At 33.7% G+C, this 72,089-nt stretch overlaps 3 protein-coding genes and 1 long non-coding RNA gene across 4 annotated transcripts; 1 reads left to right on the plus strand and 3 right to left on the minus strand.

The window, feature by feature from the left end:
- Nucleotides 1-13,117: 13,117 nt before the first annotated feature.
- On the plus strand, nucleotides 13,118-32,084 carry LOC120201843. Its single transcript, XR_005523682.1, has 3 exons — nucleotides 13,118-13,131; nucleotides 14,049-14,053; nucleotides 31,887-32,084. It is a non-coding gene; the product is annotated as an uncharacterized LOC120201843 (long non-coding RNA).
- On the minus strand, nucleotides 26,042-28,771 carry LOC120201840. The gene is made up of 6 exons (XM_039202375.1): nucleotides 28,392-28,771; nucleotides 27,736-27,962; nucleotides 27,059-27,350; nucleotides 26,898-26,983; nucleotides 26,705-26,796; nucleotides 26,042-26,620 (listed from the first exon to the last, which is right to left on the minus strand). Exons 1-6 carry the CDS (start codon nucleotides 28,713-28,715, stop codon nucleotides 26,355-26,357), a joined length of 1,287 nt encoding a protein of 428 aa, XP_039058306.1. The 5' UTR covers nucleotides 28,716-28,771; the 3' UTR covers nucleotides 26,042-26,354.
- On the minus strand, nucleotides 31,574-32,396 carry LOC120201841 (major pollen allergen Bet v 1-A-like). The gene is made up of 2 exons (XM_039202376.1): nucleotides 32,115-32,396; nucleotides 31,574-32,024 (listed from the first exon to the last, which is right to left on the minus strand). The coding sequence occupies exons 1-2, from the start codon at nucleotides 32,293-32,295 to the stop codon at nucleotides 31,726-31,728; spliced, it is 480 nt and encodes a 159-aa protein (XP_039058307.1). The 5' UTR covers nucleotides 32,296-32,396; the 3' UTR covers nucleotides 31,574-31,725.
- A 38,034-nt stretch (nucleotides 32,397-70,430) lies between these two features.
- On the minus strand, nucleotides 70,431-71,236 carry LOC120201842 (major pollen allergen Bet v 1-A-like). The gene is made up of 2 exons (XM_039202377.1): nucleotides 70,984-71,236; nucleotides 70,431-70,900 (listed from the first exon to the last, which is right to left on the minus strand). Exons 1-2 carry the CDS (start codon nucleotides 71,162-71,164, stop codon nucleotides 70,602-70,604), a joined length of 480 nt encoding a protein of 159 aa, XP_039058308.1. The 5' UTR covers nucleotides 71,165-71,236; the 3' UTR covers nucleotides 70,431-70,601.
- Nucleotides 71,237-72,089: the final 853 nt, after the last annotated feature.

A 72,089-nucleotide genomic window follows, 5' to 3' on the forward strand; every position in this document is an offset into this window, starting at 1 on the left:
GATTTAATGATATATTTAAAAAAAATATATAACTATTTATTTTTTATTAAATAAATATAATTATTTATGCATAAAAAATTTTACATTGATAACATGGCTTTAATTGTGTAGCCATGCTCAATAATTGCACAGTGGGCCATATTTTTTTGATCAAATGCGGAAATTATGGACTCCTTTTTCTGATTGGCTATTTATTGAATAACCATTTTCTAATATCACTTCCTTAATTTGGGTAATCTAATTTTGTGGTTTGTCTTAACATCCTTAATCACGGATTATTTTATATATAAATTAAGATATATTAAAGTATTTCAATATTCAAGATTAACTTAGTTCTTATATTTTAAAAATATTTAAAATATTTTATAAGTATATTATACAAAACGTTTTTTTTCCACATATATTGTGAGTGTAATAAAATCTAGTTTACTTTAAAACCACTTATTGAATTGGTGTCGAGAGTTAATTGGTACTAATTCGAATTAAAAAAAATAAATAAAGAACCTCATTTTAAATGATAATTAAATTTTTCACTCTCTTTTGTAACCTCTTAAACTCGATCCATTGGAATAATGGGCTTACGATGCGATATTTGGGCCCAAGAGTGAAACTATGATGAAAAGATGGGGTTGGTTACTTGCCATCGAGGTGGATATGTACAGTTGAAAAGATGGGAAGGAATCGTAAATCTTGAAGTTAAAAACAAACATCTATGGGGTTCAAAAATGAAATTGATGTGCGTTGTGTTTCGAGGAAATTAAGGCTCCACAAACCCTACTAACTGACCAAAATATGTGGCTAGGAGAGGCTATTGCAATCGAAATGCTTGACACCAAGTATGCTTTGTCACATTATCTCAAATTCCTCATATTGGTTCTCTATTATGATTGGGTCGTTATTGAGTTTAGAATAGTTAAAAGATTTTGAAGAAGAATGGAGAGAAATGATTGATAAATATGGACTCCATGACAATAAGCACGTTATCAACTTGTATGCACTGCGGATGTTTTTATCGTATACAATTGTCCGTGCAATTTGATCTTACCAGAGGTACAATGTACCAATGGAATTGTTCAAAGCTTCACAATGGGGACATATCATGAACCTCTCACTTCAAGAAAGCTGAAAGATAGAAGGCCAAGAGATGGGATCTCGAAAACCAGGAGATTTTTTTGGGTCTTGTTGTGGGCAGTTCGAGCATGACTCATTAGATTGTCCGATAATGGGAGGGCTCAATTTGAATGGGGATGCATTAGGACATACGTAGGTTAAAATAATTAGTAGCCATTAGTAGGTTTACAAACAAAATATGTTTGATGTGTGTTTGGTTTAAGGATTGTGGGATTACCATGGGATGGGAATCTCACATTTCCATGTTTGGTTGGCCGGGAATCTCATTCCCAGTAATGTTTTATTATCAATAGTAGATTTTTTGGGGTATATTACTGAGAATGTCATTACCTCCATTCCCTTAGGTATTGTAACATTACCGGCGTTTTGGACTAAAATGCCCTTAAATTTTTATTTTTTTTTTCCAAAAATATCATTCTTCTGTCATTGAATAATAAAAATTCTACGAAGATTAAATTACAAATTTATCCTTAAATTATTTTAGATTTACAAAAAAAATCTATAATTAAAATTTTATATGAAGTTCAGGGGTTAAAAAAAATTTACCCTTTCATTAAACCTTTTTTATATTTTTAATTTTGTAAAAAAAATTATATAAATATTATGAATTTAATTTTTTTTAAAGAAAATATATAAATATTTTACAATTTGTAATATTATACAAATATATAATAAGGACAATTTGGTCAAATATACATTTTAATAATATTTTTATTCCTTTAACCAAACACGGTAATCTTACATTCATACTGAACCAAACAAACACAAAATACAACATTCCCAATAATCCTATTCCCTGGTAATCTTTTATTCCCACTGATAATCTTATATTCCGTAAACCAAACACACCCATTTAGAGTCAGAGTTTTCACATTTGCATGAGCTAAAAAAATGCAATTTGAATCAAAGGTAAATAAAAAGAAAGACCAGAAAATGCACTTTGAGACAAAATGGTGGGAAACCATGAGAACTCGACGTTCTACACGTGGCTACCATGACCAAGCAATTCTTTAAACTAATACTTATATACTGTACATTGTGTAACCGACACTCTTCCTTCTCTGGAATACTTAACGGTAAAGATGAACCATCGGAATATTTGGCCTATAAGCAACCTTTGCTCCAAGCAATTCTTTAATTCCTTCACTTTTGGTGGCCCAAACCATTTAATCTCCATGGAGTCTCTGTTGTTTTAGACTTTCCAGAAAATGCCTAAACCAGTAGCCGTCACGCATGCTGATCTCGCACCCAGCCGTAAAACCACTGAATTGGGCAGCAAGACTGGCGTTGTTTTCATTGTCTTTACCGTCGTCTGTGACCTCTTTTGCTTCGTCCTTTGTCTCATAGCCGAAGCCACTCGTTCCCAGGTACTTCCGGCTAGAGATTTGAATAATTATTGCGATCTTATTTTTCATTGGGTTACGTTTACCTAGATTGCATACAAAACAAATGTTATTGCTGTGATTGTAAGTATTTCGATCTTACAATAATGGTATTGAATGACATGCTACCACTATATAGCAAGCGACTTTTCAAAATTTTCTTACTCTCAAATATATAACAAATATTTTTTTTATTGATAATATGTTTTCTTACTCTCAAATTTTATGATTCAGTTGGTTTTGTATGATTGATACAATATTATTTGGTGCAGGAGAAGCGGGTGGATGATGGGAAAGACATGAAATACCAATGCGTTTACAATATAATTTGGAAATGACATTTTGTTAGGTATGACTCATAAATATACCAGTAAAGAGGACAAGAGATAGAGTGGAGTGAGCGAAGCGAACATCAACTGTCCTTACAAAGAAAGTCTCGTTGTGGGGTTACAAATTATGTGGGTTGGGGGTGCGGGGGCGCAGCCCCCGTGGTACGGTACATGGTTGATTTTGTAATTATGTACCAGGGTTTTCTATTATAAATAGAGATGTAACCTAGACCTAAAATATCATTGAATAAAACTTCTAGCGCCGCCTAGGCACCGAGGACGTAAGCACATTACCGAACCTCATAAAATTCTCGTGTTCTTTTGTTTTCTTTACCCGTTTTCGTCAACAATTGGTATCAGATGTCAGGAGCAAAATTCGAAGTCGTGAAATTCGATGGTCAGGGTAACTTCGGATTATGGCAAACGAGGGTGAAGGATCTATTGGCGCAACAATGGATCTTGAAGGCTTTGCGACCTTCAAAGCCGGCGTCGATGGATGAGGAAGATTGGGAAGAATTGCAGCAGCGAGCGGCAGGAACCATACGATTATGTTTGGTGGACGAGGTCATGTATCACGTCATGCATCTATCGTCTCCAGACGAAATTTGGAGGAAGTTGGAAAGTCAGTTTATGTCCAAATCCTTAACGACAAAACTGTATCTGAAGCAGCGGCTGTATGGGCTGAAGATGCAGGACGATCACGATTTGGCGCAACACGTGAATGTCTTCAATCAAATCGTTTCTGATCTGGCTCGGCTTGATGTGAAAATTGAGGATGAAGACAGAGCGATGATTCTGTTGTGTTCGTTGCCTCCCTCTTACGAACACATGGTGACTACTCTTACATATGGGAAAGAGACTATCAACGTTGAGGAGATTACTGCAGCCTTATTGGCTCACAACCAGCAGAAGCAGAATGCAGGGGAAAGCTCTCAAGCCGATAACTTATATGTCAAGGGTAATCGAGATCGTGGACGGAAGCCAGAGAAGGCATGGTCCGGGAAGCGGAATTCCAGATCCAAATCCAGGGATAAGAAGACGATTCACTGTTACAAGTGCAAGGAGGCGGGACATATGAAGCGAGACTGTCCGAAGTTGAAAAAGCAGACTGATGAGAAGCGTGATGGCTCATCCAAGTCTGTGAACGTGGTCGAGGATGATAATTCTGATTGCAGCGAGGGTGATATGCTTTCTATTTCAACGACACAATTGACGGATGCTTGGATTCTTGATTCTGGATGTTCTTATCACATCACACCAAATAGGGAATGGTTTTCGACATACAGGCCGGTTAATTCTGGTTCGGTTTATTTGGGTAATGATCGATGTTGCAATATTGTTGGTATTGGTGATGTCAGAATTAAGATGCATGATGGCTACGTTCGGACGTTGAGTGGTGTTCGACATATCCCAGACTTGAAGAAGAATTTGATTTCCTTGGGCACTTTGCACAAGAATGGTTTTATCCCTAAGGCTGACGAGGATAGGGAAACCATTCGGATTGTTAAAGGAGCATTGATTGTGATGAAAGGCAAGATGACTGTAGGGAATATCTACAGATTGTTAGGGAGTACCGTTGCAGGTGGAGTTCACTTTGTTGAGTTCTGTGATGATACGACAAAATTGTGGCATATGCGCCTTGCTCATCTTAGTGAACATGGTATGGCAGAATTACACAAGAGAAACTTGTTGCATGGTGTCAAAAGCTGTAAGCTTGATTTTTGCAAGTATTGTGTTCTTGGTAAACAGTCTAAAGTCCGTTTTAAGAATGCGAAGCACATAACTCAAGGGATTCTTGATTATGTGCATTCTGATGTATGGGGGCCTTCCACGACATCGTCTTTGGGTGGATCTAGGTACTATGTTACTTTTATTGATGATTTTTCACGGAAAGATTGGGTGTATTTTTTGAAACAGAAATCTGAAGTTTTTGAGAAGTTCAAGCTGTGGAAAGCTGAGGTAGAAAACCAAACAGGACGAAAAATCAAGTGTTTGCGGTCTGACAATGGTACGGAGTACACAGATTCACAGTTCCTACAATTCTGTAAGGAGCATGGGATTCAGAGGCATTTTACAGTGCGCAAGACACCACAACAGAATGGTGTTGCGGAACGAATAAACAAGTCATTGAATGAAAGAGCCAGATGTTTGCGGTTGAATGCGGGGCTTCCCAAACACTTCTGGACTGAGGCTGTTAACATGGCGTGTTACCTTATCAACAGATCGCCAAGGGCATCGCTGACTGGAAAAGTTGCAGAAGAGGTATGGACTGGTCATGATGTTAGTTTTGATAACTTACGGATTTTTGGTTGTCTTGCTTATGTGCATGTACCTGCTTAGAGATCCAAACTTGATGCAAAATCGAATGAGTGCATTTTTCTGGGTTACAAGAAAGGTGTCAAAGGATTCAAGTTCTGGGATCCAGTTGCGAAGAAAGTTGTGATTAGTAGAGATGTCGTTTTTGATGAACAGTCCATGTTGCAGCAGAAGCAAGACACGACAGTGGTGGATTTCGAGCAGTTTCCAGTTGAGAAACCAGAAACCTCTCAACCGACTTCTGATGGTTCCACTATGGATGATTTGCAGGATTATAGTCTCGCCAGAGACAGGGTGAGACGGACGAATATAAAGCCTCCGAACAGATTGGGTTTTGAAGACTTGGTATCTTTTGCACTTATTGTTAGCAGTGATGATCCGGTTACTTTTCATGATGCCGTTACTAGTCAGGAAAACGACAAGTGGATGGCAGCCATGGTTGAGGAGATGGAGTTTTTGAATCACAATCGCACATGGGAGTTAGTTCCCCTTCCTGAGGGTAAGAAGCCGATTGGTTGCAAATGGGTGTATAAGAAGAAACCAGCAGTAACAGAAAAAGAGGGGGAGAAGTTCAAGGCTCGTTTGGTAGCGAAGAGTTTTTCACAGCAGAAAGGAGTTGATTATGATGAAATCTTTTCTCCTGTGGTCAGGCACACTTCAATCCGAGCAGTACTTGCATTGGTGGCTAGTTGGGATTTGCATTTAGAGCATATGGATGTTAAAACTGCTTTTTTGCATGGTGATTTAGAGGAGCAGATCTACATGCGGCAACTTGAATGTTTCACTCAACCTGGAAACGAGTATTTAGTTTGTAGATTGAAGAAATCTTTGTACGGGTTGAAACAGTCTCTGAGACAGTGGTATAAACGGTTTGAATCCTATATGATCAAGATTGGCTACAACCGATGTGAGTATGATTGTTGTGTCTATGTTAAGAGCCTTGATGATGGTTCTTTTATTTTTCTATTACTGTATGTTGATGATATATTGATTGCTGCGAAGAACATGGATGATGTTATCGGTTTGAAAACTTTATTGAGTCAGAAATTTGATATGAAAGATTTAGGTGCTGCAAAGAAAATTCTTGGAATGGAAATTTGCAGGGACAGAGAATCAAGGAAACTGCGGCTATCTCAACGGGGTTATGTTGAGAAAATGCTAGAAAGGTTTGCGATGAGCAGCGCGAAACCAGTTAGCACTCCATTGGCGAATCACTTTAAGCTCTCATCAGAACAGTGCCCTAAGACAGATAAGGAAGCTGAAGATATGGCAAAGGTTCCGTATTCTAATGCTGTTGGCTGCTTGATGTATGCGATGGTATGTACTCGTCCTGATTTAGCTCATGCTGTTAGTCAAGTTTGTAAGTACATGTCTAAACCTGGTAAGCAACATTGGGAAGCAGTCAAGTGGATCTTTCGGTACTTAAAGGGTACTGTGGGACATGGAATTGTTTTTGGGAGTCAGCGGGATAATCCTTTGGTTGTAGGATATGTGGATTCAGACTATGCAGGTGACTTGGATAATAGAAGATCTACGACAGGGTATATCTTTACTCTTGGTGGAGGGCCTATTTGTTGGAAGTCTACTGTTCAATCTGTTGTGGCTCTATCTACAACTGAAGCTGAGTACATGGCAGCGGCTGAAGCTGCAAAAAAAGCTTTATGGCTTACTGGTTTAGTGAAGGAGTTGGGTGTTCAACAAGGTGGAGTTCAGTTGCTTTGTGATAATCAAAGTGCTATTCACTTGGCTAAGAATCAGGTGTATCGTGCTAGAACTAAACATATTTATGTAAGGTTCCACAAGATTAGAGAGTTGGTTGCATCTGGAGAGGTTTTGTTTCAGAACGTACATACTGATGAGAATGCCACTGATATGTTCACCAAGCCAGTTACGACAGACAAGTTCAAGCATTGCTTGGACTTGTTGAATGTTTCGAGTTGTTAAAGAAGCAAGGTAACCCAACCCACATTGAAGTTTCCAAGGGGCAGGATATTCGTCAAGGTGGAGATTTGTTAGGTATGACTCATAAATATACCAGTAAAGAGGACAGGAGATGGAGCGGAGTGAGCGAAGCGAACATCAATTGTCCTTACAAAGAAAGTCTTGTTGTGGGTTACGAATTATGTGGGTTGGGGGTGCGGAGGCGTAGCCCCCATGGTACGGTACAGGGTTGATTTTGTAATTATGTACCAGGGTTTTCTATTATAAATAGAGATGTAACCTAGACCTAAAATATCATTGAATAAAACTTCTAGCGCCGCCTAGGCACCGAGGACGTAAGCACATTGCCGAACCTCGTAAAATTCTCGTGTTCTTTTGTTTTCTTTACCCGTTTTCGTCAACACCTTTCCTATTGTTTACACTATTTTTTTCAAAGAACCTAGTGTTTACAGTAGTTAGTGTAAACATATGACCCAAATTGTCTTTAGAGTTGGTGGTATACCTTGGGTTGGACCTAGTTGGGTGGTCCCATCATTGATTAATATATGATAACTTCGTAAAAAGACTATATTTAGGTCTTTTTACTTAAGTTATTGTTGTCCAAAAGGCATTGTCATAACATTCTAGTTGCATATAATTGCATTTAGGACATTTCATTGTATGTGATGGAAAAGTTTTGCCGTAGCAAAGTTTGTTTGACAAAACTGATGATGCTGATGAAAAGGGTTGTGCTATGTCTATGATGATGCAGGTGATAGGAAATGATTGAGGAGGAAATTATTTGACGAGACAAATTTTTATGCGAGGGCCAAAGGAACTGAAGACGACGACCATGAGAAATTTTTCGCCACGGCAAGTTTTATCTTGCAAGGCTGACGCAGTACGAGACAAAATTACTAACGTAGCGTGGCCAATTGTCCATTGTACCTCACATGAACCTTTTCCCCTGCTAAGGATTTGGGACACTAGTAATTGTCATATTATTCACGAAATAGACATGAATTCAAGGGTAGTTGGGGAAATTTTAAGGGCACTAAACCCTAGAAATTCTCCACTATAAATAGCACATTATGTCCACCATTTTAGGGATATCCACTCTCTCCTACCCTAAAAGCTTTGGAAAAGATAGCTGCAACAACTTCTCCACTATTCCCCTCTTGTCCTCCTTGGTGTCCTCCATAGCCGGGCTTCGCCGGAGTAGCGGCTAGGCCCTCGAGAGAGGCTAGCGCACTGGAGCAGTCATGGTGATGATCTGATGTCACGATAACATCTCTGCTTTTTAGGATTTTCCTTCTCCTTGTTCTTCTTTTCTTATATTTTAAGGGCTTGTACTTAATGAATATTTTGGGATGCTTTTAGCCACACTATGAACTGTTTTATTTGGTGTTGAAGTTGTTTGGATAATACTTTATTTTATGTTTAATGGATGATAAGTATATTTATGTTTATTGTTGTTTTGTTCACTGTTTTGATCTTATGTCTAAGCATTGTAAGTGCTTTTGAGAGATTGTCTAGTGCCTTGGCATAATATTCCTAGTCTTTGTAAGACCTGTTGAGAGATAGTCGTTTTTCTAGGAGTTAATACCTAATATCGAGAAAGTTAGGTTAGATTTATGTGAACAAGAGAACTAATCCGGGATTGTGAATTTCTCGTCGTAGAAAATCCAACCCAAGTTCTCCGTTAGAAGTCTGATTGTGTGAGGTTGTTAGTCTATATTCGATACTCGAACATTTTTCGCCTTAGCAACTTTTATTTACTTACTCTTGCAATTAATTTTTGCTTTAGCAATTTTTACTTGTTTACTCTTGCATATTTTTCTTGCCACGACAAAAATTATTTGCTCACTTCACTTCACATTTCTTGCCTCATCAAACTTTTTTCATATGTTCATACCATTTGCCATAACACATTTCTCATTTGTTTATATCTTTAGATTTAGACGCTGAGGATTACTTAGTGACACATATTCCTAGCTGTAGCAATCTTTAAAGAATTTTCCATTCCTGTGGAGACAATACTCACTACTGTATTACTTGCATCGACTGTATATCTTAAACAGATTTACGTGTCATATCACACAAATTTACACGTGATCAAGATATTACGTGGCGTTCATCCAGCAAAAATGAATTGGATCTGACTCATTTATTCTGAAAAAATTAAGGGCAAGGGACCCTTTAATATAAAAGTAAAGGACAACCCACCTTTACTCCACATTCATAAAATACAATTGTGAAAGCAAAGAGAGTTCCTATGAAAACCCCAACGCATGTTTTGGGATCATATGTCCCAAAGATTAGGATTTGGTGGTGCCTCGTAAAAATGAGGTGGTCACATAGGCTTGTGCCAGAATTCCTTCATTAATATCTTTTCAGCTGCAAAAGCGAACTGGTCTGAGCAGCTTCCATGCATTCTTTATCTATTAGGACCGGTTTGACCTGTTTAGGGCAATGGACATAATGGGGGGGGGGGGGAACTAATTTAAGAAGGGTTTTTTTTAAACATGCAGCGAAATAACACATTTATATATATTTAAATAAATAATTCATTTTCTCTTCTTTATCTTTAAATGTACTAAAAGAGTTGTAGAATCGTAAAGACATAATGTCAAAATTAATCTAAAAGGTTTATAGAAGCGATTATTTTGACACTTACTTTTTCGAACATTTTAAAATTTAATATTTTATTTTAAGGCAAAAAGATCATAAACATTTGATTAAATAATCATTTCGACTTTTATTCTTTATTTTCAAGAGCATTTTGGTCCCGACATTTTATTTTGGGTAAAAAGATCACTATTTTAGAATGTTAACCATTTGTTATCTAATGGTTTTCATCTACATAAGGGTCTTTTTGTCTCAAAATAAAATATTGAAAATCAAAATAATATAAGAAAAATAGATGTCAAAATGATTATTTAATCAAATATTTTTTTTGTCTTTTTATTAAACTAATGTGATTACAAAGTAGTATTTGTTTTAAGCACTCTCAACCATTTAACAATAAACAATTAATCACCCTTACTGAAGTGTTGGTGTTCAAACTCAGGATCTCTAAGAATAATAATTATTCTTTTAATCACTTAAGTAATTTAATTTGTGTCTATTTAATTAAATGTTATGCCAAATGCAATTAACCTAAATGTAGAACAAATTGTCTATGGTCATTACTTGGACTTCTTTGGGATATGTTGAATTACCTCCAAACGCGGAAAAGCCTCCGCTTGCTAAATGTAGAAACATCAAGTTGCCTCAATATCTATAGAGTCGTGAGTTATCTCTAAAGGCGTTGAGTTGCAGTTACCACATCTTATAGCTAAGAATCTACCTGAGGGGTCAAGATGCCTTTTTCCTATTTCTACCACAACAAAGATGTCCTATTTCTACCACAACAAAGATGTCCTCCGAATAAATTAACTTTTCATCGTAAGTCTCAGATGTAGCCACTTATGACTTTCCCTCAAGCAAAGGGAAGACCATAAATTATAATTTTAATGAATTTCCTCCGAAAACTGTCAAATATATACCAATAAAAATCTCATAAGATTACACACTCTTAGAATACCCTCTAGAAATTCTCCGAAGATACAACACCACGTCACCATCGTTGGAGTCTAGAATACTTCGTCATGATGGCTCACTAGAGTCCATATTCTTCGACCTTTGATGTGACTTGTGGCATATCCAAATTTGACATATATGCACAATCTGTTAATTGTCGCGACCGTCTTTCGGTTAGCTCTCAGAATTGGGCTTCGACATGAATGAATAGGATTGGAGTCGTCACCGACCACTTTAAAACAAATTTAGGTGTGTCGGACACCATCTTACCTGATCTGCGTTGTACCAGAAATGTGTCGGGTTCGGGAGCCGGTTATGATCAAGGAAGGATTAGCACCCTTAAACCGCCCTTTCGGTACCAATTAATTTTCCGGTTGTCTTTAATTGCAAAAATTGAAATTGAAATTTAAAAACCTGATTCAAATTATTTACCTTCGGTTGAAATTATTACCGAAGCAAAAATAAACAAAATGGTAGATGACAAAATAAAATATTGAATGCTAAACAAAAAAGGAAAAAATGAATAATAAATAATAAAATAAATAAATAATAATAAATAATGTATTATCATTTCTTAATTCATATTTATTATGACAAATGAACATGAGAAACACCAACATGTGAAATAAACACAACAAATATATAATTCATCAATTTCAAAACAGTCAGCGTTAGTATTTTATAAAGCAGAAAAAACAACAATTGTAAAATTCCGCAAACAAACACGTTCCAAAACAACAAAAGCAATTAAAAAAAACCTTTCGAACTGCAAATAGAAATTAAAGTCCGTGTATTCAGCTCAGCTACAAATCCTTAGCGCTTCTTCTTGCTTGCTTTTGCACCACTGGTGTAACCTCGGACTTGGATTTAAATGTCTTGGGATCGTGTGAAGCAGCAGCACACTAGGTACTTTGTGTTTCAGACTCTGGAATGTGGTCCCACGTTTTTCTCTGTGTCCTTTCCTCTTGATGCTTGAGTCTATTTATAGTCTAAAGAAACCTATTTTTAGCTCAGATTTAGAGTCATACTTGGACTCAAATGCTTCGGTTTTAGTGTTTTAATAAGACTCAAATACGTTGATTTATTTTTTGAATCTCACTAAATCAGGGTTGTTGAGTATGGGGCCTATAAAAAAAATAATAAATAAATATAATATAATATAATAAAATAAAATATTTTTGTAGACCTGGACAAAAACGGGTGTCTACAGCTGTCCCTCTTTGCACATTTTTTGTGTTAACAAGAATAGGACAAAGATGAAAAAGACAACCAGTTTTTGTCCGGTTCTCTTTGATTTGAGACTTGATAGTGTTTGTTGTGACACTAAGTCGATCCATTGGGCACGATATCCTTCTTCTTGAAGTTGAAATCCTGGGTGAATCGAAAAGTGACTCTTTGTTGCCAATCTTGGTCGACCTTGGTATTCTTCTCGATTTAAAGACCTGGGTGTAAAAATTTGACCGAAAAGTAGTTCCTTGCTAATGCAACGCGGTTGATACGCCATGTTGTTGAATGGAATCGAACTCGAAGGTCTTTGTTGACAGATAACCCTTCTAGCCTCGAGTTATGCTGTAAATGATGTGCCTTGGAGCTGAGCGTAGTCGAACTCGAAGGTCTTTGTTAGAAGATAACCCTTCTCGACTTGATCTATGTTGCAAATGAACACGATATCCTTCGTCGTGAAGTTGAAATTGTGGATGGACCATTCGTCGTTAAGTTGAGCCTGGAATTGGATATCCTCCGTCGTGATGTTGAAATCTAATCTAAAGGTGAATATTGCTGGTGAGCATGATTCCCTTTATCGTGAAGTTGAAATCATATATGGCCCATTCGTCGTGAAGTTGAACCTTGGAGTTGGATATCATTCGTCGTGAAGTTGAAATCCAATGTAAGTTGTGATGTTTCGAGGCCAATATCCTTCGTTGTGAAGTTGAAATTAACTTTGAAACTGGAAAGTTTATTGACAGATACTCATTCTTTGAGTTGGATATCATTCGTCGTGAAGTTGAAATCCAATCTAGAGATGGATGATGCTTATGTGCACGATTCCCTTCGTCGTGAAGTTGAAACCGCGGGTGGCCCCTTCGTCGTGAAGTTGAGCCTGAAATTGGATATCCTTCGTCGTGAAGTTGAAATCCAAGTAAGTTGTATTGCTCCGAGTCCAATATCCTCCGCCGTGAAGTTGAAATTGGCTCTGGAACTGGGAAATTGTTTGTTGACAATCAGCCGCCCCTTCATCGTGAAGTTGAACTTGTGTTGTCTTGAGTCCAATATCCTTCGTTGTGAAGTTGAAATTGACTCTGAATGAAATTGAAAAGTTGTTTGTTGACAATCAGTCGCCCCTTCGTCGTGAAGTTGAGCTTGTGTTGTCTTGGGTCCAATATCCTTCGATGTGAAGTTGAAATTGGCTCTGAAATTGGGAAGCCCCTTCGTCGTGAAGTTGAGCCCCGAATGGCACGATATCCTCCATCGTGGAGTTGAAATCATGGATGTGTGGGTACAATATCCTCCGTCGTGGAGTTGAAATCGCTGATGCCCCTTCGTCGTGAAGTTGAGCCTTGACTTGAATATCCTTCGCCGTGAAGTTGAAATCCAAGTATTGTATATTGCGGGTTGACACGATTCCCTTCGTCGTGAAGTTGAAACCGTGGATGACCCCTTTATTGTGAAGTTTAGCTTCGAGCTAGATACCCTTCGCCGTGAAGTTGAAATCTACTCTCGAACAAATTGTGTTGTTTCGAGTCCAATTTCTTTCGCTGCGAAGTTGAAATTGACTCTAAAATCTGTAAAAAATTATGTGTGCTAAAAATGATAAATGTGATGCTCCTAAGTATATCTAAGATGCATGCAACATGAATTAGTTATCTTGGATTGGAGTCCCGTGTTTTGTCTGCCAATATGATCCATGGGATCGTGCCCCATTTGCTTCTCGAGCTTTGGCTTTACTAACCTTTCATATTTGAGACTGTCCTGTTTGAAAATGTTTTTCTCCTTTTTCTTGTTTTAGGAGGGAAAAGGATAAAAATTATGTAAAATATTGTTCGCAATTAAATCAAATTGTAAACATGAGTTTAAAGTATATCAAAGGAATCAATAGCTCTTTTTAATGCTTTTAGAGTTATAGCTCTTTGACAAATATTCAAATTGACTTCAAGTTGACTTCCTTTCTAAGGTTTCGGTAACCCAAAATATTATTTTTTGAAATATCGCAACATATTTTTTCTTTGGTTTGACATTTTAATTGGGTGTGGACAAAATGACGCAACTAGCATGATCAATTACTAGACCTTTTATTTCAATCCTCTGAAATCTTCCATTTGTTCAAGTTTTGTAAGTTCTTCTAACAAAGGTAGTGCAGAAATATTGGTCTAAAAACGAAATCCTTGAGTGCTCGTGTGAATTTGACTATAACAGATGTTCCTTAACTCCCTTAGTCCATCATTACCGAAAATTTCTTGTTTAGATAAATTTGATTTAATTTGCCATTATCTGACTAGCTAAATCCATAAAGCTAGGGCGTTTAACCAATTGCTTTAGAGGGAAAGCTTAATATTATAATCACTTTTATCAGGTTAACTGAAGGGTTCATCTCATCACAAAGTCTTCAGCCTGACAATAGCAGTGGAACAAACACCGAGTTGCCAAGTGTCTGAGCAATGTCATGGTTTGAACGCAATCTATTCATAAAGTCAGGGCTTTCGAGTTTCCTCTATAACCAATTGTCTTAGCAGAATAGCTCAGTTTTTACGGATTTAATTTCTTAAGATTACCAAGAAGAACTTGTTATAGCCTAAGTGTTGTTAAAAGTCAATGAATCTCATCTTTAGAGTTCAATTTCCAAGCAACTGGCCTAAACTAGATTTGCTTACTCGACTATTCCATCTGTGAAGATTATTATCATCACTGAACGCCTTAAATAAAAAGTATAGTAATGTCATATATAAAATGATGCCTCATGTTGTCCGCACCTTATGAAAGGAAAATGTCACATTGGTTAATTGCAAGAGCATGATACGGTGTTTGAGTGTATATTCTAGGTAATGTCAAAGTCCTTGTTTTAAATCATGTTACTTTGTCAGGGATTCATAAATTTGAACCATTTACAGAGCTTCTTAATTAAGTTGATATTCAAAGAATTGCAAGTTTGCAAATGTGATTCATTGCTCGTCATCATTAAAGTAACATAAATTTATTCAAATGTTCTTATAAAAACTTGATAAAAAATGAAAAGACAAACTCAAACATAATTCCTCAAATGATGAAATGATCTGCCTCACTTGGATGCCCCCGAGTTGTTGAAGTCGATCCAGTTCTTGTTATGTATTTTCTGTACGATTCTCTTGAATGTGGAGTAGTTCTCGATAGTGCGCCCTAGAACACCACTATGATATTCGCAATGAGCGTTCTCATCATACTACCTAGGGTATGGGGCTTCATGGATTTCTCTGGATATGGTGACACCACATGTGCGTCAACAACTGTTGGTAAAGCTCCTTATATGTCATAGGATCGAAATGTTCTCATTTTTTTATTAGACATGTGAATGTAATAAAAAAGAGAAAAGTAATGTGAAATATGCAGAAATGCATGATGCATGCAATGTTCGAGGCATTGATCCAAAAAATGTGTATGTTATTAGGAATAATCCTTATTGGGGACAAAAATGTTTTATCTTTTAAGAGACAAAAATATCCTGACAGCTTCTGATATATTGACTAGTCTTCTGCCTTTGTCTGTCACCGGTTGAATAACCTGTCGAACCACTCTGGCTTCTCTAGATGAACCATGCAAATGACGAATTGTTTGCCCCAAAAAAAAGTCTCGAATGACTGCACCTCCGGCTTCCACTCTCTGCTGAGTCTGTACCATAACGACAACACCATTAGAGCCCTCAATCGATAGAAACTATCCAAAAGTTTTCTTCTTGAATTCGTCAGCAATGGCATTTAGCTCAGCTAGGGTTTCACCATCTTGTTCTCGTAGTTTTTGAAAGGAGCGTCCGGGTCTGTAACCTTTTCCTCGTTTTACTCTGTAACCTTTACCAGTCAGTTCTTTAAAGATAGACTTTCATTGTGCTTGATGTAGACCCGTTTTATTCTGAGTCCTTTATAATGCAACAGAGTGATATACTCTTCAATTGTGGGCACCACGTCTTCTAGATTGAATGTGACACATAGTCGCCTTGACTGTCCTCTGCATTTTCATCTCTTGTATTACAACCCCTTTGTCCATTAATGCAGATTATTCATGTTTAACAAACACGTTTTTAGTGGATCAATACCTCTTTTAAATGATGCGAATGATGAAAAAAAATGAAAGATAACAAAAAAATAAAAAGAGTTAGTGAGGTAAATAAAAATAATAATAATAAAAAGGAAACATCCTACCCCATATGATATCTACCCCACATGCTTTAATTCCTACCCGGACATGATCTATATTCCGCATGCTAATTTAAAACAAATCATAAACCGCATATTTGTCTAGTTCGCATGTTTTGAACAGAAAGTAAAGCAAAAAATAATTCAGGCATCCAAGAGTTTGGAATTAGGCTTTGGGGTGGGCTTTAATTCCCTGTACTCTCCTGGTTTAGGTTCTAAAAAGGTACTCGAGTTCTCCTTGTCGGTGCCCCCTTGGGCTTGCCAGACCCTTAGTCCTAAGCCCATTACAAGCTTGTGTGGACTAAGTTAAACTCGAGAGGAAACATTCCCTTATGTCCGCACAGTGAATAAATTCACACGAAGACATAAGGTATATGAATCCCGAAGGTTACTTGCTAGGCCCGCACGGTGAATAAATTCACACGAAGGCGTCGCTTTTACCCCACTTAAATAGGGTTTGGAGCTCGGGTATAGAGCCTGAGATGAAACTTTTTATTTAAAAAAAAATCTGAAAACATTGAAAAAAATATCAGTACAACTATTTACTTGAAAAATAATCAAAGGTAAATAATTTGAATCGAATAAATAAATTTAAATTCACGATTTTCGCGTAAAAAGATAATCGAAAATTAACTCTGGCCTGACTCACTTACCTGTCCCCAGCAGAGTCGCCAAACTGTCGCGACCGTCTTTCGGTTGGGCCTCGGAATTGGGCTTCGACGTGAATGAACTTTAAAACAAATTTAGGTGGGTCGGACACCATCTTACCTGATCTGCATTGTACCAGAAACGTGTCGGGTTCGGGAGTCGGTTATGGTCAAGGAAGGATTAACACCCTTGAACCGCCCTTTCGGTACCAATTAATTTTCCGGTTGTCTTTAATTGCAAAAATTGAAATTGAAATTTAAAAACCCGATTCAAATTATTTACCTTCGGTTGAAATTACTAGCGAAGCAAAAATAAACAAAATGGTAGATGACAAAATAAAATATTGAATGCTAAACAAAAAGGAAAAAATGAATAATAAATAATAAAATAAATAAATAATAATAATAAATAATGTATTATCATTTCTTAATTCATATTTATTATGACAAATGAACATAAGAAACACCAACATGTGAAATAAACACAACAAATATAGAACTCGTCCATTTCAAAACAGTCAGTGTTGGTATTTTATAAAGCAAAAAAAACCAACAATTGTAAAATTCCGCAAACAAACACGTTCCAAAACAACAAAAGCAATTAAAAAAAACCTTCCGAACTGCAAATGGAAATTAAAGTCCGTGTATTCAGCTCAACTACAAATCTTTAGCGCTTCTTCTTGTTTGCTTTTGCACCACTGGTGTAACCCCAGACTTGGATTTAAATGTCTTGGGATCGTGTGAAGCAGCAGCACACTAGGTACTTTGTGTTTCAGACTCTGGAATGTGGTCCCACGTTTTTCTCTGTGTCATTTCCTCTTGATGCTTGAGTCTATTTATAGTATAAAGAAACCTATTTTTAGCTCAGAATTAGAGTCCTACTTGGACTCAAATGCTTCGGTTTTAGTGTTTCAATAAGACTCAAATACGTTGATTTATTTTCTGAATTCCACTAAATCAGGATTGTTGAATGTAGGGTCTACAAAAATAATAAAAAATATTAATAATAATAAAAAATAAATATAAAACAAAATAAAATAATAAAATGAAATGTTTTTGTAGATTCAGACAAAAACAGGTGTCTACACCAGCCTAGTAGCAAATATAATGATCTTAGACCTGACACCAATAGTCCTATAATTGGGGTATTTATATCCCAAGAAAAGGCTAAAAGAGGGAGTTGTCTCTCCTACTTCTAATCATCAGTTCATGCATCTACATTATTTGTCTTCGCTCTTACACTACTTATCTTTATCTCATTCTCCAAGAGAATCAACGACTAACAACTGTCTTTACATCAGTTGTGATTCTCCGCTCAAACTAAAAGTGGTAAACCACCAACAATCGACACAACCCTTTTATTCACATCAACAAAGAGCTTACATATAATCATGCTCAATGTAGTAAGGAAGGTTGGACAAAAGGTCTAATCAACATCTTTGTTATCTCTACTCAACTTTAATATCTTAGCGTAAATCTTGACGTCCTTGGAAACCATTTTGAGATCCACTTTATAACCAGAACCCATCATCCAACTTTTTCATTATCGAAAAAAAAGTGACCGAAATAATTTTGACAGTGAACGACAACAAAGTGAATTAAAAGAGAGGTTAAGAGAGTTTAAGGATCAAATTAATATTTCATCTAAAAAATAGGGATCGATTTAAAAATGAATTATTTCTGCTAACATATCATATACAAGAGTTAACGATTTAGTGAAAAATGTAATAAATTGTTAACATAAGTAATCAAAATGTAATTTTCAAAATTGATGACTAAAAAAAATAAAAGTGAAATTAAAGTGATCATTCCTATAGTTTGCCCTTATTACTTTAACCTTGAGCAGGGCGCCGAATTTCACGCGGAATCTGCGGAGTTTTACGTCCATGTAATGAAAATATGGGGGTCATTCTGTGGTTGAGAAGATAATTGGTGACGTGTTGGGTGCAAGATTATATTCCATATTTTGAATAAACTATTAAACATAATTTAACGTATTAAAGAAAGAAAAAAAAAAAAAGAAAATTACATATTCATTTTATTGAACAAAAGAGTGTTAATTTTTTTAACCTCATTTTAAATTTGGAGTGATTAATGAATTGAGCAACTAGTGAGCCGTTAGAACTCAACTCGGTTAAAATTTGGAAAAAGTTCGACTCGGGTTAACTCGAGCTCGACTCGGGATCTTAACGAGCTGAGTCGAGTAAAGTCTAACTCGATTCGATAAATTCGCTAACAACTCGTTAATTTTTTTATAATTTTTTTCTAGTTATCTTAGAAAATGATTAATTTACCAATAGATGTTAATAATTAATCTATTAATTTTCTAAAACAAGCTAAAAAATTAATTAATAATTATTATTTTACTACACTAAAAAATTAAAACCTAATTATTATTTTAATGTATGTATGGGTTTTTATTTTGGAGTTTAGACTTTGAATATGTTTCATACACTCTTTTGATAATTTTTTGTTAAATTTATCCATTTACATTTATATTAAGCTCTATATAGTATTAGTAGATTTTACCTATAGTTAAAAAAATAAAATACATTTTTTTGTAAGAATAATGAGCAACAAGACAAGTAACAAGCTTAACGAGCAAAAAATAAAGCAACAAGTTTTTTTAATGAGCACGAGTCGAACAAAATTTTAACGAGTTTAACGAGCAACGAGTCAAGTTGAGAAACAATTTTTTTTAACGAACACGAGTCGAACAATGCCTAACTCGTGATCGACTCGCTCGATAAGAATCCCTACCGCTAACTAAGTGCTAGTCCAACGAAGTTTTAAAAAAAATGAAGGGCTTAAACGTCAAAAAGATACCCAACGAATTTTTTTTCCCAGTTTTGTTCCTAACATTTTTTTCGTTTCAGTTTGGTGCCTAACGTTTTATTCTGTAACTCAGTTTGGGTCAGGCCGTGATGGGCCGTTAATTTCGGTCGTTAAATGCCACCTGACATAGGTATAATATTAAAAAATGAATTTTCTAATTAAAATAATAACAAATTAATTAATTAAAATTGAAAAAATAAAAAAAATAAAAAAATATAAAAAAATAAAAAAATAAAAAATAGAAACCTTTTTACCTTTAACCTTAACCCTTAACCCTTAACCCTTAACCCTTAACCCTATGTAATTTCCCTCTCTTCTCCCTCACTCTCTTCCCATACCTCCTCTACCCTTTTTCAGGAAATTGAATTCAAGAACCCACACTCATTCAACTTATTCTTTAAGAAGCTAAATTTGAATTTTCATCTTTAGCTAATAAAATAACATAAACAATAGAAAAAATTCAATCTTTACGATTTCTTCACTTCATCATCGATCAAAATCAAAACTAAACACACCCAACTAAAGGACGACCAAGCTCGAGCTCAAACTGCTGAGATTAAACAAATCCAAACTATTATCTAAATAAAGAGTGCAAATCAACAGATGTTCGGATAAAATCCGAAATGAACTTGAGAAAACAAACTTTTATATTACTTCCTTGGTGGCAAATTTGATGGCTAAGGAATCTGGGTTGCAGGCTATTTCCAACGAAAATGAAGAGTTACACATGAAGCTTGAGAAAGCGAATCTAAACTCAAAACTTATTTTAAGGCATTGGAGGAAGTTGTTGTTGACCTTGTTTAGCAATATTGCCATAAGCCTATTTGTAACAAACTATTGTTAATGGTTGTTAACGGCGAGTGACTGATTTATAATAAACGATAATGTTAGTGATTGATTTGTGACTTTTGAAACATCAATGGTGAAAACTAACACTAACCCAAACATTATTGACCATTGGCATAGTTTACCATATTATTAATTATTCTAAATGTCCTTAATCAATTATTATTGTCTTAATCAATTACTATTGTGGGTACAATAATAAAATAAGATTGGTGTGAAACTTGATAAATATTCATGAGATGAATATGTGGATTAGATATAAATCAAATTCATATGTATTTGTTGAGAATAAATATTGGATCGACTTATTTTTAGATTAATACATGAATCAATATCATATGTTAATCTTCAACAATTATGTCATTAAATCCTTAGATTTGAAATTATACTTGAAATTATACAATTCTCAACATGATTCTAATTATTATGTTTTGATAAATGTTGTCTTTAATCGGATAATTAAATAGGTTTTGCTTGAATATGACAATAAATATATAGTGAGATGTGAGTGCTTAAGATAAAATTTATCTCTCACATCAGAAGAGATCTCAGGACTCTCAATGATTGAGACTGAGAAATGTATTGTCGTGTTCAAATAAATTGATGAAGATAAATATAATTTGTTCAGTCAATCCAATTGGACATCGAGAAATTGAAGATAAAACGATATAAGTTTGATGTTTTTCGTGACTCATATTTTATCAAGATATCGTGAGATAATTATGACTATAACATGAGATGCAACAATATTATCTCAGGTAACGAGTTTTTCATTTAATTTGAGTAGTCACAATGTGTTGTTAGAGGTCGTTAATGATTTGTATGATCAAATATGATTTTATCTACTATCAATGTTAACTGAACATACGAGGCCACACACTAACAACAAATAAGAATGGTTGTAGTCAACATTCTCCATAATAATTTAAGATGATGAGATTATTTTAAATTATAAAATAAAAAGTTATTTTTTATTTAGATTCGAACTTAATTTAGAGAAGTTAAATTTAATGTCTAATGGTAGCAAATTATTTATTATTATTTCCTCATTTGATTCATAAATAATATTAAATAAAATTTTAATTATGATTTTGTTGAATTTGAAATTCTTATTAAGTAAAGGATGTGATTTAAATTATTATTTATTTTAAAAAAGTTTTAAATAAATAATAATTAAATTAAAAAAAGATAGACTTGACCTAACCCTAATTAACTTGTATATATAGATGATATACGCATACGGTTTTTTGTGGTACGAGATTATTCAGTCGTCCTTAGAATAAAAGGAGTGTTTCATCCATTTGGAAAACCACTAAACCTTTTTAAGAAAAATAACTTGGAAGTAGTATTCTATGAACTGTTCCTCCTGTGTTTGTGTGTAGATATTTGTAAAGAGTGGTCGTCTTTCACAAATACAATAGAGACAACATAAAAGGATTGACAAATCAACCTAATTAAAATAATTCTTTGATCGTCTTCCTCTTGATTTATATGAAAGGCATGAGACCCCAGGAGATTTTGAAGAATAATTAAAATATTCTGTTGCGCATTGTTCTGATTAGATCAGATCATGTCCTTGAAATCCAACAGACATGGGAGGCAAATGGATAAGGAGACGGCTTCAATATATAACACGAGAACAAGATGCTTCAGTCGAACATATCGTGTCGGGTATGTTCGTGAGTGGTACTTAAAAATCAGATAGAAGTGATTGACGAATAGAAAGATGACGTCAAGAAGCCTAGCGACAGATCACGACGGGGTGTGTGTGACGTAAGTGGAGAGACAGCTTGAGTTTTAACAAAGGTGAAAAGCTTATCAAGAAAAGGTAAATTAATTTTTTTTCTTCTATAAACTACTTTGGGTGTATAAAAAGGCGTTTTCTCGAAAAATCACCGGTGATCGGTATATTTATCGATTTAACATCGGTCATATTATATTTCTCGATCTAACACCTATAGCAGTAAAGCGCGCCCTTTGTCCTGCGTTATATATTGATTTGGCGTCACATGGGGTATAGCGCTCTCCCTGCACCGCGCTATACGCTAACATGAGTTACACGTGGGTATAGCGCAGCCCCTGATCCGCGCTATACCTGGTTATCTGACACGTGGGGTATAGCGCGGTACAGGGGGCGCGCTATACCTTTAATTACCCACCCCCAATCCTCCCTATAAATACCCCCATCATCAATCACTTTTATCACACCAAATTCTCTCAAATACTCTCTATGTTTAAGGTATATTTTATAATATTTTTAATATTATGTATTTAATTTATTTAAGTATTTTACTTTATTTAATATTTTACTAATATAATTCTTTTGCAGATATATAATTGAAGGCAGTCTATTTCGATTGGATAGAAATCAAATATCTCGACACTTTGCTGATACGGTAACATTTTAACGTTTTAATTTAATTTAAATTATTAGTAATAATTAGTTGATTTATTTAATGCATGATTATTAGATTAAGAATTAATTTTTGTAATTATTTATTTTTAGGAGAAGGACCGTGTATTAGATCATTTTATTATGAATCTTAAGTTAGTGATACCTAGCCGTGTCTTGCCGTATTTAGTAGAGGCTGGATTTGGTTACATAGGTAGATATCAAGGTCACTGTAAGATAGAACCAGACCTTATTTCTGCCTTAGTAGAGCGGTGGAGTCCAGAGACCCACACATTCCATCTTCCGTGCGGAGAGTGCACGATCACGCTTGAGGATGTTTCTATGCACCTGGGGCTTCCGATGGATGGAGATGTGATATCAGGGATAGCTTACGGTTCTTGGACTACTTTGTGTCAGGATAATCTAGGACGTGTCCCGGAAAGTTTTATTGGAGGTAGGATACCGTTAAATTGGTTAGATGCCAATTTTCGGGAGTTGAGCGCAGATGCCTATGAGGATGTGATTAAGATGTATGCACGGGTATGTATATTGCAGTTGATAGGAGGGTTGCTGATGCCGGACAAATCGCGCAACCTAGTTCACTGCATGTGGTTGCGACATCTTAGCGACTTTCGTCTCGCTGGATCATTCAGTTGGGGCTCGGTAGTTTTGGCTTTGTTGTACATGGAGATGTGTGGAGCCACTGACTACAGACGTAATGCTATCGGCGGATGTCCAAATTTATATTTTATTTAAAGTATATCAGTTATAATAAAAATTAGGGTAAACTACTCATTTAATATTTAACAATCAATTTTGGTCCGTTTTAGAACCTAAACTTTAATTTTTTTTAAAAAAAATCATACATAACGTTTAAATTTTTTTCATTTTAGTACCCCACCGTTAAAAACTTGACGGACAGACTGATGTGGCATAGCTCCGATGGACAAACGACCAATCCAAACAATGGATCACGAGAGAATGTTGAGTCAACCAACATAGTCATACTTCAGGCCCATAGAACAGTGAACCATGGAGATCGAAGGATAAATAATTCAAATATTCAACCGTCAATTTGGGGAGATTAAGGATTTTTCCGATTAAACAACGTTCGAAATTGCATTCAGGAGGTAAAAAAGAAGCAGACAACTTTATCGAGCGACGTATACAACGACCGACAACTATATACATAACTGTCGAAGAACTCATCCGTTAAGTTTTTAACGGTGGGGGTACTAAAATGAAATAAAAACTAAATACAAGATATGTTTAAAAAAAATAAAAGTTTAGGTACTTAATGTGTAGTTTACAAATTAAACATTTTTACTAGCGTGTCACATCATCAAATTAACAACACTCAACATTCTAATGACCAATACTTAATAAAATGATAACTAAATAACCAAAACTTAACTTTCTATAAGTTTTTTGAATTTGATGAGTAAAAGTATACAAATAATTTGATGAGCAAAAGTATACAAATATAAAAGGTAAGTGACAATTCGAATTAGTTTATCCTTTTTTAAAAGGCATAATGTAATAAAATAACACTAACGTTTGACAATAGTGTCAAATATACTCGTATCATTTTTTTTGACACATTCATCCACTCAACGTTTAATTTTGGGTCAAAAATACCCTCGGTGGATAGAAACCGTCAATCAACTGACGGTCAACGCCTAATGCTGACCAAACATGTACACATGGACGTGAATACCGACGTGGTAGGTCCATGTCAGAGCTCATGATACGTGGCATTGCCACGTCAGAATTTTTTAAAATAAAATAAATAATTATTATGATTAATAATATATATATACATAATTATTTATGACGTGTCACTCTTTGATTGGTGTTTGTTTAAAGGAAACCTTAAAAGGAGAATGGCTTGGAAGGGAAATTGAACTTGGGTAAATGCTATGCAATGACACAAATTTTGCCACCAAACCACTCTTATTACTTGATTAAATAATGTACTAAATACTATTTAATAGATACTTAATTTGAATTTAATGAAAAAAATAAAACACGTGTTTATAATCTCACTTATTTCTTATTATTCCCAAAACTCCTTGCATCGATAACTTTGTGATTGTGAAAAACCGACAGCTATGTGTCTATTACAATCTGAAACAAAACCGCCAAACAATCCAAGTGGTTCCAGCATGAAATCCAGCAACCAACCAGATATCAACAGTCTCTATTATATAAAAAGGCTAAATACAACAAAAATATCTAAAATGAATTACAAAATCTATTCTAAAACAGCCAAAAAAATAATCTCAAATCACCCTCTAAATACATAGGAATCCTGGAAAAATGTTTAAGATACTCTGTCAAACACAAATACATATCCTACACGCGAGCCAAGATCAGTTCTAGATAACTTCAGTCCATTTCTACATTAAAATCAAGCTCAATATCTTCAAAAAAGAAAAACATAAGGCAAAAGATTTACCACGATGACCATCAAAATCGGCCACATCATTATAGAACCTATTTGTGGAGTACCTTAATTGCACCCATCATTCAAAGCTCTCCCTTCCTCCTTGGGCACGCATCCTCTCACCGTTTCTGCCGCCTTCTGCAGGCACTGCCGACACTCTGCCGGCGTAAGGCTCTCCCAACACTGCGCCAACGCATACACCCAATCCATCCCGACCGCCCCGAATCTATTTCTTCTCAAAGCAATACTCGTTACATTCCCGACTTCAAGGTCAACGTTTCTCAAATCATCCTGTTGTTATCTTCTCAAAGCGCATTGAGTTTCACTTATCATTTTATCTAAAACTTCTCTCAATCTTCACATTCCCGATTATTTCCAAAATAGATTGGGGTTTAGGGTTGCGTTACCAGTCCTCAATTTTTTTTTTCAAAATCCTTGTAGCAATAACTTCCAATCGACTAATATGATGCAACACACAGTAATTCTGACGAAAAAAAATAAAACACGTTTGATGCAATACATAGTAATATTTTTTTTATAAGAATAAGAATTGTCTATAAAGGGTTCTTCGAAATGTTCAGAGGTATTTTTCGAAATTTTTATACTTCCAGTGGTGATTTTATTATCAAAATAAGGAGCTAGGTTTGGGGATTTACCTCTAGTTTTTTAATCCCACGATGGGGTTCCCTTGGTATATTTCCATATAAGTGAAGGCTTTGGGTATTGAGATCCCGTTTCTGTTTGTTTAGAAGAAGAGATAAGGGTTACATTGTTTGAGGTTTGTTTAGTACAGGCAGTCCGTTACACATTGAGGAACTCATAATGACAAAAATCATATACAAATATCACAGATATTATCTTCAATCATCGTCAAAATCAAACAAACTTATTAAGATGTTGTAGGCGTAGCCATTGACATCTACCACTTCAAGGCCAGGAGTATCACTAGAAACTTGCCAGATGAAATGAAATATCATGTCAATATCACATTTTTTTTTACCATAATCGATGCATGATAGAGCACCATAGTCACAACCATAAGTTATGTGCATGAGCTACCATCAATGGTTTGGAAGTATTGTCTGCTGGGCTACGGGGATTTTCTTCGAGTTAAGTGGCAGATTGTGTTGATGCTTTAGAGCTTGGCTCAACACCTGTATGTATTGTGGGATACAAAAAACCTGAAATCTGGATGATTCACTTGCAAAAGCCGAAGCCAATTATCAGCAGCTCGTAATAGGGAATTAGCTTTTTGAGATTCATTAACTTCGTCAGGATTCCAAAATGAAACTTTGAACTTATAGAAAGAAAGTCCAAATGTAGGTAACGGTATCTTTAAGGACATGTTAGCACCATGAAACTCCCTGACATTAAAGCCCCGGAAGGTAAACCCATCCATGATGATGCCGGTACCTGCTCCAAAATATATCAATAGAACATTGTACAAAGTGTCTGCTGGAAACAATAGAAATAAGCAACCATACATAAGATGACTACCTGGTGGGGGTGTAGACAGAGAGTGATAGGTTAAAAAGCAGGCATCCAGATTTTGCAGAGTTGGTCCCATTGGTATCCTATATATAGGATACCTTCATTTAAGACAAAAAATGTCAGATATAATCGGGTTTAAAATCACAATAGCAATAAGCAAGATCTGAAAAACTTTTCCCATAAAGAAAACAATACATACCATGCCACAGAAATCCAACTTGAAGGTGAAAGATCACAGCTCCTGTATGTCTTTAGTGACGGAAATTGAGATGCCAGAACTGCAATCTGCAGGAAGCATGGTAATTAGAGAGAGCAAAATAAGTGACAAATGATAATGTAACAAATGACAATGGAATTAACCTTGTCAGCCAATGGCTCACGACTAAATGGTTGATCATGTTCTAAATATTCAAATATCAGCTGCTGACCAGGAGGGTTACAACTATCATTTTCATCACTTGATGAATCCCCAAAGGATCTATTCCTAAGTGACAGTCTTGTCAATTTCTCGATATTCGAATCTGCAACCTTCAGCTGACTCCGAGCCACCTGGACAACATTGTTAGCTCTTCTTCCCATTCCACAATCACTGTTGCTACCGTCACTGCTTGTCTCCCTCGATGACTCGGTATCACTCTCCTCACTGGGCCTCCTGAAATCAAGTAACACAACAAGAATGCAATAAATCTAGCACTTCAAGCATGAATTAAAATTAATGATTTACAGCTCAAGAGAGCTCATCACTTTGCTCTTCAACCTCTATTCATCTCAAGAAGATTACGGACCATACAGCAGAGAGTTTAAAGCAAATCAGCAAAACAATGAAATAATACAACACAACCCAAGATTATATTGACTGTCAAGCAAATTCGAGAATGGCTTCACAAACCAATAAACCTTACTCTAAAAATCCAATTGCAGATCCTTACTTAACCACAAAAGGATCCAAAAACTGTTGAGGGCCGTACAAAATTTCTAAGTCAAGAAATGCACTAAAATGATTACATAAATTATAGTTAAAGAATGAATGACTTTACCTCAGCCTCGTGGAGGGTCTCAATGGGTCTATATACAGCTGAATCCCAGACAAGTAAGGAACATAGTATTGCATTACAGAGTCACTTCTATTCAACAAAAGAGGAACCCCAGCTCCATATGCACTCCATTCCTTAAAAGACTCCCACAAATCCTCAAGCACAAAATATGGTGAAGACTGCAGTCTGAGCTCTTGCCCTTTCCCTCTCCATCCTCTAATGCTGCTTGTCTATAGAATCATCAAAATAAAATTTCATCAATACAAGATTAATCAATAACTTCATATTTAACTAACCATTTGGGGAAAAACAATTCACTATTTTGCATTTATTAATGATCAACAGTTGTTAGTTGCCCGGGTTTCTGTTGATACAAGAAAAATATTCAACTTTACAACGTTTTCTACCTCACATAATAATACAAATTTCTTCAATTTTCTGTTGGGTTTTGCTTGATAAGAAATTAAGGTTAAGTAATTGCACTACTACAGCTAATTAGTAATTTAGTATAAGCCTTAAAAAGGGGAAAATATCAACATAAAAAGGGAGTGGGCTGTTGTTTTAATCAATCAAAGGAACCCAGAAATTAAATATTGAACCAAAAGCAGAAAATAAAAGAAACAAACGGTGATTGATAAAAGTAGGGTTGTCTTCGTTACCTTGGGAAAATATTGAACCGGAACCACAGGAGTCGTAAACTCCAAGAACCGATCCAAATTCGAGGAATTGTCATCATTCCTTTTATTATCCTTATCATTACTGTTACTATTATTCAACGGCGATGAAGATGCATATGACAGAGCGCATTCCTCGCGATCCGTTCTCTTCTCCGTCGAACTCTTGGAAATCGACGGCTTTTCTTCATGCTGCTGCATCTTCATCGCCATCTGTTGCTGTTGTTGTTTCCTCATCGGCGGCGGATTGTAAAATCGATTCTCACCGCGTCTGCTTCTCGCGATCGAAGCACCACCAGAAACCGACATTGTACAGAACGGAAAAGGGGGGAAAGGAGTAAGGAAATGAGCTTCAAAACAAAAAAGGAAATGAGCTTCAAAACAAAAACAACACCGTTGAACCAAAAAAGGAAAAAGCGCTTCAGATTTTTTTTCTCTCCGTCGTGGGGTAGGAGAGGTGAGTGGTATCAGTACGTCTAGGGTTTCATAGTGAATTACTGAATTAGGAGATGAAGTAAATTAAAATCATTAAAGAAAAGCAAGGATTTTTAGTTGTTTGAGTTTGAGATGAATAATTAATTTTCTTTTTACTTCATAAAATATTTAAAATAGTTTTTCTATTTTTTAAATTTGGGTAAACTAAATCACTTACCTTTTATATTTATACATTTTCGGTCAATAAATTTAAAAATGTTAAGTTTTGATCACTTAAATTATCATTTTATTAAATTTTGGTCATTGAGACATTGAATATTGTTAGTTTAATAATATGACACATAAGAAAAAAGATTTAATTTTTATTTTAATCCTTGAACTTTAGATAAAATACCAATTGAGAGCCTTTTTATAAATTCAAAACAGTTTAGAGATAAAATTTTAATTTACCCTTTTTAAAATATATTTTCCTTAACTTGACGGAAAACGTGATGACACACTTACGTATGCACAACTGTGGTTGGCGGTCGATTTATTGCACCACCAAATTTGACGTCTTCTGTTTTTCAACTCCAATCAACCTTATCGATCGACTCTATCCGGTACTTCGATAGTTTGATGGGCTACGAGGTTCCATGGTTCAAGCTCAAATTCCTTCAATAGAGTAATAATATACAATTAAGTTGTTTGAAACAGTCCACCACACCATTGTCGATCACCATGCCACCCTTTGCTTTGGTTGCACAACTTATCTGCCCACTGCTTACTGACCTACTGCATCAGTGTCATCGACGATAGATGTTGTGTTGTTTCTAGTGGTGTTGATGAGGACAAGCCAAAAGTTTTTTTCTTTCTCATTAGTTGGGTGACGATGATATTATGTTGATCCACGTCTTTTCCAACAACAATGAATAAACATGCTTCATGCCTCATCAGACAATATGAATTGTTTCTCTTGTTTTGCGAACCATAACATGTAATTAGATGAAACTGTTATATCAAGGGTTGAAAAAGGACGCCGATCAAGATTACCGTCTTACCAATTTTCTCACATCGTTATTCACTCGACGTGCTTCCTCCCCTCAATTAATATCAATCTTGCCTCATCTATCAACCTTATGTAAAATGTGAGGTTCATGACTGATCCCAAAATAAACTGTATGAAACCAAACTGGCAAAGCGCACGGTCACTTGGATGACACTCATCAATAACGAAATAGATAGGAGGCACAATTGCATGTCATACTTCCAATGAAGCACTAAGCTAGGGTGGGATGCAAGACTTCAATTCTATATTAACATAGGACATCCATTGTAATTACAAAAAATATTTTTATTATCAATATATAAATTTATAAATAAAATTCTAATTACAACAATAATAAAATTAAAAATTTAATAATTAAAAACATACATTTGAAATTGATTTTTGCTCAATCAATAACCTAATATCTCGAAACTCATTAGAGATTTCACGATGATTTTTAACTGATAATCATCTATTTAATATAAAAATATTTTAGTTAACTATAATAAAATTAAACTTAATTATAAGTAAATTAAGAATTCAAATTACCTTAGTAGAAAAAAGAAGACAAAAAATTAGTTGATATGTGGATATAAAAAAGACATGTTATACCACATCTAAGACTATATAAGAAAGAGGTATCCACCGATAACATTTTTCTTTGGGCCGGTCACTTTACAAATTTCTATGAAGAGAAATGCTAAAAGTATCAATTCTCATTTGAACATGCTGGCTTCATGGAATCTATGAGGTGACACAATCTCATAATATGCACTTGGTTGCGATATTTATTAGATATCAAAATCCCTGATATGATCTATAAAATAAAAGCACGTGTGAATGTGTGCCTCTTTTTTCTAAAATAATATTTGTCAAAATCTTTAAATTATGTTGTAGCCACGTTAATGAGATTCATCCATTATTAAACTCATTTGGGACCTTTTTCAAGATAATTGTAGCACAAAGCAGCCCAATTATCAAAGCTCATATTAGTGATAATGCTTTCATCAATTGAGAGTCCTAATTAGAGTTAAACATCCTTTGAAGTGATGGTAAACTCCACACAGAAAATAGAATGTGTGTCCTTAGTCTTCATCTCTCAATTAGTGTAGAAATGAGTATAGGTTGATGTCTACAACATCCGATTACTTTCCTAAATTTAAATCATAATAATAGACCTATTAAATTAATGAATTTAAAACTAAAGGGCTTAATTCTTAAATATTTAAAGAGTCGCGCGACATGAGAAAACTATACAATAACGTAAATCACGTATCCAATCATATCCGAAGGTCCAAAGCAAAAAGATCATCATAATAATAAATAAACGTTATCTTGATCAGTTGTTACGATGTAGAATCCAACCCCGATAAGGATAAATGAAAAAAAAGTCAAACGACCGAAAACGTATCAAATGACAGAAGAAAACATAGACATAATCTTGTCACAGGGTGAGTATTCCGTATACTACCGATATAGTTATGGACTAATTGTTTTCATCCACTTGGGTCTTGTACATATTTCTGCTAATATAGTATGAATATGTTATGGACTGGGTCTCTCGCCACTTTAGGTTCATGTCTTGGAAACAAAAGGGATCTGGAGTGAAACAGTCCTAGTTTAATGCAAAAGATTTCGTGAAGACAATGTTGTTTTTTTCCCCAATATATATCTCAGCATTGTAGGCAGGTAGAACCCAATTCTTTTTGCAATTTTATGTGTTTATTTTATTTGATAAAAGACGATACAACTCGAACTGCTTGACTATAATGGAAATAAGGATGATGAAATCCCGGTGACCATACCGTGTCACTCTTATTGGAATAAGCAAAGCCAGTATTGGTTTTAAGATGGATCTTAGTTGCAGACACCGGGGTTAGCCACGAGGTAAGCTTCAACAGCCTTGTAAACTCCATCCATTCTTTGAATTTGTTCCTTAATTTCATCCTCACTGAAAGTGGAATCACCGATGGTAAAAAACTTCATTGAGCTCTTCACAAGGGTCCCTTCACCTGCAGCTGCCACCAACTTGTTGTCGAAAGAGATTTTCTCAAGCTTGGCTCCCAAAGGCCCACCTTCGATCACACTGTAACTGTAGGACAAATTGGCTTCATCAACTGCATCAACATGGTGCTTCACGTACTGATATGGAAGGCCTATATATGCAGGTAAAGTTTAGTTTATTCACCTCCAACAAATAATTCCAAAAATGAAAGTAGAAAGAAAGTGAGAATGAAACAAGTAACCTTCAGCAAAGTTGATCTTGACGAGGGTGCCAGCGCCACCGTTACCCTGGAGTTCAACGCTCTTGACTACATGAGGGGCAGCCTTGGGGAAAAGCTTGTCGGCTTCAACAGTGACGGCTTTGAAAAGCCTGGCCGGGGAGATTGGAGAGGTAGTCTCAAACTCGTAATTCACAACACCCATTCTTCTAAATTAATTGGGAGTTTCGAGGGTACTTTTTTCGAGCTAATAAGAAGAGACAAGATGGACGATTGAGCTGTGGGAAGATATCACAACTTAAGATGCTCTTTATAGGCTCATCTTCAAGCTTGGGAACTTTATCTATTTCAATTTTTAATTGGATTTATGTGCAATACTGTTTCTATTATTTTTCATTGAATATCTCTTGGTCAAAAATGGCATCCCAGTATTATTTCTTAGTAAATGGGCCCGTTCATGACTTCATTTATTTTTAATTGGATTTATATCCAATATTGCAATCAGTTTTCTTCGAATATTTATATAATTGATTATAGTTATTTTATCAAATTAGACATTTTTTATTTTCCGTTTTATCGAGAAAATAAATGCTTTATAAGAATTTAAGATGATTAAATTCTTTTTCTTCTAATGTATCTCTTGAGAATTTAAATATTTGATCTGCTATTAAATATTAAGTAATTCACCAACTAGTCAAAGAACTCAACTGAAAAGGCTAAACTTGAATCACCAACTAGTTACCCATTTTAGATATTAAATAATCTAGTTCATGAACCTCCATTTATGACTTGATATTACGTCATGTCTAATGTTTGAAAAGTGTTGTTAAACTATGTAAAGTGATATATAAAATTTGATGATTATTTGTTCAAAATTTTTTTATTACTAAATAATGTGTACACACCTACAAATGTTGTTTGAACACATGACATTTACAGAAAACAATACTCTTTAATCATATAAATTATTTGAGAGGTTCTACTAACATACATCTATTTTGGACTAAATCTAGATTTATTCTGTTTATATATATTTTTAATTAACTTTAATTATAGACATATTTGGTTTACAAAGTAGTAGTCATAACTCATAAGTGGGAAAAGAAAAATAAAAAACATAATAGTATAAATACAGAAAAATTCTTTGGGAAGGATTGGACTATATCTAGAAAGCAAGTAGGCTGCTGCAAACGTAATTTGAATAGATAATGTTTAATATCTAGAAAGTCAAATTCGTATGAACTTTATTTGACTTTAAATATTTTGTTTCATAAGAGGATTAGAATTTCATTCTCGAAGACGATATAGCACGAGATTGACAAGCTAATACATATCATCAAGTGTTTTATTTTTATATCCAAACAAAAAATTCTGATTTTATGGATCCAATTTCGTAATATTATCATCAAATTCAAAACATATCGTCTGTCCCATAAATAAAATTAAGATTTAATCAGTATTGTGGTAACGTTTTTTTAAAAGAACCGGGTTTCCTTTTTTTTTTTTTAAAGAAAACTCTAATTATTTATTTTTACGATTGGGATTTTATTTTGAAAATAATTTTGGAGTCGCCGTCGACCTTTTAATTAAGTAGGTCGAATACCTAAAAAATATATTTTTAAAATAATTAAAAAATCATTTAAAAGATGAAAATCGGTCTGCATTTTACCAGAAATTAATTTTTAAGGGTTCGAGAGTTGATTACGTGTGAGAAATGATAAGCACTCCTACGGCGTCCAAAATAGATACATCTCGATTGTACGTTGTTTAAGTAGTGCAACTTTATATATTCAAATCCAAAATTTAAATTACAATCCTTTAATTTATATGAATGAATTTTGAAAAGAGTGAGTTTCTTTGTAAAATGTTTAACTCAAACGAATTTGATTCTCCCAATTTTACTTGAAAGGATGTCCTTTTACTTCAAGAATTAACGAAATCGTAATCTAGTCATGTTGGACATGATTCTATTAACTCTTGATATAAAGCAACATTGCCTCTTATTTTAAAAATGAGAAAATAAATGAATGGATGATGATATGTACAGTGAATAAAATGCTAAATAGAATGTACCAAGTTAAACAAATATATGAACCATTTGAGTCGTGCGACGTGAGAAATCTATACACTAACACAAATAGTGTATCCAATTCAATCCAAGAATTCAGAGAAGAGAAGATTATCATAATAACAAATAAACACCATCTTGATCCGTTGAGCGATGTAGAATCAAACCCCGATAAAAAGGATAAATGAAAAAAAATAGTCAAACGATTGTAAACGTATAAAAAGGTAGAGAAAAACATACCATAAAGGTAGAGAAAAACGTGTCATAAAGACATAATTTGGTAAAAGGGGTGAGTATTCCATATACTATCGATATAGTTATAGACTAATTATTTTCATCCACTCGAGTTTGTACATATTTATTGTAACACCTATTTCCCGTATACGCTCACGTACACGAGTCATAGATGTCACATAACTTTTAAAACATTTTTTTACTTGAAAACCAGTAAAATTTTGTTTCTTCAAATAAAACAATTTAATATAATAATATTATAAACGTTCATTAACTACTAGTATGTAAAATAGCCTTAAAGTTTGAACTTAATATACTACTACAATCCATATGTCAAATACATATCAGAGCATCATCATATAACTAATACATGCCAACTAGTAATATTAAAAGTAAACATCTAAAGATGTCATACAATTATTAATGAGGCAACCTTTAATGTACGATGTCAGCTGCACTCCTTATTATGATTGTACGCTATTACCTACGCGTGAAACCATCACACGCTAAGTATTCACTTAGTGAGGCATAATAACATAAATAAGTGTTGAAAACATTTTTGTGTTTCGATATAACAAATTAAGTTTAAATGAATTTTAAGATTTTACAAATGATTTTCTAAGTATATTCGATTTAATTAATCGAATATCAAATTATTACTCCAAGTCTTTCAAGTTCAAATTCAAACCTTACTAAATGTGTAAAATTGTGTTTTATACTTAAACTATTTTTGAAACAATTTTCATAAAGTATTTTGATCCAAAATCAAGCCTAAAATCAATTTATCAAAGTGATGCACCAATGCACCAATCCATGCATCGATGCACCATGAATTAAATTGAACATCGAATGCATTTCATGCATCGATGCACATACCATGCATCGATGTACATACCATGCATCGATGCACTGAGGATTTTATGAAAACATCGAATGCAATTGATGCATCCATGCACCAGCCATGCATCGATGCACTCTGGCTATTTTGAAACATCGAATGCACTTGATGCATCGATGCACTCTTAGTGCACCGATGCACTAAGGGTCCAACGGTCAAAATATTTGAATTTTACACTGATGCACCGATGCACCATGGGTATACATCGATACACTGACGCTCCTAATTGAATTTATTAATTGTTTTCACACTTGAACGACTCTATTGACTCCACTAAGCATCCCCAACGTTCAGAATCATTTGAAGGTGTATTTAACCAAGCTTAGAAGCCATTGATCAACAACAAGAAATAACAATCAACAAGAATCAAGAGCGAATCAAAGAGAAAGCATCAAACCTCAAGTTTGAACATTTCAAGCCTATTTTTCATTCAATATTCATTTTGCTTTCAAGAACACTACTTGTACTCAATTGTATTCATTTTTTAATGTTCTTTTCTTTGTTTTAGAATGGTGCAAACAATCTACCTTGTGAGGATTTCCTTGTAAGTTTGCAAATTTGTAATATTCTCTTTGAGAAAGAGTGTTCTCAAGAATTGGGGTATATTCTTGAAGGAGTTGTAAGGTTATCTCTTTGGCCTCAAAAGAAAGAACAAATTAGTGAATTTGTTGGAAAATCCTTAGTGTGGATAGCTAAGGTGGTGGACGTAGACTTTGATTGAGAAAGTCGAACCACTCTAAATCGCTGTGCAATTACTTTCAATTTTCTGCAAAAGCTTCCACCAAAATTTTAATTGCCAATTCACCCCCTCTTGGCTGATTTCGTCGATCGATTAACTCAATAATTGGTGTCAGAGCCTCACTCATTTGAAGGTTTAATCGCCTCTTGAGTCAATTCGGGAAGAGTTACATCGATTATCAAGTCATCAATGGCCTCTGCATCAAATGTCGACTCCGGTCTCGATTCGATTCCGGTCTCGATTCGATGCCCGTCAACAAGCCTCATTTCTTCAATAGAGCTAACTATGCCTATTGGAAGAATAGAATGATGTATTTCATTCAAGTAAGTGACATGGGAGCATGGAATGTTGTAGAAGACGGATATATCAAGCCTTTCACTCATCCAAGATTGTGGAGAGAAGGAGAGACAAGAATGTTCCAGCTCAACTCCAAAGCAATCCATATCATATTTTGTGCTCTTGGACTAGATGAATATGAAAGAGTTTCATCTTGTACAACCGCTAAAGAAATATGGGATAAACTACAAGTCACTCATGAAGGCATCAACGAGGTAAAAAAATCTAAAATTAGTCTTCTAACACATAGCTATGAAAATTTCAGGATGAAACCAAATGAAGATATCAAAGCTATGACGGATAGATTCTCAACAATTGTCAATGGTCTCAAATCATATGGAGAGATCATTCCAAACGAAAAGTTTGTGAGAAAGTTGGTTTACTCACTTTCAAAATCGTGACAATCCAAGAAGACGACAATCATCGAGGCTAAGAACCTAAAATTCTTAACTCTTGAAGAGCTAATTGGTTCCCTCCTCACTCATGAAATGATGCTTGAAGATGAGGTAGACCTCGATAAGATTGATGAGACACCAAAGGAGAAGAAGAAGAAAAAAAACATTAGAGTTGCTCTCAAATCCACAAAAGATGAGAGTGATTCAGATGAAGATGACGATGATGAGGAAATGGCATTGTTTGCCAAACGGTTCAGAAAAATGATGAGACCTTACCGAGGAAGAAAATTCAAACGAAATGAAGGCCTTAAAAATAAACCAAAAGAGAAGGACCCTATCATTTGCTATGAATGCAAAAAACCGGGCCATGTCAAATATGATTGCCCACAATTGAAAAGAAATGGTCAATCAAAGAATAAGCACAAGACTCATGTGGCTATATGTAGCGATAAAGAGGGTTCCGATGAAGAGGAACAAGAAGTAGCAAACTTGTGCTTGATGGCATTCAGGGAAGATTCTAAGGTAACTTATAACTCATCTGAATTAGATGATTTATCTTATGATGAGTTATTAGAGGAATATAATGGGTTGGCTTCGGATTTTAAGAAATTGTTTTTAAAATATAAAAATGATGTCTCAAAATTGAAAAATGAAAATAAGCTCATATCCAAGACCAACAATGATTTTGAAAGTAAAATCAAAGATTTGCAAATCAAACTATAAGAGTTTGAAAAGAAAAATTCGGAATTGCAAAATTTACTTTCAAAGGTCAATGATGATCATCAAAAGAAAATTTATGATCTTAAAGCTTCTTTTGATAAAGTTGGAACAAAACGTTTTGAAAATGGAGAAAATTCAAAATCCAACTTTGTTAGAAAAAGTTTTAAAAACTACAATCATAGAGGTCCCCGAAGAACCTCTAATGGAAAAATCGTTAGAAGTATATAGGTTCCTAAAGGACTCATTACTACTAAAGATAAAGATATCCTACACAAATGGATACCTAAGGGGACTAGGATTTTGGAAACTAATGGATATGGACCCAAAAGAATTTGGGTACCAAAAATTAGAAATTAATCTATATTTGTAGGAAAAGGAGCATTGCTGCAAGGCACGAGAAACAAATTCAAACTCATGGTACCTTGATAGTGGATGCTCAAGACACATGACTGGAAACAAAAGCCGGTTCATAGAGCTTAACGCTAAAAATAGAGGAGAAGTGACTTTTGGTGATAATTCAAAAGGTCACATCGAAGGTATAGGTACCATAGGTAATACCTCTTCCATACAAATTAATTTTTTTTTATATGTGAATGGATTAAAACATAATCTCTTAATTATTAGTCAATTATGTGATAAAGGATTCAATGTCATGTTTGAAACTAATGGTTGTAAAGTTATTGACATTGCATCTAATCGGATTATGCTTGTTGGTCATAGAATAGGAAATATATACATTGTGCATTTAGACTCTATTGATATGACTAATTTATGCCTAGTTGCTAAGGATGAACATGATAGTTGGTTATGGCATAGGAGACTAGGACATGCTAGTATGAGTGTTTTGCAACGGCTAATTCAAGGAAATTTAGTTCGAGGGTTGCCTAAGCTTAAATTTGATAATGATAAAATCTGTGATGCTTGTGCTAAAGGAAAACAAAAGCGAATTTCTTTTAAATCCATTAATGATGTATCAACTAGTAGAGTATTACAATTGATCCATATAGATCTTTTTGGGCCAACTAGGACTACTAGCTTGGGTGGAAAACAATATGCATTTGTCTTGGTAGATGACTATTCTAGATATACTTGGGTTCTATTCTTAAGTACTAAAGATGAAGCATTAGAAAAATTCATCACGTTTTCAAAAGTAATCCAAAACAAAAAAGGTTACTCTATAACTAGTGTTAGGAGTGATCATGGAACTGAATTTGAAAATCTTGGATTTACTGATTTTTGTAATTCTAATGGTATTAGTCATAATTTTTCAGCACCTAGAACCCCTCAAGAAAATAGAGTTGTTGAGAGGAAAAATCGAACTTTAGAAGAAATGGCTAGAAACATGCTTCGTGAAAACAATTTGCCAAAATATTTTTGGGCGGAAGCCACAAATACCGCTTGTTATGTTATAAATCGAGTAATGATTAGACCAATCTTAAAGAAAACTCTATATGAAATTTTCAAAAATAAAAAGCCTAACGTTAGTTAATTTCATCCTTTTGGATGTAAATATTTTGTTTTAAGCAACGGTAAAGACAATCTTGGCAAATTTGATGCTAAAAGTGATGAAGGAATTTTTCTGGGTTATTCCTTAAATTCTAAAGCTTATCGAGTATTTAATAAAAGAACTTTAGTTGTAGAAAAGTCTATAAATGTTGTTTTCGATGACAATCCCCTTCCGAGGAAGGATTCTTGTTTGAATGATGATGTAGGTATTATAAATATAAATGACGCTGAACATGACGTTAGAGAACCATCATCAAAGGAAGAAACAAAAGATGAGGAAACTCAAGATCCTCTCGAGAATCCAACCATTGAAGAAAGGGAAGTATCTTACCCAAGAGAGTACAACTATGTCAAGGATGGTGAGATAGGTGATCCATCCAAAGGGGTAACAACTCGATCTTCTCTTAGAAATATTTGTAATTATGTTGCATTTATCTCATGCATAGAGCCTAAGAATATTAAAGAAGCATTAAAAGATGAACATTGGATTATGGATATGTAAGAAGAGTTAAATCAATTTGAGAGAAGTAAAGTATGAACATTAGTTGAAAGGCCTAGTAATAAATCTATTGTAGGTACTAGATGGGTGTTTAGGAATAAGCTTGATGAAAGTTGTAATATAGTGAGAAACAAGGCTAGACTTGTTGCTCAAGGGTATACTCAAGAAGAGGGCATAGACTATGATGAAACATACGCTCCCGTAGCTAGGATGGAAGCAATTAGAATGTTATTAACATTTGCATGTTTTCATGAATTTAAATTATACCAAATGGATGTTAAAAGTGCATTTTAAATGGTTTTATAAAGGAAGAAGTGTATGTGGAACAACCTCCAGATTTTGAAAATTTAAAATTTTCAAATCATGTTCTTAAATTGACAAAAGCGTTTTATGGTTTAAAACAAACTCCTAGAGCTTGGTATGAAAGATTGTCAAACTTTTTAATTGAAAAAGGTTTTTCAAAAGGGAAGGTTGACACTACATTGGTTTTAAAGCATAAAGGTAAAGATTTATTAGTAGTTCAAATTTATGTTGATGATATAATATTTGGTTCTATTAATGATGTTCTTTGCCAAGAATTTTCTAAGCTAATGCAAAGTGAATTCGAGATGAGAATGATGGGGGAGCTCTCATTTTTCTTGGGACTCCAAATCAAGCAAAGAAAAGATGGCATCTTCATCAATCAAGCTAAGTACGTCAAAGATATGCTCAAGAAGTTTGGACAGGAAAATGGGAAACCGCATGACACTCCAATGAGCTCATCAACAAAGCTTGACATAGATAAAGGAGGTAAATGTGTGGATGTTAAATTATATAGGTCAATGATTGGTTCTTTGCTTTATCTAACTGCAAGTAGACCGAACAATATGTTTAGTGTTTGCTTATGTGCTAGATTTCAATCATGCCCTAAGGAATCACATTTACTAGCTGTTAAGAGGATCTTTAGATACCTTAAGGACACTCCTAGTTTAGGAGTTTGGTATCATAAAGACTCTAGCTTTAGCTTGCATGCCTTCTATGATGCGGATTATGGAGGATGCAAATTAGATAGGGAAATCACCTCCGGTACTTGCCAATTCCTTGGAAATATGTTGATTTCTTGGTTTTCAAAGAAACAAAATTGTGTTGCATTATCTATTACTGAAGCGGAATACATTTCAGCTGGTAGTTGTTGTGCACAAGTTTTATGGATGAAACAACAACTTTTTGATTATGGAATTGAAGTAGGTACCATTCCTATCAAGTGTGACAATACTAGTACTATATGTCTCACTAAAAATCCCATTCAACACTCTAGAACTAAGCATATTGAAATTAGGCATCACTTCATTAGAGACCATGTTGCTAAGGGAGATGTAGTTCTAGAATTTGTTGATACTTTGTACCAATTAACGGATATCTTTACAAAACCTTTAGACAAGGAAAGATTTTGGACACTTAGGAGAGAATTAGGTTTAACTGACCTATCTTCACTTAGTGTTTAAAATAACTTTATCACTTTTAAGTATAAATGAAAAATACTTATAATAATAATTTTTGATTGCATTCTTTGCTATTAGTTAGGGGGAGTTTATGTTGCTTGATGAAAATTAATTTTAAGTTCAAAAGTAGTTTAAGGATTAATTTGATTGATTGAACATGATTAATTTTTCAATATATGAATTATCAATACCACTAGAGCCAATTAATTTTGAGTGTTTAAAATAGATTTTTGACATTTTTGTGCTTCATGCATCGATACACCTAACAATGCATCGATGCATCCTTGAATGTGCATCGATACACCATGAAGGTGCACTGATGCACGCCTTGAATGTGCATCAATGCACAAGGCCATGCATCGATGCATCAGTCAGGTTTTAGGGTTTATAAGGCTTATTTTCTCATTTATTTCAAACCCTAAAAACTAAACTCTTTCAGCCATATGCCTCCTCTCCCTCTCCTACTCTCAAATTTGCTCCAAATCTTTCGGTTTTATTCAGAAATCTTTCATACTTCTTCTCTATATCCTGCTACTATCATTAAATCGTGCAACACAACATCTCATTCCTCTCAAATCCGAAATTTTCAAGGTAATTTTCTCAAAACCTCTATTTTATCATATTCTAATCTTAGGACTAGTTTTAATTAGTTCTAGGATGAACATTTTATCGGACATTGATTGTTTGATGATTACAAACTAAATTTTACAACCAATTTCATCAAAAACTCACAAATTTTCAAAGAAATTTTTGAATTTTTGAAATAAAAAAAAATCAAAAGTTTGAATTTAATTTTTAAATTTGATTTTTTGATTTAATTATGTTGTTTTCATAAAAACTATACATATTATGATTTTTACAAAAATTGTTTTCAAATAGTTTTCAAAACTATGCCCATTAGGATTTGATTTAGAGAACCTTGAATTATTGAGGACTCAATTGAGTTTTGGGATTGATTAAATTGCATACATGTGTTTCAAATTGCAGGTTACATTCTTTTTCCGAATCTTTAAAACATGTTAAATCCCAAACGCCCTAGGACTTCATCGAGTCGTTCTCGTTCAAACCAACCTCCTAATCCCGTTCCTCCTCCACCTACATCTCTATTAGGATCTTGTTTTAACATGCCTGACCGTCGTAGAGACGAATTGTACTCTATCTACATAAATTCTTTTCAATCTTATAGAATCCGGGAAGAGTGTATTCCTTCTCTTCAAGCTATGATAGATATTGACTTTGAATACATTCTGATTCTTAAAGCTTGGAAGTTTGATAAAATGTTTCAGCTCAAACCTATTATTTATTAACAGTTAGTCCGCATTTTCTATTCCAATGCGGTATGTATTCAAAACGAAACTCAATATGGGACTATAGCCATTAGATCCTATCTTTTAGGCCAATATATTAATATTGACCCTGAGACTATAGCTTTCCATTTTGGGTTAGATGATGATGGGTCATATAATGAGAATGAAAATGTGGAATATCCCTATGTTCCAAATTCTAGTGTTAGTACTCTACGATCTCATCACGATTGTTTTCTTCATTTGATGATTTCTTGGTGGTTTAGACCATCCAGAGGTAGGTATTCCACTCTTCGTGCTAGGGATTTATAGTGGATGCAATGTATTAAAAATAAGATCAAAATAAATCTGCCCCACATTATTTTTAGTCAACTAGTGGACATCATAAACATTGTTCCTTTAAAACATGTTGAAACATTGATTTGTGGATGTCTTCTGAGTAACCTCTTTATCAAACTCGGTCTAGACGTCTCTCTCGACAATCCTATCCTACTCCAAAATTAAATCAATCTTACTTCCTTGAAGAAAGCGGATTGAAAACAAGATGAGAAAAATGGTCTTTGGGTATTTCGACTTGGTCAGCAAACTCCGGGAGCTAGTTCTTCACGAGCTGCTCCTAGCTCTTCTTGTGCTCCTCCTCCGGCACCGACTGCAGACGATGATCCTGAGTTTTAACAACTTATGCAAGATATCGACGATCACATTCCAGACGATGAGCCTGCACCGGAACCTGTAACATCCTCCATACTGGGTTAGTGATCAAATTATGAAATTTTAAAATTTAGTGCCCAAAGTAGATAAATTGAATAGTTAAAAGATTTAATGGGAATGTTTCATGTAGGATGGATAAGCAAAGAAGGGAAATTAAGAGGCAAATGAGTCTTTTAGCAAGAGAAATAATTAAATATTACTTAAGGTTATTTAATAAACCACGTGGAAGTTAGTAGAAAAAGCAAAAGTTTCCAGATTTTTCTTCTTCTTCTTTCTTCTTCTTCACCGTGAAAACAAAACTAAAGGTGTGTTTTCTGGTTAATCAAATTCTTAATGAATTTAAGGTTGCTTATTGATCAATAGATGATAACTAAGCTTAAGAAAAACTTAGGTTATCTTAAAACCATAAGATGATGGGGTTAGGAAGGATTAAAGAAAGGAAGTAGAAAAGTGAAATCTTGGAATAGAGTTTATAATAAGAATTAGAAGTTGGATTTGACTTGTCATAAAGCTAATTAAGAAGTATGAGGTGATAGAATTAAAATTTGAACAGGTTGAAATTTGAGTAAGATTCTTAAATTCTATATGAGGGATTGGGTTTTTAAGTTTTAAAGGTGTTGAATGGATAATAATTAGTTTAAATAAGTGTATGCAAGTTAGGGATATAAAAGGAGGTGAATTATAAAGTGTTGAGAGGATTATGAAGAGATTTTCGTGCTCAAAATAACATTTCTGGGTAATGTGCATCGATGCACATTCAATATGCACCGATGCATCAAGGATAAATCCCAGAAATTGTTCAAGGTGTATTGATACACATAAACTGCATCGATGCACTAATTTAAACACAAACATCGAATGAGATTTATGCACCGATGCATAGATAGTGCATCGATGCACCCGTCAAGGGATGCATCGATACATGGTATAGTGCATCGATGCATACCTCTATTAAAAGATGAAAATGGCTTTTCTTTTAACCCAAGAAATGATAGTTTAGAATATATTAATTAGTATACTGATAAGTATTAATGAATTACTATGTAGATACAGAGACTAAACAAGTTCCATAACAATTGCTTAGTAGGATTGATCGAGGGAAAAGGCAAAGAAATATAGGTGAGTGCATATGCATAGCATGAATATAGTGGTATATTTAGTTCTAGACTTGTGAGAAGTCTACATTCAATACATTAATGCATGATTCATTTCATATTGTGGAACATGATATGAATACATACTATGTGCATTGATTAACATGTTTTGAATCAATACGGATACAAAGTTATATGAGCCATGTGATGAAGGTAAGGAAATAATATGTCTATGAGAAATATTATGTAATTTGTGAATAGCCCATGTTATGTAGATGAGAACTATAGGTATAGTTGGCATGCCAAGAGTAGAGGGTCTACGCGGTCCTTCGAGATATATATGTATTCTTTGGAATATGTGTGAGGTCTTTAAGACACATACTTGATCCTTGGCATATGTATATGATTCTTAAGGAATTATCTACGTAGTCCTTATGGACAATCTTATATGGCACTACGGTGCAATTCTATGCGGCACTTCGGTGCAATTCTACGTGGCACTTCGATGCATTTATATGAGCTGTGGTGACAGGATAGTGCACAACCTCACAGTACTCACATACCTTAGGTTCTCAGTATGGTATCATGGGCCAGTGAACTGATTAATACGAACTTATGAGTGTTAATGTGATGAGTCTATGTGTAGGAAACATGGTTATGGACATTATACATATAATATACATATGTTATTGCATTTCATTTCATTTTTGGCATTCTCAAGATATTTCCTTATTATTATTATTATATTGCCTCACTAAGTCGATGACTTAGCGTGTGAGTGTTTCACACGTAGGATCCGAAAAAGTAGACGATCAAGGTTAAGCAGCTAGACAACATTACTCCTGCAACTATCAGATCAGAAGCAACTTAATAGTATGTCATTTTGTTATGTAAATCAGTGTTGGCATATAATAGAATGTTAAGTAGTGTATGCTCTGAGTATTTTGATAAACTTGTATTAATATATGTATATTATTGTATTTTAATAATATAAGTTTAAATGTTTTATCAGTTTTTTTAGTATTGTTTTGTTTAGTCAATGTGACATCCTGGACTCGTATCCGGGTCGGGTACGGGTTGAGAGTGTTACATTTAATGGTATCAGAGCTATGGTTTAGTCGATTCTAGGCATAAACCAGAGTCTATAGAGTCTTTAAATGGAATACATGCCAACAAATAGTAAGAACTTCTGATCTAGTATAGTATGAGTATGTTGTTTTACTAATAGAACAATGTGTTTATTCTTATTAGATGTCCGGACATAATAGCTCCCGAAGTGAAGCGGGAGAAGATAGGCCTGCTGAAAGTAGTAATTCACTTGTCCTGGCTGGCAAGGTGAAGGACAGACATCTCAGGGAGTGCCTGTACAAGATCAAAACACTTTCTTCAGGAAGTTGGACGCTATTTTGATGCGTCTTCAACCTCCTGCCCCACCAATTCAAAGAATGAATGTAGCAAAAGAGTTGAGAGGTTTAGGAGCTCCCAAATTTAAGGGAGAAGCGAGGAAGGTCCGGTTGCGACGGATCTTTGGTTAAATGATTTGAAAATCATGTTAGATGGCCTCCACTGCTCTGAAGTGGATAAGCTAGATGGAGTTATCTCGTTACTGAGGGGTCAGGCGAGAATATGGTGGATGAACGTTACCATGAGGATGTCAAATGACCAGTTGACTTGGTCCTTGTTTTTAGAAGATTTGAAAAACAAGTACATCGGAGATTAATTTATTCGGCAGATGAAGCAGGATTTTATGAACTTGAAACAGATGAACCGCTCTGTATATGAGTATGAATCTGAGTTCAACAAGCTGAGTAGGTTTGCATATGAGTTTGTGCCTACTGAAAAAGAGGCTTGTGAATGGTTTGTAGAGGGCTTACGTCCTAGATTGAAAGATATGCTGATAGTATTGAATTTGCCCTTGTTCCAAGAGGTGATTAATCGTGCCAAAGCTCTTGAAAGAGCTCAGAATGAGAGATTCAGGGATTTTAGAGTTCAGACATCAAAGAGAATAGGTGTTTCTTCCAGCTCGGCACCACAAAAAAGAGGGATAGACTCAGGATTTTGATCACAAGCTAGATCCAAATCAGTTGCATCTTCAACTAGAGAAGCAAGTCAGGTGAGACCTAGACAGACGCAATCAGTGGGATATGGTGTTGGGAGATCTACTCCGAGTCAAGTGAAACAGTGTCAGCATTGTGGGAATAACCATTTTGGGTCTTGTCAGACGGCTTCTGGAACTTGTTTTTGATGCAGAGATGCGGGACATTTTATCTGAGATTGTCCGTTAATGATTGGAGAGTCTGCACCATATGAGAGAGCTGGTTCTGCCTCACAGATAGGTCGGGGAAGAGGTAGAGGAAGGAACCAGTCTGAATCCTCTGCTCAACCTGAAATTCGATCAACCGCATGGGTGTACAATTTAAAGACAAGTGAAGACAGTGATGACCCTGATATTATAGTAGGTACTTTTTAGTTGTATAATAAATTGATATTGGTACTAATTGATCCAGGATCTAATTATTCTTACATTAAGAGTAAGTTAGTAAAGGAATTAAGGATTCCCTTAGAAGCTAAGAGTAATGAGATTATAGTAACTAATCCTTTAGGCCATAGTGTTCGGGTGAACAAAGTCTGTAAGGGGTGTCCCATAAAGATTCAGGGAATTGAATTCCCTGCTAATCTGATGGAATTACCCTTTGACGAGTTTTAAGTGATTCTGGGAATGGATTGGTTGTTCTGTTACTATGGAGATGTTAATTGCAGATTGAAAAAGGTAACCCTGAAGAGTCCAGGAGGAACAAAAATAAGTGTGAGTAGTGAAAGATTTAATCCTTTAGCAAATGTAATATCACTAATGTCTGCTAAGAAGCTATTGTTACAAGGATGTCAAGGTTTTCTTGCAAATGTGATAGATACAAGAGCTAAAGAAGAAGGATTGGATGAGATTCCAATAGTTTGGGAATTCCCTGATGTTTTCCCTACTGAGTTGCCAGGATTACCTCCTGATAGAGAGGTAGAATTTCAAATTGAAGTAATGTCGGGAACATCTCTGATTGCAATGGCACCTTATCGGATGGCTCCAAAAGAATTGCAAGAGCTAAAGATTCAATTGCAAGAGTTGTTAGAGAAGAGATTTATTCGACCAAGTGCGTTACCTTGGGGAGCTCCAGTGTTATTCGTTAAGAAGAATGATGAATCAATGTGTCTCTGCATTGATTATCGACAGCTTAATAAGATGACCATCAAGAATAAGTATCCCCTCTCGCGCATTGATGACTTGTTTGATCAACTAAAAGGAGCTTCGGTATTTTCGAAGATCGATCTACGTTCGGGTTATCACCAATTAAAGATTCAGGAGAAATATATTCCAAAGACGGCTTTCAGAACGAAATATGGTCATTATGAATTCATTGTAATGCCATTCGGAGTAACGAAGGCACCTGCTGCTTTCATGGATCTCATGAATATGATTTTTCAGCCCTATTTGGACCAGTTTGTTGTTGTCTTTATTGATGACATACTGGTTTACTCGAAATCCACTGAAGAACATGACGCACATTTGCGAATAGTTTTACAAATTCTCAGAGATAAGAAGTTTTATGCCAAATTGTCCAAATGTGAATTTTGGTTAAATGAAGTAATTTTCTTGGGGCATGTGATCTCTGCAGATGGGATTCGGGTGAACCATCAAAAGGTAAAATCTATAATGGACTGGGAAGTTCCAAAGAATGTATTCGAAGTTTAGAGTTTCCTTGGACTTGTCGGTTATTATCAAAGATTTGTTAAGAATTTTTAGATGATAGTGCTGCCTTTAACGAAGCTGATGAGAAAGAATGTACAGTTTGTTGTATACAGTGACGCTTTCCACAATGGGTTGGGGTGTGTATTAATGCAAGAAGGGAAAGTGGTAGCATATGAATCGAGACAGTTGAAATCACATGAAAAGAATTACCCCACCCACGATTTAGAAATGGTTGTAGTGGTGTTCACCCTTAAGATTTGGCGTCATTATCTGTATGGAGAACGATGTTATTTGTATACGAATCAGAAGAGCTTGAAATACCTTATGACTCAAAAAGAGCTTAATTTGAGACAAAGGAGATGGGTTGAGTTTTTGAGAGATTATGATATAATAATTGACTATTATCCCGGAAAGGCTAACGTTGTAACACCCCACACCCATACCCGACCCGGATACGAGTCCGAGGTGTCACATTGACTTTTCAAACTTTGACTCTTGACAAAATTCAAAGAATATTTAAAGCTTTAATTAAAGTAAAAACAGTTTATTTACATAACTTAACCACAATAACTAAAATTAATCAGAGCATATTAACTCAATTCTTTAGTACATGCCAATTATATTCAAAATAACCAAAAATCATTTAAATCATCTATTTTCTGATCTGAAATTTGTAAGGGAGATGCTGACCTGTCTTGCTCTCTTAGCTTTTCTTCTAGCTTTCCGAAACCTACGTGTGAAACACTCACACGCTAAGTCGATGACTTAGTGAGGCAAATAAAAATTATAATGCACTTGATAACATTTAACAATACATGCATTTTCATTCTATCATGCTATACTAAATCACCTTATTTCATTATAGCATACAAAATCATATCAGATTACTTAATAAAATATACCTACATACACATAAAGCATCATCAACAATTTATCTTTTAATCACATACTTTTATACTTAAACCCCTTAATCAAACAATACACACATACACAACATTTATCATATCACAAACATATATTTGTTATTATCTCCTGATTAGCCCATGGACGTATGTGAGAACTATAGGTATGTGAGTCTATAGAGATTGTGCACTAATGCTGTCACCACAGCTCGTATAATTGCACCGAAGTGCCACGTAGAATTGCACCGGAGTACCGCGTAGAATTGCACCGTAGTGTCATATAATAATGTCCATAAGGACCACATATCATTCCTTAAGAATATATACATATACTAGGGATCAAGTATGTGTCTCACAAGACTTCACATATTTTCCAAAGAATATATATATATCCCGAATGACCGCGTAGAAAATTCCTTAAGAATCATATACATATGCTAAGGACCAAATATGTGTCGCAAAGGACCTCATGGATGTTCTATAGGATACCTATATGTCCCGAAGGACCGCGTAGACCCTCGACTCTTGGCATGCCAACTATACCCCAAAGCTCTCAAGACACATAACATGGCACTATCTTTTATATCCTTGCACATATTCATGTAAACATATCACATATTCATATAAGCTCATAGCTTCATTCACACATACATGTAATCACGTAGTTCACTTACACATAGCACATTTTCATGTAATTCGCAGATATCCCTTAGCTTATATCTCTTGATCATTTAATCATAACTTCTTATCACATATCTCATAGTCATGTCTTCATATATTCATTTCATCACACATGCTCATAGTTTCTGGTCATATTATTCACATTCTCTGACTTATCTCTTATGATATGGTAATCACTACACTTATTTCATATAACTTATTACCGAATAATTCACATATAAACACCTAGATCACTTTCACATAGCTTATATAAGTATCATGAATCCTTTCATATTACCTGATAACGTATATCATATATGTATATAATAACTTATCTCATTTCGTCTACTTTATGCTTTATTTATTTATATTCCCTTAGATTATATAACTTATGTCATATTTCTAAACATATATATTACACTTAATCATATTTTATTTATATACTACTTTAATCCATTTAATTAACTCAATTTCATACATTCCTTATAACCTTTTCATATAACCCCATAGATCTTTAGCATATAATTCCATAGATCTTTAGCATATAATTTATCATATATGTATACATATCAGCACTTTATATTCAAGTTCCTTAATAGATAAATTATTCTCATTCCATTCTATAATTCAATCTTATTTAGTTTCCTCAATTCTCATTAAATCAAATAACTCTATTTTACTAATTCTTATAACCATGTATCTCACATAGTCTTATATTTCATTATCTTATTACTTATATTTATTCTCCTATGATTCTTCATAAACCACTATTTCCATTTCCCTATGTCTCTTGACTTATCTTCTATATTCATATAATTTCATAACTTATTTGATATTCTCTCATTAACACTTAATAGTGTGTGTACATAAACCACATAGCACATACAAAACATATTAATTCATATAATCAAGCATACATACACTCATATTTAACTTATGCCTTTAATCATGAATTCATATGTAACTCTTCAGGAAATAGACTCATCGCAAGTCTTCCTCCCATCACCCATCATATACTATTGAATATGCACTCACGTGGCCTCACTAGTCAATTCCAATCTCTTATCTTTCTCTTTGATCGATCTTACTTGACAATGATTCTGGAACTCATTCAGGCTCTGAATCTACATAATTATACATTTTCAAGACAATTATTAGATACATACACCTTGTAATTTGATACTAGCAACTTAAACGAACTTAATAAACCCATATTCACATTTTTCCTTAGGGGTGCATCGATGCACTATAGGTGCATCGATACACAAAATGCTTTCGAATTTTCATGCATCGATGCATCCCCTTAATGCATCGATGCACCATCAAAATTTGTCTTGGTGCATCGGTGTACACTCAAACTGCATCGATGCATTCCAGGCATTCGGTGTTCTTCTTTTAAGAGTACATCGGTACATATTGAATGTGTACCAATGCATCATGCCCAGAAATTGTATTCAAGCCCGAAAGTCATTAACTCTTCACTCAATTCTTCTATTTTAAGCCCCTAACATGCCATTAAACTCAACTACCACTTTATAAACCAACTCATATCCATATAAGCTATCTTTATCTTTCATATCTCTTCATGATTCTTAAAATTAAGAATCATTCCTAATTTTCTATGTTATCCAAACTTTGATTTAACACTTATAACTTCTTATTCACACCTATGACAAGTCAAATTCCATCACCACATTCATTTATTAACTCTTTTTCAGAAATTCACTTTGAAACTTATTTTCTTTAATCTTTCGTAACTCCTTTATGTTTTGATTTCTAAGATAACTTAAGCTTCCTTAAGCTTAGTTATTATCTAATGATAAAAACCCAACCTTTAATTCCACAAATAATCAAGAATCCATAAAACTCACCTTTTATCTTGATGCTCACGGCAGGAGAAGAAGAAGAAAGAAAGAAAGATCTGGAGAATTCTCTCATTTCCCACGTGCTTATTACCCTTTATAAAGGGAAATAAAATCTTTCCTGAGAAATGACCATAATACCCTTATTACTTCCAAACTTTGTTATTAAATCCAACACCAACATTTTTCATTAAAATCCCTAAATTTTAAATCTTTCTGAGATTGGTCACTAAATTACCAAAATTTCTATTTTGGTCATTGACTCGACTTTTGGGATGTTACAAATCTCCCCTCCTTAAGAAAATTCATCCTCGAATTTTCACTGCATACCTTTATAATATCATGTCTTCTAATATTTTCATGTTGCTTCCATTTCTTAATCTTTCCTGTTACCACTAGCAAACTTACCTTTTTCCCCAAACTCAAATCTTCATATACATCCACATCTTTATAAGTCCATATAATATCATTTATTATATAGACAGTAACCCTAATCCTCATTCATCAATATTATGAATCAATTAATCTTCTTCATCATTCTTTATGTGCTTTGCACATAAATCAAGCTTTTGCTCATTTCTTAATCCTTGTCTGAATTACTATACACACAATTTTTTTTATATAACCCTTACATATTTACTCAAAGAATAATCACTCGTTTTTGTTCTTCTAATAATTGAAAATCGTATCGTTTCAATATCAAACTTATAAATTATCTCTCAATATACCTCTTGTCATACTTGATCTTTTAAACTACATCTTTGACTTTTTCTTATCCCTTTATTCTTTCATTCCTTCAAAATCAAAATCTTTTTATACATATATTATATATTTTCTTTAATGTTCACATAATCTTTTCTTATCATTTATACTCAGCTCTGATTACCGATCTTTATCACATTTTCATAACTTTGATAATCCACTTTACTTATATAGAACTTCATTCTTTACCATTTCTTGTACTTGTATTTCCTTCCTCAAATCCCCTTTTTTAAAACATACAAATACTTATTTCTTTGTCTCCATCATATCTGTATGATCAAAACCATATCCAAATCCACATCATACTTGATTAACTTAACTTTATCTTTTCTTCAAATCTTATAACTTTATTATCCATATTATTACAATTAATCAATAACAACTTTTAATTTAGGGCATAAGCCCAAATCAGACTACTCATATTCATCTTCTCAGTTGAAATCCAATCAGTGCAATTTACTCACTTATCCACCCACACTCTTATTCATATACATTACTATTCTCTTGTCTCTTTCATTACCTTACATTTCTGTGATCAAAATACATAATCATGTCTCAATTCAAACCATAATTAGTTAATTTACCCTGACAACATTTTATAATCCTTCAACTTAATACACTTATCATCACATAATTATGTTAGTCACCACCAAATATTCTAATCTAAAACATAAACCTTCATCGAACCATTAATATATATTATTTTCAGTCGAAATTATCCCAGCGATAGTTTACTTAACTTATCAAATCCACATTTATTCTCATACTTCATGAAATTTCCGTTGTTCCAACTCAACATTCTAACTTCCTTTATTTATAAACTGATCACTGATGTACCAATTCTTAAACTCTTCTTATCAATCCTTAGCCTTACTCAAACATACGAATCCTCATCTTCTTCACTATGTCACATTATCATGATCAAAATATACAACTGTATCCCAATCCTCCTCATCTTTGGTTGTCTTATCCTGACAACATCTTAAAATTTTATATTTCTATATATTTTAAATCACATAATCTGGTTAGCCAACGCTAACTCTTTCCATCTAAAATGCAAACCCTTATCATATCCATATTCTTGAATTAACATAATACTATCCTTTTGTCTTAAATTCATAAACTCTTTCTCCATATCTCTTATACACTTGTCACTGATGCATCTATTTTTGAATTCTTATACAAATACTCACCACATCCTTTGATCTTTTTAACAATCTTATGGTGACACTTGTTCACCATATTCTATCTTACCACGTAATAACAAAACTACTCCATATCGTGTGTCCGATTCAAAACAATGAAAACTTCTATCATTATTCAGATATGATTTCAGCTTTCTGAAATCAACTTTTGATCTTACTAGGCATTTCCTGAGGTGTCCGCTCTTCATCCTGCCTGGCCAGGGCAGGTGAATAGCTATAACAATCAGGAATATCACCTTTCCCTTTATTTCAGAATTATCATAATCATACTTCTATTATAACTTAGCAATCTAATTCTATTAGCAAGACAACACACTCCTTACACTATCAGATCAGAAATTTTCACTCTATGTTGGCATGTACACATCTTTAAAACTCATTTGACTTTGGTTTAAGCCTAGAATCGGCTAAACCTTATCTCTGATACCAATAAATGTAACACCCCCAACCCATACTCAACCCGGATACGAGTCCGAGGTGTCACATTGACTTTTCAAACTTTGACTCTTGACAAAATTCAAAGAATATTTAAAGCTTTAATTAAAGTAAAAACAGTTTATTTACATAACTTGACCACAATAACTAAAATTAATCAGAGCATATTAACTCAATTCTTTAGTACATGCCAATTATATTTAAAATAACCAAAAATCATTTAAATCATCTATTTTCTGATATGAAATTGTAAGGGAGATGCTGACCTGTCTTGCTCTCTTAGCTTTTCTTCTAACTTTCCGAAACCTACGTGTGAAACACTCACACGCTAAGTCGATGACTTAGTGAGGCAAATAAAAATTATAATGCACTTGATAACATTTAACAATGCATGCATGTTTCATTCTATCTTGCTATACTAAATCACCTTATTTCATTATAGCATACAAAATCATATCAGATTACTTAACAAAATATACCTACATACACATAAAGCATCATCAACAGTTTATCTTTTAATCACATACTTTTATATTTAAACCCCTTAATCAAACAATATACACACACACACAACATTTATCATATCACAAACATATATTTGTTATTATCTCCTGATTAGCCCATGGACGTATGTGAGAACTATAGGTATGTGAGTTTATAGAGGTTGTGCACTAATGTTGTCACCACAGCTCGTATAATTGCACCGAAGTGCCATGTAGAATTGCACCGGAGTGCCGCGTAGAATTGCACCGTAGTGCCATATAATAATGTCTATAAGGACCATATATCATTCCTTAAGAATCATATACATATACTAGGGATCAAGTATGTGTCTCACAAGACTTCACACATGTTCCAAAGAATATATATATATCCCGAATGACCGCGTAGAAAATTCCTTAAGAATCATATACATATGCTAAGGACCAAATATGTGTCGCAAAGGACCTCATAGATGTTCCATAGGATACCTATATGTCCCGAAGGACCGCGTAGACCCTCGACTCTTGGCATGCCAACTATACCCCAAAGCTCTCAAGACACATAACATGGGCACTATCTTTTATATCCTTGCACATATTCATGTAAACATATCACATATTCATATAAGCTCATAGCTTCATTCACACATACATGTAATCACGTAGTTCACATACACATAGCACATTTTCATGTAATTCACAGATATCCCTTAGCTTATATCTCTTGATCATTTAATCATAACTTCTTATCACATATCTCATAGTCATGTCTTCATATATTCATTTCATCACACATGCTCATAGTTTCTGGTCATATTATTCATATTCTCTGACTTATCTCTTATGATCTGGTAATCACTACACTTATTTCATATAACTTATTACCAAATAATTCACATATAGACACCTAGATCACTTTCACATAGCTTATATAAGTTTCTTGAATCCTTTCATATTACCTGATAACGTATATCATATAGGTATATAATAACTTATCTCATTTCGTCTACTTTATGCTTTATTTCTTTATATTCCCTTAGATTATATAAAGTATGTCGTATTTATAAACATATATATTACACTTAATCATATTTTATTTATATACTACTTTAATCCATTTAATTAATTTAATTTCATATATTCCTTATAACCTTTTCATATAACCCCATAGATCTTTAGCATATAATTCCATAGATCTTTAGCATATAATTTATCATATATGTATACATATCAGCGCTTTATATTCAAGTTCCCTAATAGATATATTATTCTCATTCCATTCTATAATTCAATCTTATTTAGTTTCCTCAATTCTTATTAAATCAAAAAACTCTATTTTACTAATTCTCATAACCATGTATTTCACATAGTCTTATATTTCAATATCTTATTACTTATATTTATTCTCTTATGATTCTTCATAAACCTCTATTTCCATTTCCCTATATCTCTTGACTTATCTTCTATATTCATATAATTTCACAACTTATTTGATATTCTCTCATTAACACTTAATAGTGTGTGTACATAAACCACATAGCACATACAAACCATATCAATTCATATAATCAAGCATACATACACTCATATTCAACTTATGCTTTTAATCATGAATTCATATGTAACTCTTCAGGAAATAGACTCATCGCAAGTCTTCCTCCCATCACCCATCATATATTATTGAATATGCACTCACGTGGCCTCACTAGTCAATTCCAATCTCTTATCTTTCCCTTTGATCGATCTTACTTGACAATGATTCCGGAACTCGTTCAGGCTCTGAATCTACATAATTATACATTTTCAAGACAATTATTAGATACATACACCTTGTAATTTGATACTAGAAACTTAAACAAACTTAATAAACACATATTCACATTTTTCCTTAGGGGTGCATCGATGCACTATAGGTGCATCGATACACAAAATGGCTTTGAGTTTTCATGCATCGATGCATCCCATTAATGCATCGATGCACCTTCAAAATTTGTCTTGGTGCATCGGTGCACACTCAAACTGCATTGATGCATTCCAGGCATTCAGTGTTCTTCTTTTAAGAGTGCATCGTTACATATTGAATGTGTACCGATGCATCATGCCCAGAAATTGTATTCAAGCCCGAAAATCATCAACTCTTCACTCAATTCTTCTATTTTAAGCCCCTAACATGTCATTAAACTCAACTACTACTTTATAAACCAACTTATATCCATATAAGCTATCTTTATCTTTCATATTTCTTCATGATTCTTAAAATTAAAAATCATTCACAATTTTCCATGTTATCCAAACTTTGATTTAACACTTATAACTTCTTATTCACACCTATAACAAGTCAAATTCCATCACCACATTCATTTATTAACTCTTTTTCAGAAATTCACTTTGAAACTCATTTTCTTTAATCTTTCGTAACTCCTTTATGTTTTGATTTCTAAGATAACTTAAGCTTCCTTAAGCTTAGTTATTATCTAATGATCAAAACCCAAGTTTTAATTCCACAAATAATCAAGAATTTATAAAACTCACCTTTTATCTTGAAGCTCACGGCAGGAGAAGAAGAAAAAAGAAAGAAAGATCTGGAGAATTCTCTCCTTTCCCACGTGCTTATTACCTTTTATAAAGGGAAATAAAATCTTTCCTGAAAAATGACCATAATACCCTTATTACTTCCAAACTTTGTTATTAAATCCAATACCAACATTTTTCATTAAAATCCCTAAATTTTTAATCTTTTTAAGATTGGTCACTAAATTACCAAAAATTCCATTTTTATCATTGACCCGAATTTTGGGATGTTACAAATCTCCCCTCCTTAAAACAATTTGTCCTCGAATTTTCACTGCACACCTTTATAATATCATGTCTTCTAATATTTTCATGTTGCTTCCATTTCTTAATCTTTCCTGTTACCACTAGCAAACTTACCTTTTTCCCCAAACTCAAATCTTCATATACATCCACATCTTTATAAGTCCATTTATTATCATTTATTATATAGACAGTAACCCTAATCCTCATTCATCAATATTATGAATCAATTGATCTTCTTCATCATTCTCTATGTGCTTTGCACATAAATCAAGCTTTTGCTCATTTCTTAATCCTTGTCTGAATTACTATACACAAATTTTTTTTATATAACCCTTACATATTTACTCAAAGAATAATCACCCGTTCTTGTTCTTCTAATAATTGAAAATCGTATCGTTTCAATATCAAACTTATAACTTATCTCTCAATATACCTCTTGTCATACTTGATCTTTTAAACTACATCTTTGACTTTTTCTTATCCCTTTATTCTTTCATTCCTTCAAAATCAAAATCTTTTTATACACATATTATATTTGTTCTTTAATGTTCACATAATCTTTTCTTATCATTTATACTCAGCTCTGATTACCGATCTTTATCACATCTTCATAACTTTGATAATCCACTTTACTTATATAGAACTTCATTCTTTACCATTTCTTGTACTTGTATTTCCTTCCTCAAATCCCCCTTTTTAAAACATACAAATACTTATTTCTTTGTCTCCATCATATCTATATGATCAAAACCATATCCAAATCCACATCATACTTGATTAACTTAACTTTATCTTTTCTTCAAATATTATAACTTTATTATCCATACTATTACAATTAATCAGTAACAACTTTTAATTTAGGGCATAAGCCCAAATCAGACTACTCATATTCATCTTCTCAGTTGAAATCCAATCAGTGCAATTTACTCACTTATCCACCCACACACTTATTCATATACATTACTATTCTCTTGTCTCCTTCATTACCTTACATTTCAGTGATCAAAATACATAATCATGTCTCAATTCACACCATAATTAGTTAATTTACCCTGACAATATTTTATAATCCTTCAACTTAACACAATTATCATCACATAATTATGTTAGTCACCACCAAATATTCCAATCTAAAACATAAACTTTCATCGAACCATTAATATATATTCATTTCAGTCGAAATTATCCCAACGATAGTTTACTTAACTTATCAAATCCACATTTATTCTCATACTTCATGAAATTTCCGTTGTTCCAACTCAACATTCTAACTTCTTTTGTTTATAAATTGATCACTGATGTATCAATTCATAAACTCTTCTTATCAATCCTTAGCTTTACTCAAACATACGAATCCTCATATTCTTCACTATGTCACATTATCATGATCAAAATATACAACTGTATCCCAATCCTCCTCATCTTTGGTTGTCTTATCCTGACAACATCTTAAAATTTTATATTTCTATATATTTTCCATCACATAATCTGGTTAGCCAACGCTAACTCTTTCCATCTAAAATGCAAACCCTTATCATATCCATATTCTTGCTTAAACATAGTATTATCCTTTTGTCTTAAATTCATAAACTCTATCTCCATATCTCTTATACACTTGTCACTGATGCATCTATTCTTGAATTCTTATACAAATACTCACCACATCCTTTGATCTTTTTAACAATCTTATGGTGACACTTGTTCACCATATTCTATCTTACCACGTAATAACAAAACTACTCCATATCGTGTGTCCGATTCAAAACAATGAAAACTTCTATCATTATTCAGATATGATTTCAGCTTTCTGAAATCAACTTTTGATCTTACTAGGCATTTCCTGAGGTGTCCGCTCTTCATCCTGCCTGGCCAGGGCAGGTGAATAGCTATAACAATCAGGAATATCACATTTCCCTTTATTTCAGAATTATCATAATCATACTTTTATTATAACTTAGCAATCTAATTCTATTAGCAAGACAACACACTCCTTACACTATCAGATTAGAAATTTTCACTCTATGTTGGCATGTACACATCTTTAAAACTCATTTGACTTCGGTTTAAGCCTAGAATCGGCTAAACCTTATCTCTGATACCAATAAATGTAACACCCCCAACCCATACTCAACCCGGATACGAGTCCGAGGTGTCACATTGACTTTTCAAACTTTGACTCTTGACAAAATTCAAAGAATATTTAAAGCTTTAATTAAAGTAAAAACAGTTTTTTACATAACTTGACCACAATAACTAAAATTAATCATAGCATATTAACTTAATTCTTTAGTACATGCCAATTATATTCAAAATAACCAAAAATCATTTAAATCATCTATTTTCTGATATGAAATTTGTAAGGGAGATGCTGACATGTCTTGCTCTCTTAGATTTTCTTCTAGCTTTCCGAAACCTACGTGTGAAACACTCACACGCTAAGTCGATGACTTAGTGAGGCAAATAAAAATTATAATGCACTTGATAACATTTAACCATGCATGCATGTTTCATTCTATCATGCTATACTAAATCACCTTATTTCATTATAGCATACAAAATCATATCAGATTACTTAACAAAATATACCTACATACACATAAAGCATCATCAACAATTTATCTTTTAATCACATACTTTTATACTTAAACCCCTTAATCAAACAATACACACACACACAACATTTATCATATCACAAACATATATTTGTTATTATCTCCTGATTAGCCCATGGACGTATGTGAGAACTATAGGTATGTGAGTCTATAGAGATTTTGCACTAATGTTGTCACCACAGCTCGTATAATTGCACCGAAGTGCCATGTAGAATTGCACCGGAGTGCTGCGTAGAATTGCACCGTACTGCCATATAATAATGTCCAGAAGGACCACATATCATTCCTTAAGAATCATATACATATACTAGGGATCAAGTATGTGTCTCACAAGACTTCACACATGTTCCAAAGAATATATATATATCCCGAAGGACCGCGTAGAAAATTCCTTAAGAATCATATACATATGCTAAGGACCAAATATGTGTCGCAAAGGACCTCATAGATGTTCCATAGGATACCTATATATCTCGAAGGACCGCGTAGACCCTCGACTCTTGGCATGCCAACTATACCCCAAAGCTCTCAAGACACATAACATGGGCACTATCTTTTATATCGTTGCACATATTCATGTAAACATATCACATATTCATATAAGCTCGTAGCTTCATTCACACATACATGTAATCACATAGTTCACTTACACATAGCACATTTTCATTTAGTTCAAAGATATCCCTTAGCATATATCTCTTGATCATTTAATCATAACTTCTTATCACATATCTCATATTCATGTCTTCATATATTCATTTCATCACATAGGCTCATAGTTTTTGGTCATATTATTCACATTCTCTGACTTATCTCTTATGATCTGGTAATCGCTACACTTATTTCATATAACTTATTACCGAATAATTCATATATAAACACCTAGATCACTTTCACATAGCTTATATAAGTTTCCTGAATCCTTTCATATTACCTGATAACGTATATTATATAGGTATATAATAACTTATCTCATTTCGTCTACTTTATGTTTTATTTCTTTATATTCCCTTAGATTATATAACTTATGTCGTATTTCTAAACATATATATTACACTTAATCATATTTTATTTATATACTACTTTAATCCATTTAATTAATTCAATTTCATACATTCCTTATAACCTTTTCATATAACCCCATAGATCTTTAGCATATAATTCCATAGATCTTTAGCATATAATTTATCATATATGTATACATATCAGCGCTTTATATTCAAGTTCCCTAATAGATATATTATTCTCATTCCATTCTATAATTCAATCTTATTTAGTTTCCTCAATTCTCATTAAATCAAATAACTCTATTTTACTAATTCTCATAACCATGTATTTCACATAGTCTTATATTTCATTATCTTATTACTTATATTTATTCTCCTATGATTCTTCATAAACCTCTATTTCCATTTCCCTATATCTCTTGACTTATCTTCTATATTCATATAATTTCATAACTTATTTGATATTCTCTCATTAATACTTAATAGTGTGTGTACATAAACCACATAGCACATACAAATCATATCAATTCATATAATCAAGCATACATACACTCATATTCAACTTATGCCTTTAATCATGAATTCATATGTAACTCTTCAAGAAATAGAGTCATCGCAAGTCTTCTTCCCATCACCCATCATATACTATTGAATATGCTATCACCTGGCCTCACTAGTCAATTCTAATATCTTATCTTTCCCTTTGATCGATCTTACTTGACAATGATTCTGGAACTCGTTCAGGCTCTGAATCTACATAATTATATATTTTCAAGACAATTATTAGATACATACACCTTGTAATTTGATACTAGAAACTTAAACGAACTTAATAAACCCATATTCACATTTTTCCTTAGGGGTGCATCGATCCACAAAATGGCTTCGAATTTTCATGCATCGATGCATCCCCTTAATGCATCGATGCACCTTCAAAAATTGTCTTGGTGCATCGGTGCACATTCAAATTTCATCGATGCATTCCAGGCATTCGATGTTCTTCTTTTAAGAGTGCATCGGTACATATTGAATGTGTACCGATGCATCATGCCCAGAAATTGTATTCAAGCCCGAAAATCATCAACTCTTCACTCAATTCTTCTATTTTAACCCCTAACATGTCATTAAACTCAACTACCACTTTATAAACCAACTTATATCCATATAAGCTATCTTTGTCTTTTATATCTCTTCATGATTCTTAAAATTAAGAATCATTCCCAATTTTTCATGTTATCCAGACTTTGATTTAACACTTATAACTTCTTATTCATACCTATGACAAGTCAAATTCCATCACCACATTCATTTATTAACTCTTTTTCAGAAACTCACTTTGAAAATCATTTTCTTTAATCTTTCGTAACTTCTTTATGTTTTGATTTCTAAGATAACTTAAGCTTCCTTAAGCTTAGTTATTATCTAATGATCAAAACCTAACCTTTAATTCCACAAATAATCAAGAATTCATAAAACTCACCTTTTCTCTTGAAGCTCACGGCTGGAGAAGAAGAAGAAAGAAAGAAAGCTCTGGAAAATTCTCTCCTTTCCCACGTGCTTATTACCCTTTATAAAATCTTTCCTGAGAAATGACCATAATACCCTTATTACTTCCAAAATTTGTTATTAAATCCAACACCAACATTTTTCATTAAAATCCCTAAACTTTTAATCTTTCTGAGATTGGTCACTAAATTACCAAAAATTCCATTTTGGTCATTGACCCGACTTTTGAGATGTTACAAACGTGGTAGTAGATGCTTTGAGTAGAAAGACGTTTGCAGCTTTACTAGCTATGGATGCAAGGTTATCTTTAACTGGAGACGGTGGTCTATGTGCAGAGTTAAAACTTAAACCAACTTGGTTGGAACGAATAGGAGAATTGCAAAGTAAAGATGAAAGGTGTTTAAAAAGAATTGATCAAGTAAAGAGTAAAGAGATTAAAGACTTTGAGGTTAAGTCAGATGGAAATTTGTATTATAAAGGAAGAATTGTGATACCAGATGATGAAGAGTTGAAGAAAGATTTATTAACAGAGGCTCATTGCAGTCCATTGACGATGCACCCAGGTGGAACTAAGATGTATATGGATTTAAAAGATCGGTATTGGTGGCCAGGGATGAAACGAAGTATTAATGAATTTGTGTCCAAGTGCTTAACATGTCAGCAAGTCAAAGCCGAACATCAAGTTTCGTCTGGATTATTGAAAGCACTTTCCATTCCACAATGGAAGTGGGAAAATGTAATAATGGATTTTGTTTTGGGGTTACCCCTGACTCCAAACAAAAGAGATTCAATCTGGGTAATTGTTGATCGATTGACCAAGTCATCATATTTCCTTCCTGTCAGAACAGATTTCTCCATGGAAAAGTATTCGGAACTATATATTCGAGAAATTATTAGATTGCATGGAGTGTCTGTTTCTATAATTTCTGATCGATATCCTCGATTCACCTCGAGATTTTGGAAATCCTTGCATGGAGCGTTGGAGACTCGCTTAAACTTTAGTACCGCCTTTCACCCTCAGACAGAAGGACAATCAGAAAGAACAATTTAAATATTGGAAGATATGTTGCAAACATGTGTCATTGAGTTTAAAGGGTCATGAGAGAAATACTTACCACTGGCGGAGTTTGCTTACAACAATAGTTATCAGTTCAGTATTAAAATGGCACCCTATGAGGCGTTATATGGGAGGAAGTGTCGTACACCATTAAATTGGTATGAGCTCAAAGATTGAAGTGTACTTGGTCCAGATTTGATTCAAGATATGGAAGTGAAAGTTCAGGAAATTCAACATAACCTAAAGGTGGCATTTGATCGGAAAAAGTCCTATTCTAACCTTAAAAGAAGGGAGATTGAATTTGAAGTTGGGGATAAAGTGTTTCTGAAGGTATATCCATGGAAAAAAGTATTACGATTTGGTCGGAAAGGAAAGCTAAGTCCTAGATTTATTGAGCCATATGAAATCGTTAAAAGAATAGGACCAGTGGCATACCAGTTATCTTAGCCACCCGAAATGGAGAAAATCCATAATGTTTTCCATGTGTCCATGTTACAAAGATATAGGTCCGATCATTCTCACATTGTTGCACCAGAACAAGTGGAAGTTCAACCTGATTTGACCTATGAAGAGGAACCAATACAAATATTGGAAAATGAAGTTAAGCAATTGAGAAATAAAGCGGTTCCGCTGTTCAAAGTTTTTTAGAGAAATCATAAAGTAGAAGAAGCCACTTGGGAATGTGAAGAAGATATGCGATTTCAATATCCTCATCTGTTCGTGCAATGAAAATTTGAGGACGAATTTTCTTTAGGGAGAGAGATTTGTAACATCCTCCATACTGGGTTAGTGATCAAATTATGAAATTTTAAAATTTAGTGACCAAAGTAGATAAATTAAATAGTTGAAAGATTTAATGGGAATGTTTCATATAGGATGGATAAGTAAAGAAGGAAAATTAAGAGGACAAATAAGTCTTTTAGCAAGAGAAATAGTTAAATATTACTTAAGGTTGTTTAATAAACCACGTGGAAATTAGTAGAGAAGACAAAAGTTTCCAGATTTTTCTTCTTCTTCTTCATCGTGAAGACAAAGCTAAAGGTGAGTTTTCTGGTTAATCAAATTTTTGATGAATTTAAGGTTGCTTATTGATCATTAGATGATAACTAAGCTTAAGGAAAGCTTAGGTTATCTTAAAACCATAAGATGATGGGGTTAGGAAAGTTTAAAGAAATGAAGTAGAAAAGTGAAATCTTGGAATAGAGTTCATAATAAGAATTAGAAGTTGGATTTGACTTTTCATAAAGCTAATTAAGAAGTACGAGGTGATAGAATTAAAATTTGAATAGGTTAGAATTTGAGTAAGATTCTTAAATTTTATATGGGGGATTGGGTTTTTAAGTTTTAGAGGTGTTGAATGGATAATAATTAGTTTAAATAAGTGTATGCAAGTTAGGGATATAAAAGTAGGTGAATTATAAAGTGTTGAGAGGATTATGAAGAGATTTTCATGCTCATAATAACATTTCGGGGCTATGTGCATCGATGCACATTCAATATGCACCGATGCATCAAGGATAAATCCCAGAAATTGTTCAAGGTGTATCGATGCACATGAAGTGCATCGATGCACTAATTTAAATATAAACATCGAATAGGATTTATGTACCGATGCATAGATAGTGCATCGATGCACCCGTCAAGGGATGCATAGATACATGGTGTAGTGCATCGATGCATACCTCTATTAAAAGATGAAAATTGATTTTCTTTTAACCCAATAAATGATAGTTTAGAATATTTTAATTAGTATACTGATAAGTATCAATGAATTACTATGTAGATACAGAGACTAAACAAGTTCCAGAACAATTGCATAGTAGGATCGATCGAGGGAAAAGGCAAAGAAATATAGGTTAGTGCATATGCATAGCATGAATATAGTGGTATATTCAGTTCTAGACTTGTGAGAAGTCTAGATTCAATACATTAATGCATGATTCATTTCATATTGTGGAACATGATATGAATACATAATATGTGCATTGATTAACATGTTTTGAATGAATACGGATACAAAGTTATATGAGCCATGTGATGAAGGTAAGGAAATGATATGTCTATGCGAAATATTATGTAATTTGTGAATAGCCCATGTTATGTAGATGAGAACTATAGGTATAGTTGGCATGCCAAGAGTAGAGGGTCTACGCAGTCCTTCGGGATATATATGTATTATTTGGAACATGTGTGAGGTCTTTAAGACACATACTTGATCCTTGGCATATGTATATGATTCTTAAGGAATTATCTACGTGGTCCTTATGGACAATCTTATATGGCACTACGGTGCAATTCTACGCGGCACTTCGGTGCAATTCTACGTGGCACTTCGGTGCATTTATACGAGCTGTGGTGACAGCATAGTGCACACTCACAGTACTCACATTCCTTAGGTTATCAGTATGGTATCATGGGCTAGTGAACTGATTAATACGAACTTATGAGTGTTAATGTGATGAGTCTATGTGTAGGAAACATGGTTATGGACATTATACATATAATATGCATATGTTATTGCATTTCATTTCATTTTTGGCATTCTCATGATATTTTCTTATTATTATTATTATATTGCCTCACTAAGTCGATGACTTAGCGTGTGAGTGTTTCACATGTAGGATCCGAAAAAGTAGACGATCAAGGTTAAGCAGCTGGACAACATTACTCCTGCAACTATCAGATCAGAAGCAACTTAATAGTATGTCATTTTGTTATGTAAATCAGTGTTGGCATATAATAGAATGTTAAGTTGTGTATGCTCTAAGTATTTTGATAAACTTGTATTAACAAATGTATATTATTGTATTTTAATAATATAAGTTTAAATGTTTTATCAGTTTTTTTAGTATTGTTTTTTTTAGTCAATGTGACATCCTGGACTCGTATCCGGGTCGGGTACGGGTTGAGGGTGTTACAGAACCGGCACGGCAAGAAGATCAAATGACATCATATTTTCTATCCTTCTTGGAGTCGTTTGATCTGAGGTTTGCCTCCATAGAGTCTCAGATTACTGAGTTTCAGCAGGAGATGCGTGAACGTATGGACGCTCTCACTCTTGAAGTTTGAGCTCATTATCCTCCTCCTTCTGATCCTCCTATGGAGTGAATTTGTTTCCTTGTTATGCTTTCTTGGATTTTCAAACTTGGATTGATTTTTATGTTTCTGGATGTTTAAATTTGATGGTTGTTGGATGTTTTGAACTTATTTGTTGTTTTATGGATTTTTGAACTTAATATTTATATATATTTGGTTTGAATTTTCATTATGAGCTTAATGTTTATTAATTTTATTTTTGCATCATTTACATACTAGTTACATTATGACCAATTATGTCATTTCACATTTGTTTATGAATAATGATTATGAAACTAATGGCTAATCTCTCTTTTGATTGTGATCTTAGCAGCTTAAGCTATATATATATATATATATTTAAAATCAATTGGTTATGCTTTTCAAAACATTGTTTAAAACATTTTAATGTCTTTTTGATTTCAAAAAGGGGGAGAAATATTAATTGTTAAAAGGGAGAAGTGTTATAGCAAGGGGGAGTAATTTTTCAAAATTGATTTCAAATTTTTAGAAAATCTTAAAATAACACAAATGTTTTGTTATATCAAAAAGGGGGAGATTGTTGAAAACATTTTTGTGTTTCGATATAACAAATTAAGTTTAAATGAATTTTAAGATTTTACAAATGATTTTCTAAGTATATTCGATTTAATTAATCGAATATCAAATTATTACTCTAAGTCTTTCAAGTTCAAATTCAAACCTAAATAAATGTGTAAAATTGTGTTTTATACTTAAACTATTTTCATAAAGTATTTTGAACCAAAATCAAGCCTAAAATCAATTTATCAAAGTGATGCACCGATGCACCAATCCATGCATCGATGCACTGAGGATTTTATGAAAACATCGAATGCATTTGATGCATCAATGTACCAGTCATGCATCGACGCACTCTGGCTACTTTGAAACATCGAATGCACATGATGCATCGATGCACTCTTAGTGCACCGATGCACTAAGGGTCCAACGGTCAAAATATTTGAATTTTACACTGATGCACCGATGCACCATGGGTATGCATCGATGCACTGACGCTCCCAACTGAATTTATTAATTGTTTTCACACTTAAACGGCTATATTGACTCCACTAAGCATCCCCAACGTTCAGAATCATTTGAAGGTGTATTTAAACAAGCTTAGAAGCCATTGATCAACAACAAGAAATAACAATCAACAAGAATCAAGAGATAATCAAAGAGAAAGCATCAAACCTCAAGTTTGAGCATTTCAAGCCTATTTTTCATTCAATATTCATTTTGCTTTCAAGAACACTACTTGTGCTCAATTGTATTCATTTTTTAGTGTTCCTTTCTTTGTTCTATAATTGTGCAAACAATCTACCTTGTGAGTATTTCCTTGTAAATTTGTGTAAATTTGCAAATTTGTAATATTCTCTTTGAGAAAGAGTGTTCTCAAGAATTGGAGTATATTCTTGAGGGAGTTGTAAGGTTATCTCTTTGGCCTCAAAAGAAAGAACAAATTAGTGAATTTGTTGGAAAATCCTTAGTGTGGATAGCTAAGGTAGTAGACGTAGACTTTGATTGAGAAAGTCGAACCACTCTAAATCGTTGTGCAATTACTTTCAATTTTCTGCAAAAGCTTCCACCAAAATTTTAATTGCCAATTCACCCCCTTTTGGCTGATTCCGACGATCGATTAACTCAACAATAAGACATTTTAAAAACATGAGTAAACCATTATAAGATCAAAATACGATTTATCGTATAAAATACATAAACATATAAAATTGACTTGATAAGTCAAGTTTCCGTAAAATAACCTGCGAAACAATATTTAGTATGCCCAACATACCTATCAATCGATATATTCAAAAGTATTCATTAATAATCTAATGTATGTCAAATGAAAATGCAAGGTACATGAGTTGCACATAAGTGCTAAACGAAAGTATATGTACTGTAGTAACAACGAAACTATACTAATATATCGAAATGGTAATTCACAAACTCATTACGAATACCATGAATGCACAGATAGTGTTGAAAGTACACAAATGTACTGATACGAAAATGCAACATATATATTAAACAAAATCGATCGATAACCATTATACTCCAAGTATGTCGAAATGCACCTATGACTCTCAATGCACATACAATAGGCTTTTAAATCAAATTTGCAGATTAAATATTTATTATGAAACATTGATAGCTGTTAAAATAATATAAAAGTCCATCCATATATTTTAGGGCAGTTTATTCCCTAAAATTATTCGTAAAATCATTTTCATAAACTTTATGAAAAATTTCAAAGTACGGTAAAACATGCTTTATAAAAATATTCAAAGTTGACTTATCGCAAGTCGTCCTCATATCATATAAGTACATAATAAATGCACTCACGTGATATGCCTCACACTTATGTCTCATTAGTAAAATCTGACTATTCTTGAACATTTTCCTTTCCTTTTGGTTTGCTTACGATCTACACAAACATCCATAATCACACATACAAATATAAATTACAATGTTACAATCCTTACTAACATTTTTTTACAAAATAATAATACTCAAAAGTCATATTATTTTTAAATTCTTTTAAAATTCATCTTAATTTTTCATTTTTATTCATAATGGGCCCTGGTCATAAATTCTTCAATTTAAGCCCAAAATAAGTCCAATAAATTTCTAGCATTTAATTTCCAGCCCAATACCTCAACAATGCAATATTTACTACTTAAGTCACTAATATTTCCAATATGTGTCATTTTGTACTTAAACTTTTTCAACTTTCCAAAATAGTTAGATTTTACATTTTAACTTCAATTTCAGTCCCCAAATAGAAATTTCCATCATAGTACAATAATTATTGAACAATTATACAATAATTCACAACTTTTTTCAAAATTTCTGAATAAGTCCTTCAATTTTTAAAAAATTACACATTAACCCAAAAAAATTCTAAGGCTTGTAGAGCCTTCCAAATATCATTTTTAACCCATGGGAATTTTCAACAATTTTCCCAACTTATTTCCTCAAGGCCGAATGCTTTAGAGTGTAAATCTCATGATTTTCACTTGATTCAAGCACGAAACCAACCTCTATTCAACATTTCAAGACCTCTACAATCAAAACCCTAAATTAATTTCATCAAAATACATATTTCCCCTAAAACTAGGATTTGGCCAAATTCAACATGAGCTTTTATAGCCATGTACAAGTGATTTTAATCATCAATCATGCTTGTATATGATTCTACAACCTTAAGAACATCACAATCTTTCATCAATTACATAAACCCTAATGTGAACACAAACCCTAAAATTTGAGATATTTCTACACAAGCAAGATTAACATGCAATATTAGTATCAAATGATAACGTTTTTCGCGTAGAACAACTTTGCACGATCCAAAAACCAAATTAAATTACTTAAAAAATTGAAAAGTAAATTTTTCTTACCTTTGGAGGAGACTCGCTTGGTGGTTGATTTGAGGCTAAGTTTCATATAATTTATAAATTTAATTTCATGTTAATTTAACCTTATTTAAGTTTAATGAATTTAATATTCATTTAATTGTGAAAATATCAATTTACCATTAATAAAACTTCATAATTACCATCAAATCAAGTCACATTAACCTTATCATCTTCCAAAAGTTAAAGATGAACAAATTATTTCACCCTTTACCATTTTGTCTATGTAACTTTCTAAAAATTTTAATCTTGTCACTTCTATCAAGCAGTCCAAATTTAACATGTAATTAAATCCTCAAATCCAATGATCTATATTATTTTTCATCATTTTAAAATGTGAAAATAATATTTTTAAGCCTAGTTTATCATCTTCAATTTTTTCCGAAATTTATATTCAATTTGATTTACCGATTTCTTACCGAACTTTAACCCCGTATTAAAAATCTGATTTCAATAAAATCCCACTCTCAAGAATAAACTATCTATTTATGTAATAAAAATTATTTTGAGAAAATTATCACTTAGATCCCTAAACTTTTCCTACTTTTATAATTTGACCACTAAACTTTCAAAACTTACATTTTAATCACTAACCAAAATTTGGGTATTGCATTTATGCTAATATAGTATGAATATAGTTATGGACTGGGTCTCTCGCCACTTTAGGTTCAAGCCTAGGAAACAAAAGGGATCTGAGTGAAACAGTCCTAGTTTAATGCAAAAGATTTCATGAAGAAAATGTTGTTTTTCCCCCAATATATATCTCAACATTGTAGGCAGGTGGTACCCAATTCTTTTTGCAATTTTATGTGTTTATTTTATTTGATAAAAGGCGATACATCTCAAACTGTTTGACTATAATGGAAATAAGGATGATGAAATCCCGGTGACCATTACCGTGTCACTCTTACTGGAATAAGCAAAGACAGTATTGGTTTTAAGATGAAAAAGAGAACATGAGAATCTTAGTTGCAGACACCGGGGTTAGCCACGAGGTAAGCTTCAACAGCCTTGTAAACTCCATCCATTCTTTGAATTTGTTCCTTAATTTCATCCTCAGTGAAAGTGGAATCACCGATGGTGAAAAACTTCATTGAGCTCTTCACAAGGGTCCCTTCATCTGCAGCTGCCACCAACTTGTTGTCGAAAGAGATTTTCTCAAGCTTGACTCCCAAAGGCCCGCCTTCGATCACACTGTAACTGTAGGACAAATTGGCTTCATCAACTGCATCAACATGGTGCTTCACATACTGAAATGGAAGGCCTGTATTTGCAGGTAAAGTTAAGTTTATTCACCTCCAACACATAATTCCAAAAATGAACGAAAGTGAGAATTAAACAAGTAACCTTCTGCAAAGTTGATCTTGACGAGGGTGCCAGGGCCACCGTTACCCTGGAGTTCAACGCTCTTGACTACATGAGGGGCTGCCTTGGGGAAAAGCTTGTCGGCTTCAAAAGTGACGGCTTTGAAAAGCCTGGCTGGGGAGATTGGAGAGGTAGTCTCAAACTCGTAATTCACAACACCCATTCTTCTAAATTAATTGGGAGTTTCGAGGGTCGTTTTTTCCAGCTAATAAGAAGATACAAGATGGACGATTGAGCTGTGGGAAGATCTGACAACTTAAGATGCTATTTATAGGCTCATCTTCAAGTTTGGGAACTTTATCTATTTCAATTTTTAATTGCATTTATTTCCAATATTGTTGCTCTTATTTTTCATTGAATTTCTCTTGGTCAAAAATGGCACCCCAGTATTTCTTAGTAAATGGGCCCATTGATGACTTATTTTATTTTAATCTCTTCTTCTTCTTCTTTGTACAAAGATAAAGCAATTAAAAAAGAACTAGTGCCTCATGACTCCTCCATGGGCATCCTCTTTTAGCAATTTTAATATTTAATTGGATCCATATCCAATATAGTTATTAGTTTTCTTTCTCGATTTTTTATATAATTGATTATAGTTATTTGATCAAATTAGATATTTTTTCAATTTTCCGTTTTATCAAGAAAATAAATGCCTTAAAAGAATTTATGATGGTTATATCTTTTTCTTCTAATGCATCTCTTTAAAATTTAAATATTTGATCTAATATTAAATATTACGTAATTCATCCACTAGTCAAAGAACTCAACTGAGAATGCTAAACTTTAATCTAGTCATGAAAAGTGGTGTTAAACTATGTAAAGTGATATATAAATTTTGATGAATTTATATTATATATTTAATATTTTTTACTAAAATACAATTTAAATATTTTTATCCACATGTCTCATTCTTGTAAATCAATTGGGAGTTTGAAAGGTCCTCTTTTGTGCCAAAAAAAAAGAGCCAAGATGGATGTTTTGAGGTGTGGGAAATTATGACAACAAAAGAATAAAGATGGTATTCGTAGGCTGATCATGAAACTAAGGAACTTTATTTATTTCAATTTTTAATTGTCCAATATTGTTAT

Source organism: Hibiscus syriacus, unplaced genomic scaffold, assembly GCF_006381635.1.
Source record: "Hibiscus syriacus cultivar Baekdansim isolate YM2019G1 unplaced genomic scaffold, ASM638163v2 tig00008013_pilon, whole genome shotgun sequence".
In the NCBI taxonomy this organism is placed as follows: domain Eukaryota; kingdom Viridiplantae; phylum Streptophyta; class Magnoliopsida; order Malvales; family Malvaceae; genus Hibiscus; species Hibiscus syriacus.

What these genes read in the sequence shown, in the direction of transcription:
- LOC120201840 (XM_039202375.1), bottom strand. Translation starts at nt 28,715, where the DNA reads ATGTCGGTTTCTGGTGGTGCTTCGATCGCGAGAAGCAGACGCGGTGAG. An exon ending in CGGTTCAATATTTTCCCAAG is followed by an intron (nt 27,963 to 28,391) that starts GTAACGAAGACA and finishes ATGATTCTATAG; the next exon opens with ACAAGCAGCATTAGAGGATG. An exon ending in AGACCCTCCACGAGGCTGAG is followed by an intron (nt 27,351 to 27,735) that starts GTAAAGTCATTC and finishes ACTTGATTTCAG; the next exon opens with GAGGCCCAGTGAGGAGAGTG.
- LOC120201841 (XM_039202376.1), bottom strand. Translation starts at nt 32,295, where the DNA reads ATGGGTGTTGTGAATTACGAGTTTGAGACTACCTCTCCAATCTCCCCG. An exon ending in CAAGATCAACTTTGCTGAAG is followed by an intron (nt 32,025 to 32,114) that starts GTTACTTGTTTC and finishes CTGCATATATAG; the next exon opens with GCCTTCCATATCAGTACGTG.
- LOC120201842 (XM_039202377.1), bottom strand. Translation starts at nt 71,164, where the DNA reads ATGGGTGTTGTGAATTACGAGTTTGAGACTACCTCTCCAATCTCCCCA. An exon ending in CAAGATCAACTTTGCAGAAG is followed by an intron (nt 70,901 to 70,983) that starts GTTACTTGTTTA and finishes CTGCAAATACAG; the next exon opens with GCCTTCCATTTCAGTATGTG.